Raw genomic sequence first — 71,369 nt, 5'->3', positions numbered from 1 at the left:
AGGAAATAAAGAATGGCATGAGCTGTAATAAAGAACACCCTGGAAGGATTCAACAGTAAACTAGGAGAAGCTGAGGACCAGATCAGCAAATTAGAAAACAAGGTAGAAAAAAGCACCCATTCAGAGCAGCTAATGGGGAAAAAAATTAGAGGACCTGTTTGAAGAAATAATGGCAGATATTTCCATAACTTGGTAAAGGAAAGAGTCACTCAAGTTCATGAAACACAGAGTTCCAATCCAAATGAAGCCCAAAAGGCTCACACCTAGACACATATTAATTAACACTAGGGGCCCAGTGCATGAATTCATGCCCAGGCCTTTTCAAACTTTTATTCAATTTTGGATACACATGTAGCCCTTAGTCAGGCAGGCAATTCCAGTAACAGACAGACTATCTTAAAGGTCAGTAAATATTAGTAAAGATTTACTCTGAGACGATTTGGTCAGGAAATTGCTTGAGCTACCATTGTCTCTACTAAACAATTGGTGCATAGCTCTGTCCCTTGCCAGGGCTCAAGGTTCACCAACATTCCAGGCTCCTTGCTTACACTTCTCTAACAGTGAAGACAATGGGTAGCTTCCAACATTCAAACACATGGAAGCTAAATAACATTCAACCACTAGTAAACAATGAATGGCTTACCAAAGATATCAAAGAAGAAGTAAAAAACATCCTGGAAAAAAATAAAAATGAGCCACAACACCAAATCTCTGGGACACAGCAAAAGCAGTCCTGCAAGGGAAGTTCATAGCAGTACAGGCTTACCTCAAAAACCAAGAAAAACTTTTAATAAGTTATCTAACCCTACAACTTAAAGAATCAGAAAGAGAACAACAAGAAAAGAACAGAGTAAGTAGAAGGAAGTAAATAATAAAGATCAGAGAGGAAATAAATGACCTAGAGACCAAAAATCCCAAAAAGATCAATAAAAGCAAAAGTGGTTCTTTGAAAAGATAAACAAGATTGATGAACCTCTAGTCAGATTTATCAAGAAACAAGGAGAGATGACCCAAATAAAGAAAGTCAGAAATGAAAGAGGTGAAGTAACAATAGACCCCGCGGAAATACAAAGGACAATAAAAAAATACTTTGAATGACTTTATTTCAACAAACTGGACAACCTAGAAGAAATGGACATATTCCTAGAAAAATACAACCTTTCAATACTCAATCAGGAAGAATCAGAAAGCCTGAATAGGCCAGTAACTACTGATGAAATTGAAGTAGTAATAAAAAAATACTTCCGGCAAAAAAAAAAAAAGCCCTGGTTTGGAAAAGTTCACAGGGGAGTTTTACCAAACATTCAAAGAAAAACTATTACCTATACTCCTCAAACTGTTCCAAAAAATTCAAGAGGAAGGAATATTTTCAAGCTCTTTCTATGAGGCCACCATTACCCTAATTCCAAAACCAGATAAAAACACTACAAAGAAAGAGAATTAAAAGTCAAACCCTGATGAACATAGATGCTAAAATCCTCAACAAAATATTAGCAAATTGAATCCAGCAATACATTAAAAAGACCATATACCATGACCAAGTGGGATTTATTTCAGGGATTCAGGGCTGGTACAATGTTTGCAAATCAATAAATGTGACACATCACATAAACAGATTGCAAGACAAAAATCACATGATCATATCAATTGATGAATAAAAAGCATTCAACAAAATCTAACACCTTTTTCTTAAATAAAAACTCTCAGCAAAGTGGGAATAGAGGGAACATATCTCAACAAAATAAAAGTGAAATATGACAAACTTACAGCCAACATCCTACTCAATGAGCAAAAACTAAAACCATTTCCCCTAAGAACAGAAAAACACAGGGATGCCTGCTTTCACCACTCTTTTCAACATAGTATTGAAAATCCCAACCATAGTGATCAGACAAGAAAGAAAAATAAAAGGCATCCGAATTGGGAAGGAGGAAGTAAAACTGTCATTATTCGCAGATGACATGATATTGTACATGGGAAACCCCATAGACTCCATCAAAAACTTCTAGATTTAATAAATGAATTTGGCAACATAGGAGGATACACAATTAGCACCCAGAAATATGTGGCATTTTTATATACCAATGATATACTTTCAGAAGAGAAACTAAAAAAAAAACATATCCCATTTACCATTGCAACAAAAAATTAAGATACTTAGGAATAAACTTGACCAAGAGTAAAAGATCTGTACTCAGAAAACCACAGGACATTGAAAAAAGAGATAGAGGAAGATATAAAGAAGTGTAAGAATATATCACATTCATGGATTGATAGACTTAATATCATTAAAATGTCCATACTACCCAAAGCAATCTATAGATTCAATGAAATCCCTATTAAAATACCAATGGCATATTTCACAGATCTAGAACAAACATTCCAAAAATTTATGTGGAACCAAAAAAGACCCTGAGTAGCCACAGCAATCTTGAGGAAGAAGAACAAAGTTGAAGGAATCACAATACCAGATATCAAGTTATACTACAAAGCCACTGTAATCAAAACAGCCTGGTACTGACACAAGAACAGCCATATAGATCAATGAAAAAGAATGGAGAACCCAGAAATTGACCTAAGCCATTACATTCAATTAATATTTGGCAAAGGAGGCAAGAACATACAATGGAGTCAAGACAGCCTCTTCATTAGTTTTGGGAAAATTGGACAGGTACATGCAAAAAAATGAAACTAGACCACCAACTTACACCATACACAAGGATAAAATAAAAATGGATAAGAGACTTAAATGTAAGTCATGAAACCATGAAAGTCCTAGAAGAAGACATAGGCAACAAAATCTCAGACATCTCTCATAGCAATATGTTTACTGATACCTCTCCTATGACAATGGAAACTAAGGAGAAAATAAACAAGTGGGGACTAGATCAAAATAAAAAGCTTCTGCACAGCAAAAGAAACCATTAACAAGATGAAAAGGGAACTCACCATATGGCAGAGCATATTTGGCAATGATACATCCAATAAAGGGTTAATACCCCAAGTATATAAGGAACTCATACAACTTAACAAAAGGAATACAAACAATCCAATTTAAAAAATGGGCAAAGGACCTAAATAGACACTTCTCCAAAGTGGATATACAGAAGGCCAAGAGACCTATGAAAAATTCTCATTGTTACTAATCATCTGAGAATTGCACATTAAAGCAACAATGAGGTATTGAACTGTGTCCAGCATGGCCAGGGGTGAACCTGAGGTGGGGGCGCAGTGAAGGATTAAAGAAGACAGACAAGAGAATAAAGTTGGGGCTAGGTGGGACGCTGCTCTCTGATGGAGAGACAGCGCCACGGCCTGCAAGCCAAGTGTTTATTTTATAGCTAGATTCCATGAGGCAAAGTAAGGGTGTGGTCAAGATGTTTACAATGTTGTCCCGGGTTTCAAATCTTATTCAATTACATGCACCTGAACTCTATCAAGCCCACATACTCAGCCTCCTGGGACCATAAGGCCAAGCTTACAATTACAGCCTTTGGCTATAATTGTGCTGGGACTTGCACGTGGTTTTGCCATGAGGGGATCGTGCCCTCTCATTAGTCTGAGGCTTGAACCTGTCCAAACGCTGTAGCCTCTCTCCACAAGGTATCACCTCACACTTGTCAGAATGGCTATTATCAATAAATCAACAAATGAGAAGTGCTGGTGAGGATTTGGAGAAAAGGGAACCCTAATACACTGCTGGTGGGAATGCAGACTGGTGCAGCCACTGTGGAAAACAGTACGGAGTTTCCTCAAAAAATTAACAGTGGAACTGCCATTTGACCCAGTGATCCCACTTCTAGGAATATATGCTATGAAGTCACAAACACCAATCAGAAAGAATATATGTACCCCTATGGTCATAGCAGCACAATTTAAAATAGCTAAGATTTGGAAACAGTCCAAATGTCCATCAGCAGGTGAGTGGATAAAAAAAAAGTGTGGTACATTTACACAATGGTATACTATGCAGCTGTAAGAAAGAAAGAAGTCTTACCATTTACAACAGCCTGGATGGACTTGGAGAGTATTATGCCAATAGAAATAAGCCAGTCAGAGAAAGAAAAGTATCACATGACCTCATTCATATGTGTAATTTAATGAACAAAATAATCTGGTGAACAACATAAATCCAGAGACATAGAAGCATGGAACAGACTGTTGAACGAATCTCAGAGGAAAGATGGAGGTGGGTGGGTAGATAGGAAGAGATCAACCAATGAACTGTATGCATATATGCATAACCCATGGACACAGACAATAGGTTGGTGAAGGTCTGGGGCAGGCAAGGGGGAGCTAGAAGAGGTCAATGGGCGAGAAAAGGAGGACATATGTAATACTTTCAACAATAAGGATTTTTAAAATAAATAAAACAAAATAAGTTGTCTCACGTTAGCTTGTATGGCTTTGGGGAAAGGAAAGTTTTAGTTTCAAAAACTCCAAGTCAAACAATGAAACAAAAATTGGAAATGTTAGTTTAGAGAGTTGTGGCCAGATGTTCAAAGAACTAGAAGAATTCAGGATTCGATTCAAAAACAAAACCTTAAAAGTAATAAGCAACACTAGAGTTGAACATCCACAAAGATTTATCACTCTCATCTTACCAAAGATAGCCAAATTAGTCTAATTTCTTTGTAAAATGAGTTTACTTTTAATAAAGGTGGCATGTTGTTTACATAAAAGCAGCTAGTAACTAACTATATAGGCTTCTTTAATCTGCTCTGCTGACATTTTTTATAAGAAATCTTCAGATAGTTTAAAATGTTCTCCCAGGGCCAGAAAAGCCAAAGCAAGGACTTGCCACCAGACTTCACCTGTAATATTTATAGATTTTGGTGAATTCCTCTAATTTCAAAATTCCCAAGTTATTGAGGTTTCTGCACCTGCCAGGAAGTGACTTTCCTTATTCATTTGGTAAGGCTACTGAAAACACTGTAAGCAAGGTATCAGGCCTATATTTCCAAGGGTTTTATTGGTTTTCACAACTCAATCTTAATTCCTTAAAGTTGTCTTGTCATATCTGAGTCTATGCATGTTTCTCTCAAATATGACATTTCAGTCAAAGTCTGTCATAGTTTCCAATTGGTCCTGTTACAAAGAAAACAGGTTTTTATTAATACTATGCAAATAATAATATTGCCATGAAAATAAGAATACTAACTGATAGTTTCCAAATTCCGGAGGAATCAAATAGAGAGAAAAAGACAAATGTCTCAATTCTGCTCATAAAGGTATAATTTACCAAATTACTATAAATCATAGGTAGCTTAAGAGAAATGATATCCTTATATCTTAAAAACAAAAGATTAATGAACCAGGTTATTTATGTTTCAAATAAAGTCATAAAAATTATAATCATCCTCATCAGTTCATTTAGTTCCATGTAATTTGTTCTTGTTGATCTTGACCTTTTGTTAACAATTTTACAAATCCAGTTTTTCCTTAGAGTGCTACCTATTCTTACCCAGTTAAATGATATAATGTGAAAGTTTATCAGAACCCTGTACTTTAGGGTGTTAGTCCTTTCTTCATTAGTCTCATTGAATATGAAACATTTTTGCAAAATGAAACAGAATAAGACAATGACTCTGCAAATGACAAAGGCTTAGAATTACATGGTTAAAGATCTGATTACAATGAAATTGACAAAGAAATGTGCTTTCTCTGCAACATACAATATGTTAAGATAACTAAATTTGCAAATGAAAACATACAGGACATGTGACTTCTAAGAGGTTTTATATACTTTCTAGAACACTTATTTTAATAATAATATTTACATAGAAATACATTATTATTTTTTAATTGACAATGCTTCCCATGTAATTTTAACATATCAAATATGTTTACTTAGCTTAACACCTCCCTTTTACAAAGAGAGAGATTTTCTTTTCTTTTCTTTTTTTTAAATATATTTTATTGATTTTTTACAGAGAGGAAGGGAGAGAGATAGAGAGCCAGAAACATCGATGAGCGAGAAACATCGATCAGCTGCCTCCTGCACATCTCCCACGGGGGATATGCCCGCAACCCAGGCACATGCCCCTGACCGGAATTGAACCTGGGACCTTTCAGTCCGCAGGCCGACGCTCTATCCACTGAGCCAAACCGGTTTCGGCGAGAGAGATTTTCTTTAAAGAGTTCAAAGGACCTTCTGAAAAAAATCACAAAGCCATTTTTAAGTTAAGAAGAAACTATTGAACATTTGAATTTTTAGAAGTTTGTTAAACATGTCAAAAGTTTTAAAACACTTGGTTAATAAAATCATAGTGAAAGGAGTTTAGAGACAGGAAAGGCAGTTTTAGGGAAGGGGTTCCATGGGAGAGGAAGACATACCATAATGGAGCAGAGACAGGAGGGAGAAATGTTACAAGATAATGAGAAGAAGAGGGGGCAGTAGGTGAGCTTTGAAACTTTGAAACTGATACAATGTGGGAAAGAATGGAGGGGTATATAATATAAGGAAGGATCCAATTAGAAACTGGGATGAACAAAGAGACTCAGAGAATTATGTTTTCCCCATTTTAGAGAGAGACAGAACAGGTTTTCCCATTTGGGGACCCTCCCCAGGTGGACTCCCCTTTGGGGACCCCTCCCCAGGGGGGGCATTTGTATATGCTTGCAATAAACTTTCAGACTTTTGGCTAAAATCTTTTAGTCAAAAATTTCATTCTTCAAACTTCGTAGACAAGAACCCACAATGAAGGTCCAAGCTTGCCAATTCCAAGTATCAATAGATCACTGTGAAACAATACGTAGTCATCAATTTAACTTGAGGCCCGGTGCACAAAATTTGTGTGTGGGAGGGGGGGTCCCTCAGCCTAGCCTGCACCCTCTCTAATCTGGGACCCCTTGGGGGATGTCTGACTGCCTCTCACAATCCGGGACTGCTGGCTCCTAACCACTCGCCTACCTGCCTGATCACCCCTAACTACCTCTGCCTGCCTGCCTGATTGCCCCTAACTGCTCCCCTACTGGCCTGATTGCCCCTAACTGCTCCCCAGCTGGCCTGATCACTCCTAATTGCCTCTGCCTCTCCCTGCAACTGGGACCCAGGATTCCTTCCCTCTGGCTGGCCGCAGGCACCCAGGGCCCACGCCAGCTTCGCCCAGGCCAGCCGCAGCTGCAAGGGACCATGGGCAGGCAGCTTCACCCAGCCCGCAGCTGCAGGTGCCCGGGACTGCGGGGTGGGTGGCTTGTCCCTCTCCTGGGCTGCAGCACCTGCTGCTGGTTCCTGAGACCATGGAGCATGAGGCTTGTCCCTCTCCCGGGCTGGGTCGCTGGTGCAGCCGCTGGTACCCAGGATCACAGGGTGAGCAGCTTGTCCCTCTCCCCAGCCACAGGTGCAGCCACTGGCACTTGGGACTGCAGGGCAGGCGGCTTGTCCTTCTCCCAGGCCGCAGCCTGTCAGGTCCCAATTCCTCTCTCCCCAGTGTTGAGTGGCTGAGCTGTTACAGTGTGATGGTGTGATGACCATATGCAAATTAACTCTTTATTATCCTATCTAATAAAAGAGAAACATGGTAATTAGCCGTACGTCCGCTACCCTTCCCATTGGCTAATCAGGGCAATAAGCAAATTAACTGCCAGCCAAGATGGCGGCCGGCAGACAGGCAGCTTGAAGTGAACATGAGGCTTGCTTGCTTCAGTGATGGAGGAAACCAACGTTCCCCGCCTGCCTTGCCGGCCTCTGAGCTTGCAGTTTGAAACATTGTTACAAATATAGAAGCTAAACAAAACCCCAGAAACCTGCTTTCAGTGAGCTGGGATCTCAGAGCTGGAGTTGAAACAGTGTTTCGATTATAGAACCCAAACAAACCAGATACCTGCTTTCAGCAGCAGAGGCCTCAGAGCTGGAGCCATAGCTAAAGCTGGCACAGAATTAAAAAAGAAAAAGAAAAAAAGGAGCAGTTGGGAGCTTCAGTCACCCACCAGCCTGAAAACAACCCTCAGTCCCTCACCCAGACTGTCCAGGCACCCCAGTGGGGACCCCCACCCTGAAGGGTGTGTGACCAGCTGCAGACAGCCATCATCCCCTCACCCAGGCTGGCCAGGCACCCCAGTGGGGACCCCCAAACTGATCCAGGACACCCTTCAGGGCAAACCAGCTGGCCCCAACCTGTGCACCAGGCCTCTATCCTATATAGTAAAAGGGTAATATGCCTCCCAGCACTGGGATCAGCGGAGCCGCAAGGCCTCCCGGCACCGGGGTCGTCGGAGCTGAGAGGCCTACCGGCACTGGGATCAGCATGACAGGGGGCAGCGCCCAAACCCCCTGATCGCCCTGAGGCTCTGTGTGTGACAGGCTGCGGTACCCCAACCCCCTGATTGGCCCTGCTCTGTGTGTGACAGGGTGTGGCACCCCAACCCCCCTCCCCCCATGGGCCCTGCTCTGTGTGGGATGGGGTAGAGTCATAACCTCCCCATCGGCCCTGCCCTGAGTGTGACAGTGGTGGTGCCCCAACCCCCTGATCGGCCCTGCTCTGTGGGTGATAGCGGGTGGCGCCCCAACCCCCTGATCCACCCTGCTCTGTGTGTGACAGGGGGCGGTGCCCCAACTCCCCTATCAGCCCTACTCTGTGAGTGACGGGTGGAGCTCCTCAACCCCCTTATCGGCCCTGCTCTGTGCATGACAGGGGGGAGCTCCCCAACCCCCTGATGGGCCCTGCTCTGTGCATGACAGGGGGGAGCTCCCCAAGCCCCTGATGGGCCCTGCTCTGTGTGTGACAGGGGGCGGTGCCCCAACCCCCCAATCGGCCCTACCCTGAGCGTGACTGAGGGTGACATCTCAACCTCCCTATCTGCCCTGCTCTGTGCATGACAGGGGGTGGCGCCCCAACTCCTCAAACAGCCCTGCTCTGAGCCCGACCAGGGGCTGCACCTAGGGATTAGGCTTGCACTCTGCCACCTGGGAGCAGGCCTAAGCCAGCAGGTTGTTATCTCCCGAGGGGTCCCAGACTGCGAGAGGGCACAGGCCGGGCTGAGGGACACACCCCCCCCCAGGTGCACAAAATTTGTGCACCGGGCCTCTAGTATAGAATAATAGTGACAAAGACTTTGTAGGCAAATACAGAAAGTTCAATGGTTTTAAGCAAAATTTAGCTCTTTTAATGTTAAGAAGACTTGGTTTACCTAAGTACTCAAAGACCTGATGATACAGAGCACAGAAAATAATTTTAATAAAACACAAAATCTTTCATTTGTGCATTCTCTTTATAATCTCTTATTAAGAGCATACAATAGTACAGGACAACTTTGTCTTTTTAACAGAAAAAGAACAAAGCTCTAATTTATATAAGCTTTCTTTTAATATTTAAATTCATTTACTTAATTTGATTTAATTAACTTTATCTTATTTAGCTTGATCATATCATATTTTCTTTTTCAAGATTCCTCTTTTATAAATTTTTCACAACTTTCCTTGACCCTATTTTGTCTCCTCTTACTCATTCAGAAATAACCAACTTATTGTAAGACAAATCACTTTTTATAAATGTCCTCAGAAATGCATTCTCATACTTTATACCTTTTTTTACCATTATTATTCATGTTATTTTATTCTATATAATAAAGAGGTAATATGCAAATTGGCCATCACACCCTCACACAAGTTGGCTGCCCCCATGTGGTCACAAGATGGCCGGCAGGGGAGGGCAGTTGGGGGGTGATCAGGCTGGCAGGGGAGGGCACTTGGGGGTGACCAGACCAGCAGTGGAGGGCAGTTGGGGGGGACCAGGCCTGCAGGGAAGGGCAGTTAGGCACAACCAGGCCAGTTGGGGGGGACCAGGCCTGCAGGGGAGGGCAGTTGGAGGCTATCAAGCTGGCAGGGGAGCAGTTAGGTGTCAATCAGGCCAGCAGGGGAGTGGTTAGGGGGTGATCAGTCTGGCAGGCAAGCAGGCGAGCATTTGGAAACCAGCAGTCCTGGATTGTGAGAGGGATGCCCGACTGCCGGTTTAGGCCTGATCCCATAGCGATCTAAACCAGCAGTCAGACATCCCCCAAGGGGTCCCAGATTGGAGAGGGTGTAAGCTGGGCTGAGGGACACCCACCCCAAGGGCACGAATTTGGTGACCGGGCCTCTAGTTTACATATATTCATGGCAGATCCAAATTTACCTTTTAGCTTATTTGTAATAAGAATTCAAAAGTAGGTAAACCAAGACTTATTTAGCAGTTAATATTTCAATATTTTATCTTATTTGGAAATGATCTGGATATTTAATGACTATTTGTCATTTAATTTAGCTGGCAAAACAGTAAAGTTTCAAGGTACTAAAAGATTTTAGGAAACTATTTTTAAGTACAAATACTATAACATATACAGTTATTACTAAAAAGTTACAACTAAAAACAACATTTTCATCCTACTTACATTTACCTGATTTACTTTATTTTAACAATTATGGATAGGTTAGTTATAAAAATTTTATCATACCAAGTTATTCTTTCTGACAAATTCTGTAATAGAGATAACATGATCTCATTTAACTAATAAACCCAGATAGAATAAAACTATTATACTTAACTAGAGGCCTGGTGCATGAAATTTGTGCACTGGGGGGGGGGGGGTCCCTCAGCCCAGCCTGTACCCTCTCCAATCTGGGACCCTTCAGGAGATGTCTGACTGCCAGTTTAGGCCCGATCCCACTAGCAGTCAGACATCCCTCTCACAATCTGAGACTGCTGGCTCCCAACCACTCACCTGCCTGCCTGCCTGATTTCCCCTAACCACTTCTACCTGCCAGCCTGATCACCCCCTAATCTCTGCCAGCCTGATCGACACCTAACTGCTCCCCTGCTGGCCTGGTGCCCCCAACTGCCCTCACCTGCAGGCCTGGTACCCCCTCCCCCCCAACTGCCTCCCCTGCAGGCCTTGTCCTCCCCAACTGCCCTCCCTCCCTTGCAGGCCCAGTCATCCCCAACTGCCCTCCCCTGCTGGCTTGGTCGCCCCTAACTGCCCTCCACTGCTGGCCTGATTGCCCACAACTGCCATACCCACCAGCCAATCAGAGCGACTATATGCAAATTAACCCAACCAAGATGGTGGCCGGCAGCCATGGAGCTGGAGCAAGCAGGAGGCTTGATTGCCCCAATGGTGGAGGAAGCCAAGCTTCCCAGCTCGGAGCTCTACTCAAAGCAACAAAGTTTCAATTATAGAAGGTAAATAAACCCCAGATACCTGCTTTCAGCCAGCCATGGCCACGGAGCTGGAGTGAGCAGGAGGCCCATTCTGGCCGGCTCTGAGCTCCACTCCAGGCTACAAAGTTTCAATTATAGAAGGTAAATAAATCCCAGAATAATAAAAGAAAAAGAAAAAAAGGAGAGGCTGGGAGCTTCCGTCGCCGGGGAGGCTTGGCCAGCCTGAAAATGGCCCTCAGCAACTCACCCAGACTGGCCAGGCACCCCAGTGGCGGCCCCCCACCCTTAAGGAGGTGTGGCCAGCCTGAAAAAACAGCTATCAGCCCCTCACCCAGGCTGGCTGAACCTCCATGGGGTGAGGGTCCCCACTGGGGGGGGGGGGGGCTTGACCAGCCTGCAAACAGCCATCAGCCCCTCATCCAGGCTGGCCAGGTACCCCAGTGGGGACCCCCACCCTGAAGGGGTGTGACCAGCTGCAAACACCCATTAGCCCCTCACCCAGGCTGGCCAGGCACCCAAGCGGGACCCCCACCCTGATCTGGGACACCCTTCAGGGTAAACCAGCAGGCCCCCACCCATGCACCAGGCCTCTATCCTATATAATAAAAGGGTAATATGCAAATTGACCCTAACAGCAGAATGACTGGGAATGACTGGTCACTATGACACACACTGACCACCAGGGGCCACACGCTCAAGGCAGGAGCTGCCCCCTGGTGGTCGGTGTGCTCCCACAGGGGGAGCTCTGCTCAGCCACAAGCCAGGCTGATGGCTTCCAGTACAGTGGTGGTGGTGGGAGCCTCTCCCGCCTCCTCAGCAGCGCTAAGGATGTCTGACTGCAGCTTAGGCCTGCTACTTGCTGGCAAGTGGACATCCCCTGAGGGCTCCAGGGCTGCCATAGGGATGTCTGACTGCCATCTTAGGCCCAATCCCCTGGGGAGCAGGCCTAAGCAAGCAGGTGGTCATCCCCCGAGGGGTTCCCAGACTGCGAGAGGGCACAGGCCAGGCTGAGGGACCCCCTCCCCGCCGAGTGCCTCTAGTTTTAAAATGTCAGCCATGAGAATGGTACAATAAGGCAAAAAACCCAATCATTTATAGCAGTTGAGGTAAGTTAAGTTGTATTATTTCAGATGGCTAAGGTTTTTTCCTATTAATATTTGTGGAGAAGACAATTAAGATTTATGTTTGCCCTTGGAAAGGAGCCTTGGAGCCATAGCAGCAATTTACACTTTAAGAAAAATTAAAGCACCTGCTCAGATGCCCAGAGTTTCTTTGGGGATCCTTTTGAAGCTTTTTTTAAAAAGTCATTTTGCCTTTTAGAAGCTTCTGCATATCAATCACAGAATGCATTGATATTAAATGGGGTGGGCTCTCCAGGTAGACTTAGAACAAAGGGTTTTTTTAAATGGCCATTAGAGTTTTAAATTACTTTGAGTAAGTTAGTCTATTTTATTTAAACAGCTCAAGTGGAGAAACCAATGTGTTTGTAAATAAAACTAGTAGAGTTCCTGAGGTAGGAATTTTTGGGGAACTTTTAGAGCAGCGGTTCTCAACTTTGGCTGCACATTAGAATCACCTGGGAATCTTTTTAAAATCCTGATTTCTGGGCCTCATCCTCCAGAAATTCTGTTTCTTTGTTATGGGATGGGGCCACAACATTAGTAACAAAGAAACAGAATTTCCGGAGGGTGAGGTCCAGAAATCAGGATTTTAAAAAGATTCATTACTAATGTTGTGGCCCCACCCCATAACAAAGAAACAGAATTTCTGGAGGATGAGGCCCAGAAATCAGGATTTTAAAAAGATTCCCAGGTGATTCTAATGTGCAGCCAAGGTTGATAACCACTGTTTTAGAGGATGAAGATCTCATGTAAAGATAAATTCCCCTGAAAGCTATCATGGCCAGACAAAATGACAAAAGAGATGGTAAGGCTATCTTTGAACTATTTAATTACTTAAAGTCCTTTAAGTACTAATTGAAAATGCTTCTTATTCAGCTTCTTATTTCTAAAAGTTTCTAATTGTATATGTAAATACACTAATTTTGGAATTTCAAAAGATCCCCAAGTGGCCACTGTCACTCCAAATTGTCTTTTGTAACAGAGGTCCATCAAAATAGATAATTAACAGAGGATTGACTATAATGTTTAAACATAAATCCAGCTGGTGTTGCAGATGGGGGTTGTCATTCTGTAGCTGATTTAGACAAAAAACTGGTATCAGAGAACTCATGAATAAAAGCTCTGAGCCTCAGCTTGAGGAGGGAGACTAGAAACAAGAAAAGTCACCACTGGAACCCCAGAGCACAAAAATTGAGCAGCTACCTTGCTCAAATCCAACAGTGCTGAAATTAAAGCAGAGAACTTTTTGGATTCCACAATGCTGACACCACAAATGTCGACTGAGTTCAAAGAGTCAGGAGGCTTTGGCCAGAAATAAATGATAAAATTTTATTCAAAGGTCTTAGAGTTGCAAACTAGAAACAGCTAGGCAAAAGCCTATAAGTGTTCCCAAGAAGAAATAAAAGTTAACAGTTTTATTGTAAAAATTATATCCTTGAGACTATTCAGTCCTGCATTCTTAGCCCTTGGATTGATCTAGGACTATTATTAGTCACATATCAGAAGATCTGGATGATGGCTGCCAGCTGGTCTGAGGATGGGCACCAGGAGGTCTGGTCATGTCCTGAGACCTTAGTTTAGGGCAGTGATGGCGAACCTATGACACGCGTGTCAGAGGTGACACGCGAACTCATTTTTGGTTGATTTTTCTTTGTTAAATGGCATTTAAATATATAAAATAAATATCAAAAATATAAATCTTTGTTTTACTATGGTTGCAAATATCAAAAAATTTCTATATGTGACACGGCACCAGAGTTAAGTTAGGGTTTTTCAAAATGCTGACACGCCAAGCTCAAAAGGTTTGCCATCACTGGTTTAGGGGATAGTCAGAGGGCTATCTGTAGGTTTAATGTATGTCCAGGCTTGACGCACAATGAACTAGTATATATCTAAGTATTGACAGGACTGCAAAGTTCAAAAGTTTAAGTTACCAGGGTAGTTAAGAATCCTTTACTCAAGCTTCAACCTTCATAATGTTAATAATTTAGCAGCTTGGTTAAAATGATAGCATTTTGCTTTTTCTCTAGCTTTCCTCATTCCTTGGGACTTGTGCAGTAGGCATTCCTTCAGCCCCAACCACCAGATAGTCTTCTATGAAGCAGCCTCTCCCACAGGGGCCTCCTCCAGAAGTCTACCCTGGAGTATTACCTGCAAAATGACCACAGTCAATCCCATTTGCTTTATGGGCTCTCGGGTGTCTTACCAGTAGTTACCACAGCTTCACTTACCACTCAGCCCTAGCAAGGCAGTCCAAAACCTGGAGTTCTGTGTTTTGTAAGAATTTTCTTAGTGAATATTTTAGGGCTTAAGAGGAGGGATATGCTTCCCCCCATCCCCTGCCTCCACCTATGACCCACCCTCTCCTGACTGTGCCTAGCTGTAGATCCCTAGCTGCCCTGAACTGCTCTGCACATGCTTGCTGTAGAATGCACCTTTTGCCGTGCTTTGGGCAGCAGCTGTCCTTTAAACCTGTAGAGCTGGGGCCTGGATAGTCCTCAAAGACTATGCGGACCACCTCTAGAAATCACCCTGAAGTGGTAGCTACAGATTAGAGACAGTCAGCCCTATGTGGACTCTCAGCATGAGAGTCCTGGGCTCTTCCATCAATCAAGGTCTCAGGTGTCTCTTTTGAGATGATTCCCTGTCAGCCAGGCCGGCTGGCCCTGCCCTGACAAACAAGCTAGTACCCTCCAGCTCTGCCTTCAGGGAGAATGTGCTCACCCTCTGGCCACAGCAGTAAATTGTCTAATTTGAGGCTTAGAAGTAGGCAGCTGTCTTGTATTAGAGGGATTCTGCTCCTGTGACCAGTCCTCTCCCAAACTATTCCTTAGCTTAGGTCCCTGGCATCCCTACGGCCAGATCCACGCATGCACAGTTTGCATTCCTTCCGCGGGCTGTGGGCAGCAGGGCCCTTCAGACCTGAGGAGCTGGGGCGCAGCCTCACCCACCTGTATACTCTCAAGTGTGGAGAGAGACCACCCTCTCAAAACAACCCTGGGGCAGCAGCTGCATATTGGAGACAGTCATTCTCATTTGGACTCGCTGCCTCCTGGGTGGAGAGCTTCTCTAGCTCCCAGGTGAATGTTATAGAGCACACCCCAACTCATCCTCCCAGCCCCACCCTAGCAAGGCAATGGAGTAACCCAGCACTCTGCACTCAGTCTGAATATTACTCATTGGGTATTATAGGGATTTCAAGGTGACATCACCTTGTTCTTCAAGAACTCATCTTGAGACCCAAGCCCTCCCAACCCTTGTCAGTTCCAGATCCTTGGCTATTCTGATCTGCTTCACACATTGGTTGGGCAGTAGGCATCCCTTCAGCCAACCTGGGGCAGCTGGGGCCCAACCTAACCACCTGGAATCTTTAGTAAGGAGATGGCCTAACTTCTAAAAATAACCTTAAGGTGGCAGCTAAAATTGGCCACAGTCAGTCTCTATGGAAACCTGACTCTTGAGGGTCCTGGTGGGCTTCTCCAGCAACCGGTGGTCCCAGCTGCTTTTATTAAGTGACTAGAGGCCCAGTGCATGAAATTCGTGCACTTGGGGGAGGGGGTTCCTCAGCCCAGCCTGCGCCCTCTTGCAGTCCAGGAGTCCTGCGATCGATTGCCCCACAGAAGGAGGCCCCGCCCACCCACTTCAGCCCTCAGGTTGGTTGCCTGGGCCTCCCTCTTTGGGGTGATCATGGGGTGATGGCAGGGCCCCTCTGACCAATCACCTCACACACGCCTTGGCTGGCCTGGCACCAGTGCATGTCATAGCATGGTTGTCCGGACAGTTGTTCTGCTGGTCTGCCGTTCGGTCAATTTGCATATTACACTTTTATTATTACAGGCAGTCCTCAGGTTACATTGGAGATCTGTTCCTATGGCATGATGTAACTCGATTTTCACCATAAATCGGAACCCACCTATATAAGCACCTATGTCACTCACATGGAGCACATACACAGCAATAATGAAGTAAAACAGTAAAAAAAATTAAAGGAAAGATAACTCCTGACCTTTACTTGTGGTAAATAAATAATAAAAAACATAAAGCACATATGTACATACATTGAAATGATGGAACTTTTTCTTTTTTATAAATACTGTAAATGGGAGATGGCGACGTAACCACGAAACGATGTAAGTTGAGTCCGATGTAACCCGAGGACTGCCTGTATAGAAGATTGCTCGGTCAGTTGGCCTGGCCCCACCCTTGCAAGGCAGACCTATGTCCTCCAGCTCTCCTTTCCAGGGGAAATATCTGAATTTGTGTAGTGCAGTGACTGGATTTGCACAAATGCTTGTGTCCACAAGATCCTATTCCTGTGACCCAGCCTCTCCCAACCCATGGGCTCTTCCAGGTCCCTGGCCACCCTGGGTTGGGCTGCTCATGAGTGCACAGTGGGCTTTGGCAGCTGGCCCTCCTGGCCTGTCCAGCTGGTGCCTGTTTTCAACCACCTGCATGGTTTCCCATTTGGAGAGGGCCACCCAATGGCAAGCTCCCTCTAGCTGCAGCAGCAAATCAGCCACAGTTAGTCCCACTGTACTTAGTGCCTCAAGAGGTCCCAGACTTCTGAAATCCTGCATTCAGTTTAAATATTGCTCATTGGATAGCTTAAAGCTTGCAACATGGCATAAACCTTGTCCCCCAAGGACCCATCCTGTGACTCGACCTCTCCTGGCTCTTCCATTTTCAGAACCCTGGCTACTCTTACCAGCTCCATACATGCATGGGCATAGGCACCTCGTGACCAACCTCTGGCAGCCTGTGCGTTCAAGACAGGGGATCCGGGAGCTGTCCCTAACCACCTGCTAGCCTCCAGGTGTTGAGGAATCCCACCCCATCCTGGCAATACTGTGTCCACACTTGGGCCTTCTGCCCAGTGGTATCCTGGGCTTCTCCACTGTCAACATATCCAGGTGTCTTATTCCAGGGAACCATGTCTGGCCAGCCCAATGGGCTCCACCCTGGCAAGGTAGGGCAGTTTAGCTTTTTCCAGCAGAGCCTTTGGAGGAAATACATGAATTAAGTAAGTTAGGGCTTTTATCTGCCTTGTGCTCCATGAGCGAGCGCCTAAGACCCCTGGACTCTCCAGACACCTGTCTCTTGTTACTGGGTCCACTTGGCATGTGAAAGGCACATGAACAGCAAGCACCCCGTCAGCTGACCACTGGCAGATGTTGCCCTCATGGCCAGGATATCTCAAGGTGGTCCCAACGACCTGAACAGCCTTCAGAGGTGGAGGAGCCCCCCTCGCTGGTGACAGTCAGTCCCCATCTACATGTGCTGCCCACTGGCACCCCAGGCTTCTCCAGCCATCAAGAAAGTGTTTCTTATCAGGAGAAATGGAGCCGACAAGCCGACTGGCCCCACTCTGGCATTGCAAAAATGTCTGGCTTTTTCCAGTCCAGCCTTTAGAAAAATATGTGTATTTGAATAAGTTAGTGTTTTTTAAAAATATATATTTTATTGATTTTTTACAGAGAGGAAGGGAGAGGGATAGAGAGTTGGAAACATCAATGAGAGAGAAACATCGATCAGCTGCCTCCTGCACACTCCCTACTGGGGATGTGCCCACAACCAAGGTACATGCCCTTGGCCGGAATCAAACCTGGGACCCTTGCGTCTGTAGGCTGACTGGTTAGGGCAATAAGTTGGTGTTTTTAATTAGGCATCCGCCTTGTAATGGAAGAGCCAGCACCTGGGACCTTCAGCCTCTTCCACACCTGCTTCTTGTTCCTGGTGCAGGTTAGACTGGCCTGCAGGAGCACAGGCATGTGCAGTATGCATTCTGTCAGCCTGCTTCTAGTGGCCTGTTCCCGCCAGGCAGAAAAGCTAGGGGTGTTCCCCAACCACCCACACAGCCCCAAGGGGTGAAGGGCGCCCCCGCCCCCTGCAACCTGAAGCTAGTTCCTCCTTATAGGGAAGTACTATCCTGTAGTGCCCCATCCTTCTCCAGCTGTCAAAAGGACCAGGTGTCTCAATGAGGGAACATCTGCTCTTGAACTGGAAAATGGGAGGATGGTGGGTGGAAATGTAGAGGCAGTAGGGAGAGTGGTAGGTAGGAGATGAGGTTTATGGGAAGGTGACACGGTGGGAAGTGGACCAAGGAGATATATTTTTGGGGTACAATTCATGGCTTGCTGATTAACTGAATATGAGAGATAAGGAAAAGGGAACAATAAAAAATGCCAACTTGGAAGTGTGAGCAATGAGCTGATAGAGGTGCTGTTTACTGAGTCAGGGGAGAGTGGGAGAGCATGAGGAGCCAGAGGGCATGTTGCATGGAAAATGAAATGGGCACTTCTTGCCATACTCTGTTTTTTTAATGATTGTCTCTCCCCAACCCACTTTTTTTTTCTTCTCTTAGCCATTAGAATATTATTTTGCTCCTAGCAAGGGGGCCCAGGGGAAGCAAGGCATGAACAGGAGCCAGACTAGTTCAGCTTCTCAAGGTCCCAGCCCCTTTTTGTTTTTGTTTCTCCAGCCTCAGTCTGGGGCTTTCCTTGTGGTGTGAGATGACTGCTGAACCCTCGGTGTTGGAAGAAAATTCTCCAAGAATAGTTCATTTTTGCATGGTCCAGTCTTTCTGAGCAAAGGCACATTTCAATAGCAAATCTTTGGAAACTGAGAGAGTGTCTCCCTAAAGGTAGAGAACCTCCAGGGGGATTTGGAGAGTTAAAACGCTCTCCTTCTCCATCCTAGCGACATTCCTACTCTCCAAGTTTATAACCTAGTGATGCCTTCCCTCTCTTTCCTAAAGGAAATTTGAGTAATGAGTAATCTCAAGAGGCAAATGTACCAATAGTTTATGAGCCTCCTAATTTTGGGATTCCTTTACTGTGATGCAAACACAATGGGCAGGTAGATTCTGGTTCTCACTGTGTCCTCCCCCTGGGATTGAGGAACCTGCTCTGGCTGCTTTTGCCATGAGTAATCACCTGTTTCTCTGACTCAGAGCGCCTCCTGCCGCCTGACAGTATTTATACGGTCTATAAACTATGGTAGGCTAACTCGTTAACTTGCAAGTAAGGCAATGTCTCAGCCCTTCTGTTTCTGACAACAAATCGAAGTCTCAGGTGCACAGGCTGAGGCTGTTCTTGTAAAAGCAGTCTTAGAACCTTTAGCTTATACAATTGGCCAGAACTTGGCAACTTAGCACTCCGCAAGGCAAAGAAGTTTGAGGGTACATGTGAGATTTCTAGCTGCATGCCTTGCCACCCCAGACTACCTTAGAGTCTGATACCAAGGAATAAGGTGGGAGTGGGTGTCAGTGACACAGCTAACAGCGCCTGTCCCAGGGTGTTTGTAACCCTGCCGTTCCACAGCTATCTTTCCCAGCTTCTCACAATTTCCTATCAATGGAAATATTTTTCAAGTTTCAAACAACCTACAGTTGTTGGGTAGGGCATTGGTAGGCGTGGTCTGAATCCTAGTGTGCTGTTTAGTAATGGTGTGCCCTTAGGAAGGTCATGATCTTGCTTAGTCTCAGCTCCTGAAAATTGAAAATGATGATTTAAAAAATTCCCGACATGGTGACTAGGAGGGAAAAATGTGTCAATACATGTGAAGATTTGTAGTAAATATGAATCCCAGCTGAGAGGGTGGAAAGTGAAGGGCAAGTCCAGCACTTGTTGGCAGCATGGAGCCAAGTCACCTTTCAGAACAAAGCAAGAGTCTGCTTCAGTGACGTTCCACATCCAAGTTAACACAAGGTCAGCACAAGACCGTATGTCCTGACAGCCAACGACACCCAGGACTCCTGAACCGCACAAGCAACGGGCAGTTATTACCACTCCACTCCGGGGAAATATGCAGAGGGTCAGTCTGGACCATGGCCTCAAGATAGTGGAACATGAGTCTGGGCTTTCACTTACTGCAGCTTTAGTGGAAATAATTGGGTTGCATGTTTTCCTATTTGCATAAATAAAAGTACTTTCAACTTGGCACAGAAGCTTCCATGCATACAGAGCAATGCTCAGCATGGACCAGGAGAAGGAAAACACGACTGAGGAATCAGCATCCAGTCTTTACCACAAGCCTCTCCCATAAACCCATGCTCTGCTCGGATGGGACTGAAGTCCCAATATCTACAGAACCATTTGTACCCTTCTCAAATGTATTCTGCAGCTTTCTCGAAACTTATTGAGCAAACCAGAGATCAGAATGTTAAAAGGCATCATTGATTTATATTAATTATGTACCATTCACAGCTATTCCAAATAAAGAGTGCATAATTAATACATATAAAGAAGCTTACAGCAATGGAAGATGCTTGGTTGTTCTTTTCTGAAATTTTATACATTATTTCTAAAGTTATTTACTGATGAATTAGATTGTGTCTGAATCAAAACCATTGTCTGATTGTTTTGTGCCTCCAGTGGTAGCACCTGCTTCTTCCCAGGACTCAGTCTGCCCTTCAGGCCTTCAAAGCTTTCCTCTCTGGGAAGCTGATTGCATAATGTGACCTGGCTCCTGGCCAATCATTTGTTCTATTTTTTTTTGTTTGCAATTTTTTATTACAACTTAACTCAATGAACATAAAAATCACCTTTAAAGTGTACAATTCAGTATTTTTAGTATATTACAAATCTGTGCAACCACCAGCACCAATCCCAGAATATTTTAATTATCCACAAAAGAAACCACATCCTCCTTAGCAGTCTCTCCTCATTTCCCTCTCACCTGGCTCCTTGCAAACACTAATCTACTTTCCGTCTCTACAGATTTGCCTATTCTGTATATTTCATATAAGTAGAATAAAATGATATGTGGGCTTTTGTGTTTGTCTTCTTTCACTCAGCATAATGTTTTCAAAGTTCATCCATGTCATAGTATGTTTATCCATGTCATAGTGTGTTCACCTATTCTCCAGTGTTCCTTTTATGGCTGAATGATATTCCATTGTATGAATCTACTGGATTTTGTGTATCCATTCATTAGTTGATGGACATTTGGGTTGTTTCCACTTTTTTGCTATTATGAATATGCTGCTATGAACATTTGTGTACAGGTTTTATATGAAGATATATTTTCAGTTCTTTTGGGTACGGACCTAGGAACAGAATTGCTGTGTTATCAGTAAAACTGTTTAACATCTGAGGAACTGGTAAAGTGTCTTCCAAAGTGGCTGACTAGTTTATATTCCCAACCTCAGTGAGTCCCAGTCTATATGTGAGAGTTTCATTACTGCACATCCTCACCAACACTTGTATGTGTCTTTTTTATTCTAGCCATCTTAGTGGGTGTGAAGAGGTATCTTACAGTTTCAGTTTGCATTTCCCTAATGACTAATGATGTTGAGCCTTTTTTTAAGTGCTTATTGGCCACTTGCATATCTTGTTTGGAGATGTCTGTTTAATCCTTTGTCCATTTTTAAATAAGGTTGTCACCCTGGCCTGTGTTCCCAGTGGTTAGATCATTGGCCCTCTTACCAAAAGGTCGTGGGTTCAATTCCAGTCAAAGGCATGTACCTGGGTTGCAGGTTCAACCCCTGATCCCTGTAGGGACACATAGGAGAGGCAACCAATCAATGTATCTCTCTCATATTGATCTTTCTCTCTCTCTTTTCTCTTTCATCCTCCCTCCCTTCCACTTTCTTTTTAAAAAAACAAACAAACAACAACAACAAAAACACAGAAGAAATACCCTTGGGTAAGGATTAACAAAAAAATTAAATTAGGTTGTCTTTTTATTATTGAGTTGTAAGAGTTTTTTATATATTCTGGATACTATACTCTTATCAGATATATAATTTGCAAATATTTTCTCCAATTTTTTAATTTATTTTTTTTCTTTCTTAATAGTGTACTTTGGTGCACAAAAGTTGTTAATATTTTAACTTTATTTATTGTTGGCTATTATAGATGCCCCGTCCCCTCACCCCCACCCCCACGTCCCTCTGGCCATCACCACATTGTCGTCTGTGTCCATGGTTATGCACATATGTTCTTTGGTTAATCCCTTCACCTTCTTTCATCCAGTCAAAAGTTTTTAATTTTTATGAAATACAAATAATCTATTTTTTTTCTTTTGTTGCATGTGATATGATACCAAGGTCATGAAGATTTATACCTATATTTTCTTCAAGTGTTTTATTTATTATTATTATTTTTTAAAAATATATATGTTCCATTGATTTTTTACAGAGATAAAGGGAGAGGGATAGAAAGCCAGAAACATCAATGAGAGAGAAACTTTGACAAGCTGCCTCCTGTACACCCTCCACTGGGGACGTGCCTGCAACCAAGGTACATGCCCTTGACTGGAATCGAACCTGGGACCCTTCAGTCCACAGGCCGACACTCTATCCCAGGGGTGGGCAAACTTTTTGACTCGAGGGCCATAATGGGTTCTTAAACTGGACTGGAAGGCCGGAACAAAAGCATGGATGGAGTGTTTGTGTGAACTAATATAAATTCAAAGTAAACATCATTACATAAAAGGGTACGGTCTTTTTTTTTTTTTAGTTTTATTCATTTCAAACGGGCCAGATCCGGCCCGCGGGCCGTAGTTTGCCCACGGCTGCTCTATCCACTGAGCCAAGCTGGTTAGGGCTTCTTCAAGTGTTTTAGTTCTTACATTTAGGTCTTTGGTCCATCTTGAGCTAACTTTTGCCTATGGTGTGGGGTAAGGATCCAAATTCAGTCATGCATGTGTATGTCCAGTTGTCCCACCATCATTTATTAAAAGCCTATTCTTTTCCCAGGGAATGGTCTGGGCACACTTGTTAAAAATCAGTTGACCATATGTTTATTTCTGAATTCTCCATTCTACTCCATTAGTCTGTATGTCTGTTCTTACACAAGCACCACACTGTCTTGATTACAGTAGCTTTGTACTAGGTCTTAAACCCAGGAGTGTAAGTCTTCCAACTTTATTCTTCTTTTTCAAGATTGCTTTGGCTATTCTGGATCCTTTGCATTTCTATATAAACTTTAGGATCAACTTGGCTGTTTCTGTAAAAAAAGAAGAAGAAAACCTAAAAAAAAAAAAAAGCAGGGACATATGTCAGTCAGTTTTTGCTCAATAATTGGAGACTATTTATTAGGAGTCCTTAGTTACAGAGTTAGGAACTCAGTGATCTGAGGGTAATTCAGCGTACTTGAGCTTAAATATTACCCCATCTCTTCAAACAATCACCAGGCACACTAAGGGAAATGATGGATAATCAATTTAGGAGGTCAAATTGCTCAGAGAGACCAGGAATGTCCTGACTCGACTGTCATCTTCTGTTCCTTCTGCCTTGCTGTCCTTGCCAGCTTGGACTCTAGCAGAAGCCTGAGTCCTGGCCTGAGGCCTGTGCAAATGGCTGGGAGACTCCGGCAGGTCACTTTCTTCTCCAGCAGTCCAGGCCCTGTGTGCTCTCAAATCTTGAGAGGGCTCTGGTCCCTAAGTCCTACATCCCAGTGCTCAGAGACCCTATAAATCTTCTATGCACACACTCTAGCAGAAGCCTCCCCTCCCATCAGAGAGCTTTGCAGGGACACTTGGAAGAAACAGCATTGCAAGGACCCTGGGCTCTGATTCAAAAATTGCTGGCTTCTAAGTCACAGACAGTTAAGCACGCTAATCCATAAGGGCAAAAGGCAAAATAAATAGATAACAGCAGTTTTTAATCATATAAAAACTAAATGTTGATCCATGTAGGAATGTCAGGGAACTTCACATTCCCACTGCTGCTTGGGACTCATGGGCCATGCAGTTTTTATTTTCTCTAGCTGCAGTGTTCCAAGTCTCCTAGGCAAGGATTCCTAGCGAATTAAACCTCTGTACACTGAGCCTTTTGCTACTGTCCTTTCTCAGGGAGTCAGAGTACAATTTGCAGATGAGCTTCCTGCTCTGGGAATCATGAAGAAGTTCTGCAGGTCTCTGGGACTGTCAGGGGCTGGTGGGAGAGCTCTGTTGAAGGCACTGGTTTCACAACCATCCTGGTTGGTTATGAGCACTGTAAAAACACTGCTGCCCCATGTGGCTACTTTTTTTTTTTGGTCAAGGGGCCTCAGTTTCCCTGGCCTTTGAGTGATTAAGTACACCTGATGCAGGGATGAAAACCATTTGGGAGTCCCTGGCTGGCCTATAACCCTCTCGGGGAATGAACCACCTGCCTGGCTTCTGTGTGTCTTCCATGCCCACAATCCATTAGCTGAGCAGTGACCAATCAGACTCTCTCTTTCTGGAATTGGGAGATCTACCCAAACTGCTGTCACTCAATGCCTTGTACATGGACTTGTATGGATATGTCAAATGGCCACCATGTGTGGGCCAAGGTTTGGAGAGCAGGTAACCTGAGTGAGCAGAAACGCTGGGTTCAGGAGAAAGTCAGAAGTAGAAAGAAAGGAAAATAAGCAAAGGGCAACGCCCATGCCTACCTTCCCCATAATGCTAGCTGGGCCTGCTGCAGTGGCCAGGCCCAGCCCAGATGCGGGACGAACCATGAAGGACATCTGTCCTATCCAGCTCCTCCGACTTTGCTACCTAAGTGGGGGAACCCAGGAGTACCCCAGGATCCAGGGGCACTTGGGCATGTCTGAGGAATATTTTTTAGGCGTTTTGCCTTTTTAAAAAAATTAATTGCGGAAGCATTTTACCTTAGTATAGGTCAATGCTTAATAAAAAGTGTTTTCCTACAAAATTTTCGAGCTAAAACCGTGTCCCCTTGGATTCTGGATTCCTGATTTACTAGCCCCACTTTGAGAAACAAGGAATTTGTCAGGCGTCTGATTTCACAGGTGAGAGGATGAAGCCAAAGACAGGGCCTTTCTCCTTTCCACCTTGCCCTCCGTTTTCTAATCTGAAAAATGAGGTTATGTGGTATTTCTGAGGCTGCGATGTAGATTAAGAAACTGAACAAAGCACTTCGCAAAGTGCCTTATAGACTTGCCTTGTGAGGAATGGTTGTACGCATTACCTTTCCCTTCCGGTCCCTCCCTCCTCCCTCCTCCCTCCCCCCCTCTCCCCTTTCCTCCCCTCCGCCTCCGCCCTCCGCCCGCGCCCTCCGCCCGCCCCCTCCGCCCCACCTCCGCTCTCTGCCCCGCCTCCCTCCTCCGCCCCTTCTCGTCCTTCACCGGAAGCCGAGGCCGCAGCCGGGCAGTGTCCGTCAGAGCCGGAGCCCGGACCCCGCAGCCTCCAGCGCCTGGACGGGTAACCGCTCGCGACCGCCGGGCAGCCCGCCGCCCGCGGGCCCAAGCCACCCATCCGATCCGGGCGCTGGGGTTCCCGATCGCTCCTGGCGGTGCCCGCACACCCCGCCAGGAGCCGGCACCCCGCGGCCTCGTTCCCCTCCGCCCGTCCCCTCCTCGCGTCCCCTCCCTGCGAGGGAGGGAGCACCTTCCCCCGAATGTGGGTTTGTAGGCATTTCTGGGCTCTTGAATGAACTTCTTGAAGTTTCTTTCAACCCCAGCTTAAGTGGGACGGCGTCGCGCCCGCCTCTTTCTGTAACTAACCTCTGGTTCTTGCGCTGCAACTTGTTGGAAGCCCGGAGGTTGCGCGTTTCCCACGCTGCGCTCCCTCTGCAGGGTTTCCGCGGTGGCTCCGAGCTGGCAGTGGAGCCCTGTCTGCAGACCTTTCAGAGCCTTCTTGGCCCAGGGCCTGGCTAGCTGGAGGCCAGTGACCTGCAGGGACCTCCACCCCAGGGACACAGCCTGCGATCTGCCCACAGTGGCCAGGGGTTCTGCTGCTGGGGTCCATGTCTCTGCTCTGCCCCACCCCTTCTCTGAAAAACCTCTCCACCTCTCAGAGGAGCTTTTCCCCAAATGGTCCCCAGCCAGGGCAGCCTGTTTCCCTTGTATTCATCTGGCCCATCTCCACTCTGGAATAAGATCAGAGTCACAAGGATCTATCTATATGAAAGCCTAAGCAACCATGCAACCGAATGGACCACCAAACAGGCTCCGTGGGTTGGGGGGGGGGGGTAGGAGGGGGGGTGGGGGTGGAGGGGGCTGTTGGGGGCAATCAGGCTGGCAGGGGGGCAGTTAGGGGTGATCAGGCAGGCAGGCAGGTGAGTGGTTAGGAGCCAGCGGTCCAGGATTGTGAGAGGGATGTCCGACTGCCGGTTTAGGTCCGATCCTGAGGATCGGACATCCCCCGAGGGGTCCTGGATTGGAGAGGGTGCAGGCTGGGCTGAGGGGACCCTCCCCTCCCCCGCCCCCGTGCACTAATTTTGTGCATCGGGCCTCTAGTCAATTATAAAATCTTGTGTTTCAGAGGCCCCTTAGTCTAGTCCCCACCTCTGTGCTTGGAGCGCCCACACACCGGTGGGACAGAATTGTTTGATTTTCTTCTACAACTTCATCACTCCCTGTGGCAGCTCCTTGGACTTCTGGGCTTCTCTGTTTGGTTTATCTGACGTTGAACCTAATGATGTATTTTCTCTGTGTGGTCTGAGAGTGCTGCCCTTGGGGGTCATAGGACAGAATAGTCTGCCCCAGGCTAATCAGGCCAGCTCCCAACCCTGACATGTGCTGAGCCTGCTGTCAGGCCCTCTCCTTTGTTCCTGGGCATTTGTCCACATCCTTCAGAAAATGCAGCCCAGCCTGTGTGGCTCAGTGGTTGAGTTTCGACCTATGAACCAGGAAGTCACAGTTCAATTCCTGGTCTGGGAACAGTTACTGCATGTACCTGTTTGCAGGGTTGATCCCCGGAGTGGGGCATGCAAGGGGCAGCTGATCAGTGATTCTCATCATTGATGTTTCTATCTCTCTCTCCATCTCCCTTCCTCTCTGAAATCAATAAAAATATATTTTTAAAAAAGAAAAGGAAATGCAGAGCCCAGTGGCCAGGCATGATGTAGCCTGTCCTTATAGCTCTGCTTGTCCCCCCCACCCCCCCCGGCAGACCTCTGCCTGTGGCAGCTTCTTTGGCAGTGCCCTTCAGACTGGTCCTGTGAAGTGGCCAGGCAGGATCTCCCTCGTCACCCCAGGGTCTTGGGCAGTTTGCAGTAACTCTAACCATTGCCACTGTTACAGAAACCCCTCCCCCTATTGAAGGCACTGCTAGTCCCAGGTCCCTTCCCTGGTTCTGTTTGTAAAACATGGGGCCTCCTTTGCTTCCCTGCTGCAGTTGCCTTTTGGAGTTACCCCAATTTCATATCCTTGACATGCCTCCCTGTACCATATGCTCCAGTTTGCCTGAGACAGTTGTGCTTATACCCATTGCCCTGGCATAACTATTAGTAGTATCCACTTTCACTTTCAAAAGATTCATGATTTGGATGATTGAACTTGTCTCTGTCTGTAAGTTGGATGCATCTGTCTTTGAAACCAGTGCCCCACCTCTCAGCCTAATCCGAGAAGAGTAGTTGGAAGTACTGATGGGCTGCCCTTAATACTTTGGCCTGGCTAGCTGGCCCTGTGTGGACTAGAGGTCTCTGACTGGGGTGTGTGGGAAGGTGTCTAAGGGTACCTCCAGCCTCACTTTGGTCATACTGCCACATCAGTTGGATTCCCTGGAGTTGGGTGCCATGTCAAGGGGGTGGCACACAGCAGCCCTTATAGGATGCACCCAGAGCTCAGAGGTATTGTATCCACAATCTAGAAAACCAGAGTTCCTCCCGGCCAATGCTAGCTAGTACCCTTTCTTCTAGATGGGAAGCTTTAGGTGGCTTTGCCCCTGAGGGCAGGGGTTCCCCTCTGGCCCTGGCACCTGGGAATCAAATTGATGTGGGAGTATGACCAAAATGAGGCCTGAGGTGCTTTTGGACACCCACCCACCCGTCCAAGACCTCTGAGTTCACCCCGGAGTGGTTGGCCGTGGCCGGAGTATTAAGGGCAGCCTGACAGCACTTCCAACTGCTCTTCTCGGATTAGGCTGAGAGGTGGGGCACTGGTTTCAACGAGGGCGACCAGCTGTCCTCGTTTGCCTGGTACTGAGGGGTTACCTGGGATGTAGGACTTTCAGTTTTAAAATCAGGAAAGTCCCAGGAAGACTGAGGTGAGTTAGTCACCCTACTCTTAACTCTGGCTGCATTCGAGCCTCACACAAGGAGCCTCTCATTTGAAGATTCTAGTTGAATTAATCCAGGTAGGGCCTCACGTAGACGTATATTTTTTGACTCCCAAGTTGATTCTAACAAACTACCAGAGTTGAGAACCACTAGGTTATAGGCAACATGACTAAATGACCATTGAATGTGGTTATTTTTGAGCAGAAGTGGGCACAAACATCTCTCGAAAGGGTGGTGACCAAGTGTGGCGGTCCTCTCCTATCAAAAGGGATGTCAAATGGCAGTCACTCTTAATGCTATTATCTTTCCCCACCCATGGCCTTCTTCCTCACCAGTGAGGACCACACTGTCTTTCCCATTATGCTCTGGTACCCCCTTAGTAAGTCATGGAATTGCCTCATTTTGATGGGAGGGTTCATGATTTGCTTAGTCTCAGATGAAGCTGGCATGAGCCGTGGGCCAGGGCTCCAGTATTCTGGCCTGGAACACTTACCCCTATGAGTAGTGATCCGGGAGCTAGCTGAAGGGACAGTGTCCACTTTAGCTTTGCCCATCCTTCTTCCTCCCTCCCTTCCTTGATCAGTCATCTTTTGAGGTTGGTAATATGATTTGGCTTAGCTCTGGGCAGGTTCTTGGCTACAGTCTCATAAACTGTTGGAGGTGACAGATGCATAAGGCAACATTCACAGTCAGGCTAGGAAGTGCAGGTTTGAAATCATACCCCCAAGAGCACCGCCTCCATGCAGTTCAGCCTGCCAGTGCCATGCGGCCATGTGTATGTGCATCACAGCTCAGGCATGCTGGGAACGAGACCGGTGCTTCTGGACTATCCCCTCTGCAGGCCTCCAGGGTCATGTGGTACGTCAGCACCAGGGGGATGGCCCCCCGCGTCGACTTTGAGGGTGCCCTCTTCTCTGGCTATGCGCCCGATGGGGGCCTCTTCATGCCTGAGAAGCTCCCACAGCTGAACAGGGAGACCCTACGTCAGTGGAGTGCGCTCTCCTACCCAAGCCTGGTCGTGGAGCTGTGTGCCCTTTTCATTGGCCCAGAGCTCATCCCAAGAGATGACTTAAATGGTGAGCACCCTCATCCCACTTCTACTCTCCTACCTCTGCCAGCCCAGCCCCCCACCGAGTTGAAAATCTATCACTTCATCCCTAGATCTTTAGTCACATTTCCCAAATTGTCGTGTTTCTTTCAGACTTTGGAATTCCAGAATTGGAAATATCCAGCTCCTCCCACCCTCCAAAATGATCTGCAGAGAAATTTTTTTCTTTAGTTTATTTTTAAAACACTTTTTTAAGACTCGCAGTTTGAATGTTGAGATTTTCCTTCCTGCACATAAGGCACACAGCTTGCGGTTTTATTTCCAGAAGGGACTCAGTGTGTCTTGGACCAGCTGGTCTCAAACTGTAAAGTGCTGTGGATTCCCCTCAGGGGCTCATTGAAATGCACACTCTGGTTCAGGAGGTCTGGGTGAGCCTTCCTATCCAGTGTCCAGATAATGCCAGTGCTGCTGTTCCGTGGACCAGGTATACGATATCCATACTTCATGTCGAGAGTTTAGGAGAAGAGGGCCGCTCAGAAGGTGGTTCGACAACCAGCGCCGATAACATTGCCTGGGCGCTTATTAGAATTCTCAGATTCCCTCAGACCTGCCGAACCAGAGTCTGTATTTTAAGATCCCAGGTGATCGGTTTGCCAATGAAACTCAGACGTGTTCAGATGGCCTTGCCTCACGTAGGCTTGTATGAACAGCCTCCCAAGGTTCTGGCTTCCCAGTGTGATTTAATAATGCAGCAAACAGTGTGCTGTCTTTAGGAAGAAAAATGGGAAGAGACGAGACATTGATTTGTTTGTCACATAACTTTAATTGAATGTTCTATTGGAATACATTCACAAGAAATCCAAATGATGAAGATGTTTATAAAATAGAAAATGAAAGTCTTGCACTACCATCTCTGCTCTCTGGGGGGATCCTATGGGGGCTCGTCAGCAGTGTGGTGCCTGTCTTTCCAGACTTTCTCTAGAATTACACAATTATATTCATGGGTGGTATCATTTAGGATAAAAATTTCTGCTCTTTTTATCCTTTAGCAGAGATAAAAACTTCAAATTCAAAAGTGTAAAGAGACTGAGAGAGAACTGGAGGGAAAACATAACAATGCCCTCTGCCTGCTGTACCTGCAGATCTGATCCACCGGGCCTTCCGCAGGTTCCGCCACAGAGAAGTGGTCCGTCTTTCCAGGCTGCGGGACGGGCTGAATGTGCTGGAGCTGTGGCACGGAGCCACATATGCGTTTAAGGACCTGTCCCTGAGCTGCACGGCCCAGTTCCTGCAGTACTTCCTGCAGAAGAGGGGGAAGCACGTCACTGTGGTTGTAGGTGCGCGTCCGCGTGAGCCCTGCAGCCCGAGTGCCCCAGCTTGCCGGTGTCCACCCACCGTGTGTCCTCCTCAGATGCCTCTCAGGGCGTGTGTCGTGGGTCTTCTAGAGCAGGGTTCTCAACCTTCCCTCATGCCACAGTTCCCTTTCACGGTCTGGTGGAGGCTATGGAACCTTCTCAGAAGGGTATTTTTAAAGATACAGACTGCATAAGATTATGTGGTTTAAGTGCACAGAGGCCTTGAATTCTCTCCGTGGGTCTCTTGGTGGTTCATGGTTTGCTACCCTTCGAGTATTGATGGTAGATATTGCCTCATTTGGCAACAGTGCTTTAGGGGCATTTCCCTCTCTTTTGTCTCCCTTGTTCTAAAGGGGATATTCTTTCCCTTCCCATCCAGGAACCTCTGGAGACACAGGGAGTGCTGCCATTGAGAGTGTTCGAGGGGCAAAGAACGTGAGCATTATTGTTCTCCTGCCCCAGGGTCACTGCACGAAGATCCAGGAGTTGCAGATGACCACGGTGCTGGCAGAGAACGTCCGTGTGTTTGGAGGGGAGTGCTGGGACGGGCTCCAGGGCAGTGGCCTGTTTGGGGAGATGGGCTGGAACAAAGCTGGTTGTTGACTAGCTGACCATCCTTCCTCTTCCTCCCTCCCTCCCTTTCTTGATCAGTCATCTTTTGAGGTTGGTAATATGACTTGGCTTAGCTCTGGGCAGGTTCTTGGCTGCAGCCTCATAAACTGTTGGAGGTGACAGATGCATAAGGCAGCATTCACAGTCAGGCTAGGAAGTGCAGGTTTGAAATCATACCCCCAAGAGCACCGCCTCCATGCAGTTCAGCCTGCCAGTGCCAAGTGGCCATGTGTATGTGCAGCAACCAGAGCCGTACCCTTAAGCAGGTGGCCGAGGGTTTTCTTTTCCCCAGGACACTGAAGTTTAGAGGACAAAAATGTGTTAAATAATTATTTTAAAAGTGTCATTACTAGTTGATGGCTTATGCCCTCCTTATAGTGTGGAAATAACTAAGCTATGCACTTGGTTATCGGGTCTGAGGATTTAAAGTAGGCAGCCACTCAGCTGCACGCATCACTGGTGATGTCCTGAAGCCGCATCACAAACTGTAGCATTTTGAAAAAGACACAAATCTAATATCAGGCCTCTACTATCAGGCGTTCTAGTTTCAATAGGATTCATCTTTGTGGAGTAAGAGGGGGTGAGCTTTTATTTTCATCTCTCATACCCCACAAGATTCCAGGTACCTATGGTGGGGGTCTTGGGGAGGTTTTGTGTGTTGCGGCCTTGGGCCAGCTGTCTAGGCATCCTGGCTTGGTTTGGTCACTTACCTGGCAGAGCAGCAAATGTGACATTCCTTCTCCAGCTGGCCTGGCCTCCTGGCGTAATCCCACAAAGGATGTTTTTATATAACACCGAGTTTGTAAAAAGCAAAAGCACAGTGAAAACAAACCTTACCCATAGGAGTAGCGTGACTATCCTCTGTCTGTTCAAGAGCAAGGAAAAATCCCCTGTGCGCTCTCTTTAACAAGTGCATCCATAGTCAAGCGAGAAATTCATGGTTCCGCCAGTGCAGATACTGGCAAAATCTTACACATTAGTCTTGGTGATTGCCCATATTTAGCTGCATTTTCCTGCAGTCATTGCAAGATTTTAGTGCACAAGATTCTGGTTCTCGAGGGTCCCTGTTGTACCCCAAGTACCAAAATTGCTAGTTGTAGAACTAGGACCATCTTTTCCTAGAATCAAAGCAAAGAGGAGAAGAGCTTTTAGTAACTCTGTCCTGCCACCTGCTCCCCCTCACTTTGTACAGATGCTGGAAGGCTTTGCCCTGAGGATGTGCATGGAAGCTTCATTCCTGGTGTGAGTTAGAGAAGGTGCTCATTGCAGAAGAGAGGCAGAAAGTGTTACTGCTGGAGCCAAAGGGGCTTTCTGTTATATACATGTTCTGAGCTTTCATAATATAAAGCATCAGACTTTAAATTAGTTTTCATTTCTAGACACCACTGTTCAAGTTCTTCCTTGCCTTTCTAGAATCTGCTGATTTGGTTTTCAGGAAAATGTGTGTAGTTCGGGAGCAGTAAATACTCATTTTCTCATAATAGGGGTGGGTCACCTGGATTGTTATGTGTTGGACACTTTTGTAAGTCATTAGTTTCCAAATACATTATGTATGTGGTCCTTCTTAAGCACAGAGTAATCAGCCTGAGCTAGTTATATATTATTTGGGATGGTTTTGCCTGGAAGAAACAGGGAATCTAATTCAGACCAGCTTGAGCAAGGTTTCCCAGCTGACGTAACTGGAAGTCCAGAGTGGGGCTGGTTTCCTGATTGGTTGATTCATTGACTCAGCAGTACCCTCAGGGACCCAGGTTCTTTGCATTCTCTGTTCTGCTTTCCCCAATCTTAAGGCCCATTCTTTTATTTATTTATTTTTTAAAAAATATATATTTTATAAAATATATATTTTATTGATTTTTTTTACAGAGAGGAAGGGAGAGAGATAGTTAGAAACATCGATGAGAGAGAAACATCGATCAGCTGCCTCCTGCACACCCCCTACTGGGGATGTGCCTGCAACCTTTCAGTCCGCAGGCCGACGCTCTATCCACTGAGCCAAACCGGTTTCGGCAAGGCCCATTCTTGTGGCCTTTGATGACTACTTGAGGTAAGCAAGTCTCTCTCTTCCGGTGACTTGCTCTTAAAAGCAGTGGATCTTTTCCTGAAATCTTGCACCTGGTTAAGTCTTGCACCTGGTTAAATCTTGCACCTGCTGTGGCGCAATGATGAAGGGAGGATGGATAATAACCTCAGTGCGAGCCATGGCACTTCTCCCAATGTCCTTCAAGTTAGGATCCAATGGAGAAATAGACCCAGGTTTCAGATACGAGATCAATATTGGCCTGACTGGGTTGGAGAAAGCAACTTGGACTAGTAGCCAATTCATTCATAAATTCACCCAATAATTCATCCATAAATTAACCTCTGTACATACCCATCGCAGGGAGGAGTCCTGCCCATGCCGGCTTACCTACGAAGTAGGAGCAGAGAGGAGAACACCCACCTGTGATTAGATGAGGGAGGAAGGGCAGGCACATGGGCCAGTGACTCTTGTCCTTTGAACTCCTGATAGAGGATCAGCCTGTCACTATCTCACTACTTGATAAGCCATTCCTTCTTCCCCTAGGGGAGGTGGGCACAGAATACCAATGGGAATTCTTTTTCCAATATCCCTGAGGTTGGTATTTTATATCTCAGTTTATATAATGGTAGGAACATCAGGAATATGACCACAAGAACACGAGACATGGTTTCTAGACTTGAGGAGCTTAATTTTGAGTGTAGAAAGCCAGACCAAAGCACATTAGAGTAGATAAACGAAGGCCGAGCCAAAGTCCCAGCTGGCAGGCTCAGCCTGGGAGGGCCTGTGGCAGTGCTGACTGCCTGGGGTGCTCTGTGCCTTTGACAGCTACTCTCTCCTCTCCCAACAGTGGAGGGAAACAGCGATGAGCTTGATGAACCCATCAAGGCCGTGTTTGCTGATGTGGCTTTTGTCAAGAAGCACAATCTGATGAGTCTGAATTCAATCAACTGGTCCCGGGTCCTCGTGCAAATGGCTCACCACTTCTTTGCCTACTTCCAGTGTATGCCATCCTTAGATTTGCACCCGCTCCCTGCTGTGGAAGTGGTTGTGCCAACAGGGGCTGCTGGTAACCTTGCAGGTAAGGAGACCCTGGGCGAAAATGGGCTTTGCAGAAATCATCTGTGGCCCCACCCCTTTCAAATGCCCTTTGCCTGCAGCCCTGAGAAAGATTGAGTCCTGGCTCTGAAGGGGATGGGAAACTGCAGAAGGAGCTTCCAAAACACTTCCCCCAACACCCTGGGGGACATCAGCACTTATTGCAGAGGAAGAGTGATAGGTTGATCCTGACATCCTCTGGCCACCTGACCTGATGCCCAAACTTGGCAGAGTGTGGGCAGATGAGGTCAAGGTTCAGCCACCATATTGGCTCGTGGTGCCCTCTTCCAGAAATGCGGGCTTTCCTCCTGGCCTTGGTGTTGCCTGCTGTAGGGCAAGCAGCTCCACTGGCACTGGGCTGCCCCTGTGGAATTGCTGCTGGGGGCAAGGGGGAGTTCTAGACTTGGGTTCTGGCTGATCAGTCCTTTGCTAGTTGAACAGCCATGGGTGGCCCTTCAGACCTGGCTTCTCAGGTGTGAAAGGGACAACGGGTCACTCATGTCTCAGGACGGCTGTGAGGATGGTGAGATTGGTTTGTGTGCACATGACCTTTGTACAGCTGCATGATATTAAAATCATTTTCAATAATAATTAACATTAAGCACTGGCTGTAGCAGGCATTGCTATAAGTGCCTTTTGCTTATTAACTCATTTGATATTCATGTGTGCCCATGAGAAGGTTGATACTGTTACTTCCGTTTTGGGTTGTCACCAGGCACAGAGAAGTTAGTTGGCTTGCCCCTGCTTCTACATGGGTCCATGGCAGAGCCAGTGGGCCTCTGGGCCACCCAGTGGCGCCACATAGAAGCCATGCAGGCAGTGTGCTTTCTCCCAGCTGGCCTCAAAGACCAGCTCCTGTGCAAACCCACAGGGGGCCTAACCAGCCCCTGCGGTCCCTGTGACTGCGGCCTGGCTTACCCAGAAGAGGCTGCCCAGGTGCAGGGTGGGCTCCTCGCAGGCGCCTGGAACCTGAGTGTGGGGGCTTCCCCAGTGCACAAGCCCTAGCATCCTGGGAGAGGGTAGCAGGCAGAGTGAGAGCAAGCTTGGCGGACACCCCACATTCTCACTGCACCTCCATCCCCATCACCCCCGCCCCCAGGTAGCTGGCGAGAGGTCACAGCCCCTCGCCCAGGTGTCGCAGGAGGTTGGTCGCCGCCACCCACTCCCAGCCCAGAGACCACACACCCCCCACATCAGGCCATCAGGGCCTGCTGCCCACTGGTCACCATCTGTGGAGCCATCGGTGGGGCGATTGGCTCTCACTCGCATCCGCCTTGGCCTAGTGCTGCCCACTCAACTGCTCCACCATCCTGCTGCGGTCCTGCTCTTCTCAGGGCCCATCAGGGCCAGCAGCACCTCCACTGCCACCCACTGCCAATGCCGCATAACCAACGCCCACCATGTTCTGCGCCACCCCCTGGTGGTCAGCGCATGTCATAGCGAGCAGTGGAATTCGCAGTCAAACACCCAATCGGGGCAATTTGCATATTAGGCTTTTATTATATAGGACTAGAGGCCGGGTGCACAAAAATTTGTACACTCGGGGGAAGGGGGGGTCCCTCAGACCGGCCTGTGCCCTCTCGCAGTCTGGGACCCCTCAGGAGATAACGACCTGCTGGCTTAGGCCTGCTCCCGGGTGGCAGAGGGCAGGCCCAATCCCTAGGTGCAGCCCCTGGTCGGGCTCAGAGCAGGGCTGATTGGGGAGTTGGGGCGCCTTCCCCTGTCATGCACAGAGCAGGGCAGATTGGGAGGTTGCGATGCCACCCTCAGTCATGCTCAGGATAGGGCCAATTGGGGGGTTGGGGCACCGCCCCGTCACACTCAAGGCAGGGTCGATGGGGAGGTTGTGGCGCCACCCCGTCACGCACAGAGCAGGGCCCATCAGGGGGTTTGGGGCTCCATACCCTGTCATGCACAGAGCAGGGCCGATCAGGGGGTTGGGGAGCTCCCCCCTTTCACTCACAGAGTATGGCCAATAGGGGAGTTGGGGCACCGCCCCCGTCACACTCAGGGCAGGGCGGATCAGGGGGTTGGGGCGCCGCCCTCTGTCACCCACAGAGCAGGGCCGATCAGGGGGTTGGGGCGCCGCCACTGTCACACTCAGGACAGGGCAGATGGGGAGGTTATGACTCTACCCCATCACACACAGAGCAGGGCCCATGGGGGGGGGGGGGTTGGGGCGCCGCCCTCTATCACCCACAGAACAGGGCCGATCAGGGGGTTGGGGGGCCGATCAGGGGGTTGGGGCGCCGCCACTGTCACACTCAGGGCAGGGCCAATGGGGAGGTTATGGCTCTACCCCATCACACACAGAGCAGGGCCCGTGGGGGGGGGGGGCGTTGGGGCGCCACCCTCTATCACCCACAGAGCAGGGCCCACTCTCATACTCAGGGCAGGGCCAATGGGGAGGTTATGGCTCTACCCTGTCACACACAGAGCAGGGCCCGTGGGAGGCGAGGGGGTTTGGGCGCTGCCCCCTGTCACACTGATCCTGGTGCCGGGAGGCCTCTCGGCTCCGCTGATCCCAGTGCTGGGAGGCATATTACCCTTTTACTATATAGAATAGAGGCCTGGTGCATGGGTGGGGTTGGCTGGTTTGCCCTGAAGGGTGTCCTGGATCAGCGTGGGGGTCCTCACTGGGGTGCCTGGCCAGCCTGGGTGAGGGGATGATGGCTGTTTGCAGCTGGTCACACACCCTTCAGGGTGGGGGTCCCCACTGGGGTGCCTGGCCAGCCTGGGTGAGGGGATGATGGCTGTTTGCAGCTGGTCACACACCCTTCAGGGTGGGGGTCCCCACTGGGGTGCCTGGCCAGTCTGGCTGAGGGGCTGAGGGCTGTTTTCAGGCTGGGACTGAAGCTCCCAACCGCTCCTTTTTTTCTTTTTTTCTTTTTTTATTCTGGGCCAGCTTTAGCTCTGAGGCCTCGGCTGCTGAAAACAAGTTTCTGGCCTTTGTTTACCGTCTGTATTTGATACAATGTTGTGGTCCGGCTGGCTGAAGCTCCGCTGAGTAAAGCAGGTTTCTGGGTTTTTTTTAGCTTCTTTATTCGCAACATAGTTGCTGAGAGTTGCAGCTGAGAGGCCGGCAAGTCAGGCGGGGAACATGGGAGTTCTCCATCACTGAAGCAAGCAAGCCTCCCTGTTCGCATCAGCTGCCTGGCTGCCGGCCGCCATCTTGGCTGCCAGTTAATTTGCATATCTTGGCCCTACTCTGTGAGTGACAGGGGGATTAGCCAATGGGAAGGGTAGCGGAGTGACACTAATTACCATGTTTCTCTTTTATTAGTGTAGGTAATACCACGTTGTATGGATAGACCACAATTTATTTATCCATTTATCAATTAATAGACATTTGGATTGTTTCATTTTTTTTAGCTATTATGAATAATGCTGCTATGAACATTTGTGTAAAAGTTTTTGTATAAACTTGTTTTTATTTTTGAGTGTATATATGTAGGAGTGAATTTCTGGGTCATATGGTAACTCTATGCTTAATTTTTTGAGGAACTGCCAGACTGTTTTCCAAAGTGGCTGCACCATTTTACATTCTCACTAGCAGTATATGAGGGTTGCAGTTAATTCACATACTGAGTAAGACTTGGAATTATCTGTTTTGTTCTATTCTAGCCATCCTAGTGGGTATGAAGTGGTATGTCATTGTAGTGTTGTTTTGCACTTTCCTGGTGACCAATGATATTGAGTGACTTTACATGTGTTCATTTGCCATTTGTATATCTTTGGAGAAATGTCTATTCAAGTCCTTTGCCCATTTTTAAATTGGGTTATTTGTGTTTTTATTATTGGGTTTTTTATATATTCTAGACATAAATCTCTTATTAGCGGTATGATTTGCAAATAGTTTTCCCATTCAGGGTTGCCTTTTCATTTTCTTAATAGTGTCCTCTGAAGCATTAAAGCTCCAAAAAACACCAGAAGTTTCATAATTTTGATAAAGCACAATTTATCATTTTTTTGTGTGTGTGAATGTGCTCCTAAAATCATGCCTAAGAAGCCATTGTTGTTCTCCTCTCTTGTCTTAAGCTGGGTGCATTGCTCAGAAGATGGGCCTGCCCATCCACCTGGTCGCAGCGGTGAACTGCAATGATATCATCCATAGGACTGTCCAGCGAGGAGACTTCTCTCTGTCTGAGACTGTCAAGCCAACCTTAGCATCAGCTATGGACATCCAGGTGGGACCTGTAGGGAGGCATGCAGTCAGGTGTTGGGTGGGTGGGATGGACAGGGCTGAGATCAGAGTAACCCCTGCCCCCGGTTCGTCCTTTCTGTGCAGGTGCCCTACAACATGGAGAGGATTTTCTGGCTGCTATCTGGCTCTGACAGCCAGATGACAAGAGGCCTCATGGAGCAGTTTGAAAGGACCCAAAGTGTGAGTCTGCCTGAGGAACTGCAAAGCAAGGTCAGTCACCACCCACACACCACCGAGAAAGGAAAGAGTGCAGCCCCAAAACACCACTAAAACTTGGGGTTTGAAAATCTGTTTAAGGGATGGAGACATCTGTTTCTTGAGCATCTGCTCTGAGCCTGGCACTTTTCAGTCACTTTATATGGATGTGTTTATTGAATGTGGAGAGGCAGTAGAGAGTGCTGGCTTGGAGTCAGATAGGGCCCAGTTATTCAAACTCAGTGCTTTGATTTTCTTATCTGTACATTGGGGATAATAAGAATGCCTATGCTATAGCCTTGAAAATTTAAGACAAATAATACTTATGAAGTATTTTTAATACTTCCAGGCAATATAGGGCTTGATATATTAACTGTTATTATTTTAATTTTTATCATTGTTGATTTCCAGTAGTCACAACTGGAAGTCACTTTGTCCATCCAGTATGAGCAGAGACCACTGTCCTGTTAGCTTTATTTTAAAAGGAGGTGCAATTTTATCTCCTCAGAGTGATAGGAATCTAGTTGGGAGTGATTGCTTTCATTTTAATGCCACCTTGGTGATGGTCACTTATCTGTATTAATAATAGCCAAGGGCCATCACGACCTAAATGACCAGATGGACGACCAGTCACCAGGAAGTGCATGAAGCACCTCTCGGTCCCTCCCCCATGGCCCCCAGGCTCCTATCACAGCAAGGATGGCGGCAGGCCAGTGGGCAGGGTGGTGGTGGGGGGGGGACTGAAGGGGGCGGGACAAGGCAGGCACTGCAACTGCAGATCAGGCCCAGAGAGAGGCCCAGAGAGAGGGGTGGGGCCTGCTCTGCAGCCATCGGGGCTGCTGGTGAGTCCCAGAGAGAGAGAGAGAGAGGCAGGGCCTGATCAGCAGCTGCTGCAGCTGCTGGTGAGTCCCAGAGAGAGAGAGAGGCAGGGCCTTATCCGCAGCTGCTGCAGAGGCTGCGGATCAGGCCCAGAGATAGGCCTGGAGAGAAAGGCAGGGCCTGATCAGCAGCCACTGAGGAGGCTGCAGATCAGGCCTGGGGATAGGCCCCGAGAGAGACAGAGCTGTCAGTGGGGCCATTCTGGATTTCCAAGAAGAGCCAATTGCTGCCTAGGAGGCAGAACTTTTGACACTGACTGGCATAGAAACTGACTGATCAGAACCATATCTGGGTGAACTGCAAGGAGTCAATGGGTGCCTAGGAGGCGGAGCTTTTGATGCTGACTGGCATAGAAACCGACTAATCAGAACCTAATCTGAGTGAACTGAGAAGGCAGAACCTAAAGTGGGGGCTGAGGAGGGCTTTTAAGGACAACAGCTGTTTGGTGTAAGGTGTAAGAAAGCAGTTCAATTTTTTAATAACCAGTTCGGCAGTATAGTGCATATGGCTGACTATCAGTCCAAATATAGGGATTATGTATTTTTGTCTGCCAAGAGTATCTCCTACTGCTGAAAAAGTCCCCCCCCCACCCCCCCACCCCCCGCCACATTTAAGTAATCCTATCCTATATAATCTATCTATACTACTAAAAGGGTAATATGCTAATTATACCGGGTTGACCAGCCATCTTCCAGACGTCCAACTTCCTTCCAGATAAAGCCATGGTGGTGGGGGCCAAGGCAGAGGCAGTTAGGGCCGATCAGGCCAGCAGTTGGGGGTGAGATCAGGCTTGCAGGGGAGGGTTGTTGGGGGCGACCAGGCCGGCAGGGGAGGGCAGTTGGGGGTGATCAGGCAGGCAGGCAGAGGAAGTTAGAGGCAATCAGGCAGGCAGGCAGAGTGATTAGGGGCTATCAGGCAGGCAGGCTGGTGAGCAGTTAGGAGCTAGCGGTCCCAGATTACAAAAGGGATGTCCGACTGCTGGTTTAGGCCTAATCCCTGTGGCAGTCGGACATCCCCAAGGGGTTCCTGATTGGAGAGGGTGCAGGCTGGGCTGAGGGAACCCCCCGTGTATGAATTTCGTGCACTGGGCCTCTAGTTTAATATAAAAAAATAGGATATTATATGTTGAAGCTGCATTTAGTTTTCTCTACCACATTCCCACCAAGTGGTCATCTGGACTCTGTCCCCAGGGATCAGGGCCTCACCACCTCCCACCATTTCAAGCATTGCACAGTTCTTCATGTTGAGTGGAAGCTGCTCCTAGCTTGCACACCAGCAGCAGTCCGATTCCCATATTTGAGAAAGATCTTTATTCACCCACTAAGCCTTCCTGGTTCCTTTCACTGTGTCTTATGTGACATAGTTTTGAGTGGTCACTGTCCATCTTAAAGGATTGGTCCCAGAACTAGACACAGCTCTCTGGGCTTAGCCACCCATGCAGAGCAGAGTGGAATTTCTGTCTTCAGAATCTATGCTGCTTTTGATGTAACCTGTCTTAACCTGGGCTGCTATATAGAAGTGCCATGGACTGTGTGGCTTATAAACAAAGCCAATTCATTTCTGACAGTTATGGGGAGAGGCTGAAAGTCTGGGTCAGCGTAGATGGGTTCTGATGAGCCTTCTGCCAGGTTGCACGTGGTGCCTTGTACTCTCACACAGGAGAAAAGAGGCTTAGCCAGATCTCTGCCCTCTTTTTATCAAGTCACTAATCCCATTCATGGGGACTCTACCCTTGTGACCTAAATACCTCCCAAAAGCCCACCCCCTAATGCCATCACATTTTTAGCATATGAAATTGGGGTGACACACATTCAGACCGTAACACAAGCACAGATCAGCTTGTTAGGTTAATGGTTTGTTTTGACCTCCACTTTCCTTCTCCTTGTGTGAATGAGGTGCTGCAGGAGCACAGACACAGTATCCACCTGTTCTTTGTTCTCTCCCTGTCTATGCATTAGAAGACACTTCATCGCTAGAATAGCATTCATTAATTCATTCCATATATATTTTGAGCCAGAGACTGTGCGTGGTGCTAGAGATAACAATACAAATAGAATGCACTCATTGTCTTCCATGAGCCATAATGGAAGAGGCTTATAACACCCTCTGACTTCTGTTGCCATCGAGTGTATGCAGGGTGTTTGGCACATGGTAGGCATGCAATAGCTTTTCAGAGTATGATCAAATAAGCCATCTGCACCAGGGCACACCGAGAAGGGAGGTGTTCTCTGCCTGGGGTAGCGGGGAGGTTTCCCAGAGGAGCTGCTGCTGAGCCAGGTGGAAACAGACATGAAGGGGTCTCATGCCCACAGGACCAGGGTGCACCAACCACACAACACTGGGAGTGTTTGAATGCCCTTAACCTTCTGTATTCTTGAGGTTGTTGAACCAGACGCTATATTTGCCAATTCATGAGCTAAATCCTAAGTTTATTGACCTGGAAGTCAAATGCATCCTTTCCTTAAGTTGAGTGAGTCAGCTTACAACTGGGAAATGTGGGAAAACAGATTTTCCTCTGAGCTAAATCTAAGCCGTTCCATCTGAACTGAGTCCCTTGTTATTTACTGTGTTTTTTGTCACCTTTCTCCCTGCTTCCCCCAACCATGATTACCACCACCCTGGCCCTGGGACCATCAGCTTTCAGCGGCAGTGACATCTGAGTCAGTGTCAGATGAGGCCATCATGCAGACCATGGCCCGCTGCTGGCAAGAGAACCAGTCCTTGCTGTGCCCTCACACGGCTGTGGCCGTGAGCTACCATTACCAGCAGATGCTCAGGCAGACCCCCAGGTATGGCCGTGGGCACCTGGGTCACTGGGCAGGGGTGGGGGGCGACTTTGGCTTTCAGGGACCCTCTTCTTCCCCAAGCAGGGAACACAGGATGTGAACAAATGGCTTGAATGAGCATAATGGGTGCTCTGTGGAACTGTACCTCAAGAACCGTGGTCTCAGAAGAGGGTACATGATAGGTGTCCCAGACAGCCCACATGGGAGGTGGGAGGTGAGCTGGGCCTTCCACAGGAAGAAGCAATTTGCTCAGCAGTCATTGTAGAGACAAGTTTAAGGTCTGCCTCTCTCTTTTTCCTCCATGCCCCACACTACCCCTAACCATCCCTGTTCCTTCTCCTCCCCCTCCCCTTTCTGTACCTGTCCCTCCATCTGTTGTCTCCCACATACTTGTTTCCACCTGCCCCACCCCCACAGCCCTCCCCGGTGTTGTCTGGCCCCTGCCTCTGCAGCCAAGTTTCCAGAAGCTGTCGTGGCTGCTGGATTGAGTCCAGAAACTCCCATGGAGATCCTAGCCCTGGAGGGAAAGGAGACGCGTTGCACCCCAATGCGGAAGAGTGACGACTGGACAGTGATGCTCCGGGACACAATTGAGAACATGGGCCGGCAGTGGAGGGCCACGTCCTGAGTGCTCCCAAATATCCCAGCTGCAGCTGGCTTCCTTTAAGCTTCAGACCCCAGGGTGGGGGGCGGGGTGCCCTCGGAGCTACCTTGAGCACCTTCTCTCTGTTAAGAGTTGTTGTGGGAGGTTCTCAGGAGGCTGCTCAGTGGGGTCTGGAGCCAGCTGGCTTTGCTCATTCCCACAGCTGCTCTGTGCTCTCGCCATGGTGGTGTGGTCTCATGCCCACAGGACCAGGGTGCACCAACCACACAACACTGGGAGTGTTGGCCACCAACCACACCACATTATAGGGAGCTGGCCACCTTCTGCTGCGGTCTGCACTCGGCATCCTTCCCCAGGCCATGGCCCTTTCTGTGGGTGGACCTGGGAGCCTGGCAGTGCTTCTCCGGGAGCCCCACCCGGAGGCTGCTGCAGCTCTGCCTTCCTGGGCTCCTGGAGGTGCACCCCCACCGCTGGACAGTGCAGGGCCTGCAAATGAAGATCCTGGGCACAGAGCTGACCTTGGCCCCAGGGTCTGGGACCTTAGACCCTAAGTCTGTGCAGGCAGGGCTGCACACTCCAGAAGCACAGGCCTGGGGCTCCGCTGTCTGCACCTGTTTATCCAGAGGCATCGGCTGGCCTTCCCACCCTGCTGAAGTGTCAGAATCCTGAGAATACAAGCGCATGCCCAGTGTGATGGTCACTGTGCTGGCCTGCGGCCGAGGACAGTGGCTGCCAGGGGTGGTAGTGATGCGTGGTATGTGCTACATCCTTCAGCTGCTTTCCATTGGCCAGCATGAAGGGGCAGCAGAGCAGTTAGTGGGCAGGTGGCACAGGCGGGGAGCAAGGTTGAGATGTGGGATCACCAGGTGGAAGCCGTGTGGGAAATGCTCCTCACGGTGCAGACTGGGAACCGGTACAAGTACTGGTTCACCTGCTTTATTAACCCAGGGCAGGTGTCAGAGCAGCAAGAAGCAGGGATCCCTCACTGAGCACTAAGTGGAGTCCAGACGCCTGCATTTCCATGGTGCCATGGGCACAGCGCCAGAGAAGTCAGATCCTCCTCTAAGCACATGACTGCTCTCCCCTCTGCATGCCTCTGACGCTGCACTGGCCTCCGGCAGCCCATCCTTGGATGAGGCCACAGACCCTCCTCAGGCTGCTGGAGGCTGCGTCCTGTGTCCTGTCCATCTGTCAGCCCAGCTGGAAATGACTCCTGTACCTGAAAGTGAGGACTTTGCTGACAAATAGTGTTCTTCCACGTGCAGAGTGCTCCCTCTCACAAAGGCGTGCTTGATTCCTCTGCTGTTTTACAATCTAGCCTGCGTTGTCCAGTTCAGTAACCACTAGCCACATGTGGCTGTTGAGTACTTGAAATGGGAATAAGTATAACTAAGGAATTGAATTTTAAATTTTATTTAATGTTTGATTAATTTACATTTAAATTTCAAAACTATTACTTGAATTGGTTATTGGAAAACTTTGCAGTGTGGTTGGGAAATGCTGGTATGTGAATCTGCTTTTCAGCTGTAAATTTTATGAAGTACAAAAAGTACAGATGATATTTCCAATGAAATTAGTTGGAACACTACATTAGAACTGAGATATGCCACATTATCAAATACATATGGAACTTCAAAGACTTTGAATGAAAACTATTGAAAATTTTTCATTAATAATTTTATATTGATCACATGTAGAGGATAATATTTTGATGTTTTGGATTAAATAAAACATTAAGTCAATTTCATCGGGTTTCACTTACAAGGTCATTTGAAGTTATACATGTGGCTCATCTTGTGGCTCACCCTGTATTTATGGCCAGCAGTGATCTGGAGCTTAGCCTTGGCTTTGTGCACACATGAACACATCGCACATAGTTGTGGGTTTAGTTCTGTTACTGGATTCGAATCCTGTGTTGATTGAGTGGGGTTTATGCAAACACAAATACGTGAATGTCAGCACAAGCCTCAGTCATGCCCTGGACTCTGGGGGCCCCCTGGGAGGCAGGTGAGGCAGGCACCGCGTGGAGGGAGATTTGGGGCCATTAGAAGCCACTGTTGCTACCACTCTGAGGGTCGCTGTGAAAGGACCCAGTGGGTATCTGGCCTCCAGAGGCCCTTTCCCCTGCCCTGAGATCTAAATGAGTCGGTCACCCAGGCTAATCTCTGCATGCCATCCCCACATTGAACATGCCACCCTGCATCCCTGTGTGCCCAGGGCTGGAAGGGAGAGGCCAGAGACTACTCTTGTGCTGGGAAATTTGGCGTCGCAGCATGGCATTCAATACAATGATGCTGGATACACATCAGCATGTGTATGGGAGGATGGGGAGCATCCCTGGAGGAATGACTGTGACCCTACAGCACAGCACTTGTTGGTCCCCAAGATACTTGAACATCCACAAGAGCATGCATGATAAACCCATCAGCGCAAGAGGCCTGGAGCTTTGTGTCATGATGCAGTTAGAGGGCATAAAAGTGTCGTTTCTCTCAAAGGAAAAGCAGAGTGCCTGGGGCCCACAGATGTAATGATGTGGCACTGAGAGCACCTACTATATGCCAAGCAATACTTGACAAAATTTACTTTAATCCTGACAGCAACCTGTGGAGTAGGCGTTACTATTGTCTGCATTTTAGAAAGGGGAGACTGAGGAGCTGAGGTAAGGGGACTGGCCAGGGTGGTACCACCAGGGAGCAGAGACTGGACTTGAGCCAGGCATGTGACTTCAAACCCAAAGTGTAGTTTTCATCACACCATGTCATAGGGAGCTGGCCACCTTCTGCTGCGGTCTGCACTCGGCATCCTTCCCCAGGCCACGGCCCTTTCTGTGGGTGGACCTGGGAGCCTGGCAGTGCTTCTCCGGGAGCCCCACCGGGAGGCTGCTGCAGCCCTGCCTTCCGGGTCTCTGTGACCTGCACCCAAGCCACCTGCTCCTTTGCTCCATTTTCTGAGGGCCTCAGGTCAGTGTGAGGGCCACAGGGTTACCAAATGCCCTGTCCTCTTTGTAGTTCAGAAACCTAGTAGCTCTAAGAGGCCACCCCCGACACCTGTGAAAGGGGCCCAAAACAGAGCCATTGGACACAGCACAAATAGAGATGAAACGTGAACTATAGGATATTCTGGCCACAGCGGTCTTGGGGCCAAGTGTGGAAGAAGGACAGGAGATGAAGCCTGAAGAAGTACCCGTCTGTGTAAACATACACCCAGGCGCGCACACATGTCCCACTCAGTAGAAGAAGGAAGAAGCCTCATACAACTGAAGTCAGAACCAGGTTGAAGTTGTCCTCTCATTCACTCACTGCTGGTGCTATTACAGACCAGCATTTCACCTCCATGAGCCTGTTTTCCCGCCTACTAATTACAGTACAATACTTAACCCTGCTGGTTTGTTCTGAGAATTACATAAGGTAATGCATTTCCAAGTGCTGGGTAAATGCTAAAATGCCATACAAATGTTCTGATTATTAGCACAATTATAGTCTGCACCAATCAGTTTAGTACTTTTAAGCCATCTTGTATATTTTACTAATTGCTTCAAGAATTAGTCTTATCTTGCCAGTGAGATTGCCACTTCCCAGAAGACAGTTGTGTGTGGCCTCAGAGTGCCAGCACAGCCTGGCGCAGGGCTGGAGGGGCCATCACGGAGCCCTCGAACCCGGCAGCAGGCTCTGCAAGGGCTGCTGGGGGTGGGGGTCATGGGTTAGTCAGTGGTGGCTCTGCCAGAGGTAACAGGCCTTGTTCATTGCAAGGAAGATGGCGGAACGGTTCCCTTTCTTGAGCACTAATGTGCTGAGCCCTTTAAAGCACTCTCCAGGCATAGATGCCTTCAATCCCCATGAGGACTGTATGAAAAATATGACTAGATCCCCATTTTAGAGATGAGGAAAGGAACTTGGAGACGTTAAGTAACGTGCCCAAGGCCACCCAGGCAGTGGTGATAGAGGAGATATACGAGGCTGGGTGTAGGGTCTCTGAGCTTAATCACGACTAGACTAGGATAGGCGCTTTGGTTCAGATGGCCTCCAAGTCTTCCAATCAGAGTCTGCAGGTGAGGCAGGGAGCTGGCCATGTCTGAGGTAGATGGGGGAGAAGAGGGCCCAACATCAGGAGGTGGACCAGTTGCTCTGTAGGGGCACAGAGCTGGTACCTTTGCGGGGAGTTTTTCTCTGGCTCGGGCTCTCCCTTGGAGCTGGGTTCCTCACTGGGGCTGGCTGGGCACAGGTGTCTGCTGCGCGGAGTGGGTGTTAGAGTATGGAGTGGAGTTAGAGCTGTTCTGTGGCATTCCAGCTGCTGACAAGGAGGCTGAGCCCGGTCGACCCCACTGGGAAGACTCAGATTGCAGCTGGATGAACCAGGAAGATTTGACTGCATCTTCTGTGTCCCTGAATAAACAAAGGGAGAGCAACACAGACAGGGCTGGGCCATTAGCCTCCTGGAAAGAGAAGAGGACCTTTTGCTGTCCTTCCTGCTGCCTTTGCCCAAAAAAGCATCTTCCAAGATCTCAGGCGATCAATTCCACAACCTGGGTGCCTCCTGGGTGCCAGGGCCTGGGCAAATGCTGAGGAGCAGTGTGGTGACTTCCTGCCAAGTGCTGGGCACTACATTGTATACTAAGGAATAGATAAAAAAGTAGGGGAAGATGTGGCTGTAGTTGATGAGAAGGGTAAATGTCTGGGCAACACCCTGGCACTGCTCTAGGACTCTAAGCAACTGGTTCTTGAATGCAAGAGCCCAGTAAGCCCTCCTTTGGCCCCTCGTCCCCGCCCCACTTCAGCACTGACCCACAGAGTCCTTGTGTTCAGTTTAGGGGTCTGCTTTCCCATTCCTTACACATTCCTTAAAGTCTGCTGTCGAATGCCCCCCATCCCAGCATCTAGCCAGGAAACGCAGCCTTCAGTGAGTGTGGCCCCTGAGAATGGTTGACTGGGACGGAGCTGGCAGAGGAGCTGCCGGGAGGAAAGCTAACTGGGCGAGGGGGAAGTGGTCGGGGAAGAAGGCCAGACTGGGTCTCCAAGGGTCCGCTGGGTGCCTGGGTCCCAGGTTCAGCACTGTTTCCCGATGGTCTGGTCATCACAGAGGCCTCTCATAAACCAGTGCCCTGGAGGAGGTGGGACCTCCTGGAACAGAACAGCGTGTGCGTAGGGCCAGGCTCCTCAGCTCTGAGCAGAAGCTCAGGTCAAGGCCCTGTAACAGGTACAGAACCGAGGCCTGAGGCAGTTCCCTGAGTCTCAAACCCACCTCCCCATGATTGGCCGCTACGGGGACACAGGCGTGTCACCTCTGGGGTCTCCCTTTCATCACTTGCTTCTTTCCACCATGCCTTACCCAGGCCTCAGCCACACACAGGAAAAATCCTTGCTTGTGAAATTTATTCAATGTAGATCTTAAGGGTTGAGAAGAGTAGGGGCCCAGCTAAATAAAGGTTATTTGGAGCTGTAATAACCCCACCTTCCTTCTGTCCCCACCTCCTGTGGGCAAATACTAGTAAATGCATCCTTCCAAACTCTTGGAGCCCAGATGAGCCCAGCCAATGATCCTTATGGCCAGCAGAGAGCAGCAGAGCACACCCAAAGGTCTCCCCCTCCCATACTTTGAAAGCACTCTGGGCTGACTTTGTTCTCTGGGAATTTGAGTCCCTGAAGGTCGGAGGCAGAGACAAGCTCCAAATATTTTTATTAGTTCATTGCTTCTCGAATGTAACATTGGGAACTCTCTTTAGAGAGTTTGAAAAGCTCTCTGCCAGATTGTCTACTATCAACAAATAAGTGCTGGCAAGAATGTGGAGAAAAGGGAGCCCTCGTGCACTGCTGATGGGAATGCAGACTGGTGCAGCCACTGTGGAAAGCAGTATGGAGTTGTCTCAAAAAATTAAAAGTCGAACTGCCATTTGACCCAGTGATCCCACTTCTAGGAATATACCCAATGTTGTTTTAAATAGCTTTTCTGTTTTCTGGTAATGCTACTTAAACATGCAAACATAAAACTACCTATAAGCTCCTTATACTGATAACTGCCATACAAGGATAAACAGAAATAAAAATTCAAATTAAATGAGAACGAGTCAACAAACAAAATCAATACAATTCAAAGTCATCCCGTTAATATATGTGATACATCGTGTGCCCATGCAAATCTCCAGCACATAGAACTGTGGCACTTCATTCCAAGGCACATGGTTTTTGTTGTCATTGCTCGTTGAATATATTTATTTTCCATGTGTGGAATGACTGCTCTCCCATCACTTTTTATATTCTAACCACAGGGAAACATCCCAAGCATAGCACACTGTGATGTCATGTGGCCTTTATTTGGTACCAGCTCATCCTATGTGTTCCATACCTGCCTGCTGCCTCTCCTTACTGGCTTGTGACAATTGAGATAGTATTGTTGCCTACAATTGTAAATACCAATGAAAATTCAGATGCTGAGATATATAAGACTTAGTTGGAAGGTGTACCGAAAATGTCTTTTAAAAATTATCCAGATGAAATCACACACAGAAAGAGAAGCACACCATTTGTCGAAAATTCTTAAACTCCAAGAATGCATGTCTGGAGTCCAATCTGACAAATATCTCCCCCAACCTTTGCTTTTTATAGATGTGCAAACAAGCTCAGAGAGAAGGTTCGCCTAGCTAAGGTCACACAGCTTATCTGGTGGTGCAGTTTGAGAACTCTGGACTCCCACTTCGCTAGGCACTGCCTCCCGTCAACACCCCCAGGCAGCCCTTAGGCCTGGCCCAAGGAAAGGAGTCCGGATTCTTTTAGGGATCAGCCACTGCCATCTGAGTAGAGCTTCCTGAAGATTCCAAGTATTTCAGCTTGGAATAGAAGAGAGACTGGATATACACAGCCACTGCCACTGACAGGAAGAGCTTGTCTAAAGCCCTGCCGGACTCTGTGGTCTGAAAAGAATGCCCAGCCTGCACCTCCCTGTGTGCGTACATGGTTTCCAATATGTATCCGGAAATGAGAACACACACTCACTCCGTAGGTCTTTCGGGTATGGAGATCTTATTGGATGCTCTTTTTAGGGCCTGAGGAAAATAGGCCATCTCTGCCCCAACTCCAGGGAAGGTTTTTAATTTGAGGTCCCTTAGCTCCCAAAGGGTCCATGGAAAGAATTGGAGTAGGGGTGGGGCTGAGAACTGACTAAGAAATACTGCATCTTTACTTTTCCTAGCCTAGCACTTGCTTAAAATATGAATGTTGGAGACAAACAACTTGCTCCCAGCAGCCCAGGACGTGGTCAGCAGTGTGGAGGCAGGCACTTGCCCTGGGGCTGTAGCAGCTGCAGGTCTCCACCATCACACCTTTGAAATAATATTAGATCTGATGCTATGTTGTCATTTATCAATAAGGAACATACTTCTATATCAGTGATGGCGAACCTATGACACGTGTGTCAGAGGTGACACGCGAACTCATTTTTTTGGTTGATTTTCTTTGTTAAATGGCATTTAAATATATAAAATAAATATCAAAATATAAATCTTTGTTTTACTATGGTTGCAAATATCAAAAAACTTCTATATGTGACACGGCACCAGAGTTAAGTTAGGTTTTTTCAAAATGCTGACACACCAAGCTCAAAAGGTTCACCATCACTGTTCTATATTATAAATATTTTTAAATATTTTGATAATAGTCTTTTGATATAATTGGTTGCCTTTCTTATCCCATGTATTTTAGTTAATGTACTTGAAAATACTCCAGACTATTAAAGTAGTTCACAGCACAAGAAAATCATCCCTCAAATGGGGAAAACAAATATTTCAAGAGCTACCATTTCTTGGGCATCAACTGGGCACATCCTGGGTGCTGTATGCTCACTATCTTTAAATCTTGCAACAGCAAAGTGGACATTATTACCCCCTTTTATACATGAAGAAACTGAGGCTCAGAGAGGTACCTAGTATCATATACTCCACAAAATATACTAAGTAAGTATGTGCAGTACTATCATAGAAACGGAACAGAATGAAGGCAGCACAGTGCCTGTTTGTTTACTGCGTGTCTCCTGTGCCCAGCACCTCAGATGCTCAGTGAATGACTAGATGAGAAGCAAGCATGAAGCCCTGTTAGGGGTGGGGATGTTTCCAAGGAAATGTGAGGGTTGGGATGAGCCCTGGGCTGCGGGTAAATGCAGGCTGGTATAGGCCAATCATGGTTCTCCATTCCTCATGCCAGTCTCCGGAAGGGCCTGTCACCTGCTCCTGGCCCATGAAGCACACGGGAAAGCTCATCAGGACTGGCTTTGCCTCTTGACATTGGCATGGGAAGCAGAGCCACCTGGAGCCACTGCAGCCATCTTGTTCCCAGGAGGATGGCAGAGTAGAGTATGAGCAAGGCCCTGGGACTCAGCGATGCTATGACCCTCTGACCTGAGCAGCGCTGAGCTCCCTCCAGGACAATGGGAGAGTTTTATCTAAATATCTGTTAGTTGAGTTTTCTGTACCTGCAGGTAGAGGTGTCCTCATGAGAGAGTGTGTGTGAGGAGGAAGGCAGGCCATGTCAGGAAGTACTTTCTCACTGTTCTTCTAGGGAGTCTGTGGTTTATCCCTAGAGGTGGTGGCGTGGTTGGCGGGGCGGGAGGTTAAATGATGGGGAAAGGGGCTGAAGTGATGGATTGATGCTCTAGAATACTTTGGTGACAATGTGGAGGATGGGACAGTGCAAGTGGTTAATAAATAAAATGGTAAGGCAATGCAAATATTGTAAATAAGCAAATTGGATGGAGCTTGAATCTAGTCTCAGCCTGATGAAAAGAGAAATGGAACATGTAAGCATATTGAAGTTCAACGTTCCACTTTCAGGGAAAACCTCTAAGTATATCCAGCCTCCTGGGCCTCCCCGAGGACAGGCTGTGGGGACGATGCTCACCATGGCGGTGACGAGGCCCTGCCAGAACCAGCCACCTGGCAGCTCCACCCAGGAAAGGACTGGCCTGGCTCTGGCCAGCTAGGACCAGGAATCCTCCCTTACACTGCAAATTCTTTGAGAATTGATCACCTTCCTATGACGTGGAGGATTCTCTCAGCGAGCCAGCATGCCCCTAAGCAAGCTGGCATGTGGGTCTGGGCCACAGTCAGCCCCAGGGGTGGAGCAGATGGCTCTGGGCCTTGAGACCAGTGCTTGGGGCAGAGGCGTGGCCTGTGTGTCAGGAGGCCCCATTTCTGTTCCTGCTGCTCTTTCACTGGTGCCCTCAGACATCCATCTCCCCCTCCCTGCAGGGCCTTGATCTGTGCTAGTGGGGTTGGCCCATGTTCTCTGTGTTCGTCCTGGTCCTCACACCCAGAGCTCTGACAGCTCTGTCAGGGGAGGGCATGTTGGGCTGCATCCTGCACAGACACTGGTCCTTCAGGGGCAGGAGTGGCTTCCTCAGAGAAAAGCATTTTGTTCTCAGTTTCAGGTTCAGTGTCAGTGGCCAGCTGAACATTTAGTATTTATAAAGCCCCTACCATGTACTAGTTACTACCCAGGCATGAGGAGGTGTCCTGCTGAAGAAGGTAGCCCTGCGCCCCAGTAGTTGCCAGAAGACCTGTGTACACACACGTGCGCACATGTACACATGCACACATCCACACACACACACACACACACATGAATTGGTGGGAGCACTAGGTAATTTTCTTGGTGTTTGGGAAGGGGAGTCACTGGTGCAGTATGGGGCAGTTAACGAAGGCTACCTAGAGGCAGTGACCCAAGTACATTACCAAAGGGTGGTTGGCTAAGAGAATACTTCTCAACTGTTATGGACCAAATAGGGTGCTCTCCCCCAACTATACCTATGTTAAAGTTCAAAACCCCAATACCTGAGAATGTAACTGTATTTGGAGATAAGGTCTTTTAAAAGGTAATTAAAATAAAAAGGGATAATTAGGGTTGACCCTAATCCAATATGACGGGTGTGGTTATGAGAAGAGATTAGGACACAGCCAACGTATAGTGGAAAGCCATGTGAGGACACAGGGAAGTCAAGGAGAGCGGCCTCAGAGGAAACCAGCCCCGCCCACCATGATCTCAGACTTCCAGCCTCCAGAACTGGGAGACAATAAATTTCTATTGTTTGAGCCACAGTTAGTGATAGTTATGGCAGCCCCAGAAAATTAATATATTCCTTAAAGTACTTTTTTTGTCTTAGTAAATATAAATATAACATTTTCCCCTCAAGTCTTCAAATAATGTTATGTTCCTGGAAGATAGCCATGCTTAGTCTAAGGCCCAAAGTCCATGTGCAGCCCACTCTACAGACATGGAAAGGCATGGACTTAGTTCTACTCATTTAACACTCTTTTAAGGATCACAGGCTATAAGTCAGGTTTGGTTTTAGGGTCAGAGAGATAACAGATAAAGTACCTTTGGAGCTTTCATTTTGGGGAAGGCAGGGACAGGTAATAAATAAGCAAGGTAATTCCAGACTGTGATAGGCTGTGGAAGAAAACAAGCAAAGGGTGAAGATGTGGTGGAGATGGGAGGGGCAGGACCAGACACAGGTGGGGTGGTCAGGGAAGGCTCTCTGAGGAGCTGCCACCCCAAGAATAGCCAAGCTCAAGAGCATTCCAAGGGGGAAGGCACAAGCCAGAGCAGAAGCTAGGGGGTGCGATGTGCTTGGATGTTTGAGAACCCCGAGGAGGTAAATGTGGTTGTGGTGGGATGTGCAAGGGGACAGTGTGATGAGATGAACAACCTGAGTGTGGCAGGGACCCCATCATGTAGACCCTTGAGGGCCCCAATAGAAGCTTTGGACAAAATGGTAGTTTGCATGTTTAAAAGAGTAGTCTGTACTATACGATCCAGCAATTTCACTTCTAAGTACATACCCCAAACAATTAAAAGCAGAAACTTGAACAGCTATTTGCACACCCATGTTCATAGTAGCCAAACAGAGGAAGTTACCCAAGTGTCTGTGGACAGATGAATAGATAAACAAGATATGGTATATCCATACAATGGAATATTAACCAGCCTAAAAAGGAAGGAAATCTTGATAGACATCAGAACATTAGACAAGCCTTGAAGACATTATGCTCAGTGACAGAGGCAGACACCAAAGGACAAATGTCATATGATTCTACTTTCATGCGGTACATATCATAGATCACAGAGACAAAAAGGCAGTAGTGGTTGCCTGGGGGAGAGTGGGGCGGGGGGGGGGGGTCAAGGGAGGAGAGAATGGGGAGTTAATGTTTAATGGGTCCAGGATTTTAGTTTGAGATTATGGAAAATTCTGAAAATGCATAATGGTGAAGTCGCATAACATGGTGAATGTACTTAAGGCCACTGAATTATGGCCTTAAAGATGTTTAAAATGGTAAATTTCAAAAAAAGGTCAGTCTCATTGTAGCTCAGGAGGGAAGGCCAGAGCAGGCTAGAAGACAGTGGGCAGCCGGGCAGGGTCCCTGCGCCCTTTCAGGAGGTTAGGGACCTTCCACCCAAAGAACTTTCTGAGCCCCAGTGCCATGGGCATCCAGCGCCCAGAGGCCATGACTTGGGGAATCACACTGTGGCCTGGCATTTGGTTGTCATTTTGTTGCTGAGGTGGGGAGGCTGCAGGTGGAGGCCCAGGACGAGCTGCTGCCCAGACCCCATCAGGGGTGGGCAAAAATGGCAGCTGCTCTGGGCCACAATGGTTTCTTAAACTGGACCAGAGGGCCAGAACAAAAGCATGGATGGAGTGTTTGTGTGAACTAATACAAATTCAAAGTAAACATCATTACATAAAAGGGTACGGTCTTTTTTTTTTAGTTTTATTCATTTCAAACGGCCGGATCTGGCCTGCGGGCTGTAGTTTGCCCACAGCTGCCCTAGACGCTTCCCCCCAGCATCCAGATTTGCAGACAGCTCTTGCTGGGTCCTCTCTGTGCCCCGCCCGCCAGGCCGCCCTGGCACTGCCTGGGCAGGCCCACATGGGGGAATCACCCTGCCCTGGGGGGGAGGGGATGGGGAACAACAGAAAAACAACGGTGAGAGGGAGAAAGGCAGCACAATTAAAATCTTAGTGTATGAATAATTACATTTTAAAAATCCCCACATTTTTTTACATCAAAAGGAAATCTGTAATCAGAGGTTTAATTTGCAGGTTTAGTGGCATTTGGCAGGTTAAAAGTAGGTGCTGTGAAGTGAGTAAGCGTGGGATTTGGGGCTGGAAGCAAAGAATAGGGGAATCTGCTCTGCCAGAAATCCTGGCTTTGAGCTCCTCTGCGAGGTTCAGTCTCACTTCCTCTGCCCACAGCCACCCTCGGACTGTGCCGCACTTGGGAAGGGAGGAGGGAGAGGAGATCAGCCTGCCAGCCCTGGGTCTTCCTCCTCTGCTTCATTAGTTTTGTTGCAGAAAAAAACATGCTAAAAATATAGGAAAGCAAACAAGCAGACAAAGCTGACCTGGATCCCCTGCCTGAAGGTGGGAGTGCATTCCCTCTCTGAGACAAGGGATGGGCTTTGCAAGCCACAGGTTGATTCTTCTCCTGCTCCCTACCCTTCCCTTTCCCTCTTCTCTTTGGGAGTTTCTTGCTCTCGCTCTTTCCTTCCCCATAGAAAACGAAACAGACAAGACGGAGCTTTGACATATGAAGATCAGGAACAGAGATTTTGGCCCAAGAACCTTTCCAAAAATGATGCTGGCAGGGCAGCTTCATAAAAGGGGTTCAGAGTAGGGAAATCCTGGTTGGGGAGGGAGTGGGGCGAGAAGGGTAATAGAGAAGAGTAATTCTAGCATGGCCTTCCCCCGCACACCAACCAGTCACTGAATGCGGTCTAGCCCAGGATCACTGGGCCTTGTGTGACTCCTCAGCTGAGAAAATGTCCACATAGGGCTAGGGCTCAGGCTACCTGCAGCAGTGTGTGTGTGTGAGGGGGAGGGACAAAGGGGGGATGGCCTTCAGTCCTGGGGAGGGTGCGGGGGGGGGGGGGGGAGGAGAGAGAGAGAGAGAGAGAGAGAGAGAGAGGTTTGCTGGCAATCACTGAGTCAAAAATCTAAAACCAGTAAAGGCAGCTGCTCTGGAGACACTTGAGCGCTTGCCAGGCAGTTGGAAGGTGCAGCTGTGAAGACAAATGCAGGGAAGAGACAAGAGCTGGCTGTCCTGCCGCTCATGGAGACAGCACCACAGCCATGGCACAATGGAGCAGCGTGGGGACAGGGGAACGAAGCACCATCAGGCAGAGTGAGGATGGAGTCGGGAGCAAGATGTTCCGGGGGAGCAGAGGCCAGGGCTCCACACCCCGCCACTCCACTCCTGGACGGGGTCTTTCCTCTCACAGGCTTGGCAGATACCTGGCAAACATGAATGGCTCCCATTAATTTAGCATGGCCGCCTTATCCCCCAAGAAACTGGGGCTCTGCCCCTGTACTAAACCTAGAAAGTGGACACTAAGGGAGGTTGAGGAACTTGCCCAGACTCACTGGGAGAAAATGGTAAAAAGGAGGTTCCAACCCAGGTGTCCTCCACACACCCACCAGCTCCTGAGACCCTGCTTCTCCACTCCCGTCATCACGAAAGGCTTTTTGAAGAATAATGATCGAGTGGACACCAGGATAATGAAAAGGCATTAGGTGCTTGGATCACAACAGACAGCAGAACATATTAACTAACTGTATCAAGAAAGTACCAAAAGGAGATTTATATTTTTAATTTCAAATAGAAATGGCAAATTCTAGAACTTAAGTCATCTTTATTTTGTTAATAATTAAATAGATCAAGATTTTAAATATCTATTATATATATATATATATATATATATATATATATATATTAAGTATATTTTTATTGATTTTACTGAGAAGAAGGGACAGGGATAGAGAGTTAGAAACATTCAATGAGAAACATTGATCAGCTGCCTCCTGCATGCCCCCTACTGGGGAATCAAGCCTGCAACAAAGGTATATGCCCTTGACCAGAGTCAACCTGGGACCCTTTAGTCCGAGGGGCAGATGCTCTATCCACTGAGCCAAACCGGTTAGGGCTATTTTATATTTTTATTATAAAACTAGAGGCCCAGTGCACAAAAATTTGTGCACTGGCGGGGGGGGGGGGGCGCATCCCTCAGCCCCACTTGTGCCCTCTCACAGTCTGGGACCCCCCGGGAGATAACGACCTGCTGGCTTAGGCCCGCTCCCGGGTGGCAGAGGGCAGGCCCAATCCCTAGGTGCCTGCCCTGCAGCCCCTGGTCGGGCTCAGAGCAGGGCCGATTGGGGAGTTGGGGCACCATGCACAGAGCAGGGTGGATCAGGAGGTTGCAATGCCACCCCCAGTCATGCTCAGGGTAGGGCCGATTGAGGGGTTAGGGTGCCGCCCCCTGTCACACTCAAGGCAGGGCCAATGGGGAGGTTGCGCTTCACCCTGTCACACACAGAGCCGCAGGGTGATCAGGGGGTTTGGGCGCTGCCCCCTGTCACGCTGCTCCAGGGGCCAGGAGGCCTCGCGGCTCCGCTGATCCCAGTGCTAGGAGGCCTCGCTGCTCCCCTTATCCCGGTGCTGGGAGGCCTTGCGGCTCCACTGATTCCGGTGCCAGGAGGCCTTGCAGCTCGCTGATCCCGGGTTCGGGAGGGCTCGTGGCTCCGCTTATCCCAGGCTGGGAGGTCTCGCAGCTCCACTGATCCCGGTGCCGGGAGGCCTCCACTTGACACCGGGGCAGTGAGGCCTCGCTGCTCAGCTGATTCCAGTGCCAGGAGGCCTCGCAGCTCCACTGATCCTGGTGCTGGGAGGCCTTGTGGCTTCGCTGATCCTTGTGCTGGGAGGCATATTACCATTTTACTATATAGGATAGAGGCCTGGTGCACAGGTGGGGGCCGGCTGGTTTGCCCTGAGGGGTGTCCTGGATCAGGGTGGGGGTCCCGCTTGGGTGCCTGGCCAGCCTGGATGAGGGGCTGAGGGCCGTTTTCAGGCTGGCGGGTGACTGAAGCTCCCAACCTCTCTTATTTCTTTTTTCTTTTTTATTCTGGGATTTTATTTACCTTCTATGGCTGTCACTGGAGCTGAGAGCCGTCTTTAGCTCTGAGGCTCAGCTCAGCTGCTGAAAGCAGGTTTCTGGGGTTTTGTTTAGCTTCTATATTTGTAACAATGTTTCTTAGAGAGCAGCTCAGAGCCCAGCAGGCAGGCGGGGAACCTGGCTTCCTCCGTCACTGGAGCAAGCAAGTCTCCATGTTCGCGTCAGCTGCCTGGCTGCCGGCCGCCATCTTGGTTGGCAGTTAATTTGCATATCTCGCTGATTAGCCAATGGGATGGGTAGCAAAGTTATGGCTAATTACCATGTTTCTCTTTTATTAGATAGGATGTGACTAAAATTTTTTCAATTGAAGCAATTATCTTTACATTACTTAAAAATGGCTGCTTTGCATACTATTGGGAGCAGGTGCTTGGCTGGCTCTTTGTTATCAAGGTTCAACATCAAGTCTATTCCATATCCTATTTCTGTCACCAGTCCAATGTCACAAAGAAGAGATGATCCATTTTTTGTAGTATTTGTGGAGTGTTTTATTGGAGCTATTAGTACTGGCAATAATTATTATTAATTATTTCATTTGAACAACTCTTCCCCCAACTTTTTAGAAGCAAAAGGGCTTCTCTCTGTTTGGGAGCTGCCTGATTTGTGGCTGTATGATTCAAACCTGCTGGAAGCACAGGATTCTGCTTTTAACTGGAAACTTCTTTCTTCTGAATTCACTTAGATGACTAGGGGTAGTAGGTATGTTTAGGGTACAAAAATATTGAATCACATCACGAATATATTTGGACCTTATAACTTTGAACATATAACATAGGCTGATAGTGGTCATTGAATGAATCACACAGCACAAAGGCCAGTTGTTAAACACATTGAAGGAGGCTATTTTAGCTGTCAGGTGTGTGTGATCAGGGAACTCCCTGTGTTCTTCAATAAGGCACATCATTTTTTAAAAGGCAAATTATCACATACTAGTGGCCAAGTGCTTGAGGGGAGGGGTCCCTCAGCCCAGCCTGCACCCTCTCTAATCGGGGACCCTTTGGGGGATCAGGCCTAAACTGGCAGTCGGACATCCCTCTCACAATCTGGGACGCTGGCTCCTAAGCACTCACCTGCCTGCCTGACTGGTCACTTCTAACTGCCTCTGCATGCCTGCCTGATTTCCCCTAACTGCCCTCCCCTGCTGACCTGATCTCACCTCCAACTGCCCTCCCATGCAGGCCTGATCTCACCCCTAGCGGCCTTCTCTGATGGCCTGAGTGCCCCTAACTGCCTCTGCCTCAGCCCCCACCACCATGGCTTTGTTCAGAAGGAAGTCAGACATCCGGAAGATGGCCGGTCGAACTGGTCTAATTAGCATATTACCCTTTTAGTAGTATAGATAGATTATATAGGATAGGATTACTTAAATCATGGTTGGGGGGGAGGGGGGGCCTTTTTCAGCAGGAGGAGATGCTCTTTGCAGACAAAAATACATAATCCCTATATCTGGACTGATAGCCAGCCATATGCACTATACTGCCAAACCAGTCATTAAAAAATTGAACCTCTTTCTACACCTTACACCAAAGAGCTGTTGCCTTTAAAACCCCTTCTCAGCCCCCATCTTAGGTTCTGCTTTCATAGTTCACCCAGATTAGGTTCTGATTGGTCAGTTTCTATGCCAGTCAGCATCTTTGGGTCTATCTTCAGGCCTGATCAGAGAGGTAGGGCTGATCAGCAGCTGCCCCAGGCTGCTGGCAAGCAGGCTTACTTCCTGACCTCTCGGAGAGGGAGAGAGGCGCGGTTGCTGGCAAGACCCAGAGTGAGAGAGAGAGAGGCAAGGGCTGATCAGCAGCTGCCACAGAGGCTGCATATCAGACCCTGCTTCTCTCTCTGGGCCTCGCCAGCAGCCACGGCAGCTGCTGATCATCCCCGCCTCTCTCTCTCTCTCTCTCTCTCTCTCTCTCTCTCTCTCTCTGAGAAGTCAGCAGTTCAGCCCGCTCACCAGTCCCCACCCCCCACCCCCACCCCCCCAAGCCTGCTGTGCATGCAGCCTGGCGTTCAGTCATCCCTTCGGTCATTTTGGACGTTACAGACTCTGGCTCTTTATATATGAACTAGAGGCCCGGTGCACAAAAATTTGTGCACTAGGGGGGAAGGCGGGGGGGCCCTCAGCCTGGCCTGTGCCCTCTAGCAGTCTGGGACCCCTCGGGAGATAATGCCCTGCTGGCTTAGGCCTGCTCCTGGGTGGCAGAGGGCAGGCCCAATCCCTAGGTGCAGCCCCTGGTCGGGCTCAGAGCAGGGCCGATTGGGGAGTTGGGGTGCCGCCCCCTGTCATGCACAGAGCAGGGCCCATCAGGGGGTTGAGGAGCTCCCCCCTGTCACTCAGAGAGTAGGGCCGATAGGGGAGTTGGGGCACCGCCCCCTATCACCCACAGAGCAGGGCCGATCAGGGGGTTGGGATGCCACCACTGTCACACTCAGGGCAGGGCCGATGGGGAGGTTATGGCTCTACCCCGTCACACACAGAGCAGGGCCCGTGGGGGGCTGAGGGTTGGGGTGCCGCACCCTGTCACACACAGAGCAGGGCCGATCAGGGGGTTGGGGCGCCGCACCCTGTCACACACAGAGCCGCAGGGCGATCAGAGGTTGGGGAGCTCCCCCATATCAGGCACAGAGCAGGGCTGATCAGGAGGTTGGGGCGCCTTCCCCTGTCACGAACAGAGCAGGGCGGATAGGGAGGTTGTGGCCCCACCCCCTGTCACACACAGAGCCACAGGGCGATCAGGGGGTTTGGGCGCTGCCCCCTGTCACGCTGATCCCGGTGCCGGGAGGCATATTACCCTTTTATTATATAGGATAGAGGCCTGGTGCATGGGTGGGGCTGGCTGGTTTGCCCTGAAGGGTGTTCTGGATTAGGGTGGGGGTCCCCACTGGGGTGCCTGGCCAGCCTGGGTGAGGGGATGATGGCTGTTTGCAGCTGGTCACACACCATTCAGGGTGGGGGTCCCCACTGGGGTGCCTGGCCAGCCTGGGTGAGGGGATGATGGCTGTTTTCAGGCTGGCAGGTGACAGAAGCTCCCAACCACTCCTTTTTTTCTTTTTTTTAAAATTCTGGGCCAGCTTTAGCTCTGAGGCTCCAGCTCTTAGTCCTCTGCTGCTGAAAGTAGGTAATCGAAACAATGTATAACTCCAGCTCTGAGATCCCAGCTCACTGAAAGCTGGTTTCTGGTTTTTTTTTTAGCTTCTATATTTGTTAAAATGTTTCAAACTGCAGGCTCAGAGGCCGCAAGGCAGGCGGGGAATGTTGGAATCCTCCGTTACTGAAGCAAGCAAGCCTCATGTTAGTTTCAAGCTGCCTAGCTGCCGGCCGCCATCTTGGCTGACAGTTAATTTGCATATCTCCCTGATTAGCCAATGGGAAGGGTAGCAGTTGTACGCCAATTACCATGTTTCTCTTTTATTAGATTAGATGGCAACTTGAGTTCATACTTTAAATATTTTAGAGCAAAAATATAGCACTGTGAGCTTTTTTTGTGAAACATCTCTTACATCTCACAGTTCATAGGCTGCACCTTTCTTCATGATAAGTTGGTGAAATCATGCTAATTTGACCCAATGCTCAACAAAGTAGCAAATATTTTGGATGCCTTGATGAAAGACATGTTCTGGACGTGCACTCTAGAGAATCATCATATTCAGAGATTTGTAATCTTGATAAAGTTTTGAGGGGTCCAGATCCCTCCTCCAATGTAAAAGAGTTTATTGCTCCTTAAAATGCCTACTACTGAGAAAGAAATAGCACTTGGCTTTGTTGAGTTTTGGAGGCTACGTATCCTATACTTAGCAATCCCACTGTGATCCATTCATTGGTGATGCAGAAAGTTGCTAGCTTTGAGTGGGGCCCAGAGCAAAAGAAGGTACTGAAGCAGGCCTACACTATAATACAAGCAGCCCTGCCTCTTGGCTCATACAACCTGGGAACTCACATGGCATTGGACCTGTCTGTGGTAGAGAAAGAAGCCAGGTAAATCTCCTACACATCCCAATGATGAAGGAAGAAGGCAACCCTTAGTGTTCTAGAACAAGATAAAGGCATCAGCAGCAGAGAACTCTGTACTGTTATTGCAAAAACAACTCCTGATATGTTACTGTGTCCTTACAGAAACTTATCCTCTGACTGTGAAAAGTCAGGTGGCCATAAGGCCATGAGAAGGATACTGTTAGAGTCACCAGTCATAGGCTGGGGAGGGAGCCACAGAATCTATAATAATAAAAGCTTAATATGCTAATTAGGCCGGACAGCCAAATGACCTTCCAGACATCATTCCAGACATCCTTCTGGACTACCTTCCAGACAAAGCTGCAGCAGCGGGGGACAGTCAGAGGCAGTTAGGGATGATCAGGCAGGCAGGCAAGTGGTTAGGGGCGATCAAGCAGGCAGGCAGGTGAGCGGTTAGGAGCCAGCGGTCCTGGATTGTGAGAGGGATATCTAACTGCCAGTTTAGGCCCATAACCTTGAGAAATCAGGCCTAAAACCAGCTGTTGGACATCCCCCGAGGGGTCCCAGATTGTGAGAGGGTGCAGACCAGGCTAAAAGACACCTCCACCCCCATGCATGAATTTTATGCACCGGGGCCCTAGTCTGTAATGGAAGTGATGCATTGGGAACTTGGCTTAGGCAAGTCCAGGGGAACAAATGAGCTGCACAGATGGGTGATCCAGACACTGGTAGCACTTACCATTATTGCTCTAACACAGCTCCCTCAGCTCCTGCTTATGCAGGGGAGGGGTGCTCCCTATGACCCACTAGCATAGCAAGAAAAGAGTATGGTTCATAGATGGGCCAGTTAAGTGGCAAGTGCAGCTCTAAGTGGACTGCTGCCATGGCACAGCCTCGCCCAGCGGTGGCTCTAAAAGGCAGCAGGAAGGAGGCATCCTCTTTGTGTAGACAGAGTTGTGTGAGGAAAGAGACAACATAGAATGGTGGGCTGTGGCTAATGGCTTAGCTGATTTGTCAGGGGCCTGAAAGGAGCAAAATTAAAAGACCAAAGACAAAGAAGTTGGAAAAGAGGCCTGCGGCTAGACCTCTGGGAATGAGCGCCAAGTGTGAGAATCTTCTATTGACCTATTAATGCCATCAGAGAACATCTACTGTAGAAGAGGGAACAAGCACCTGAGGGCTTAGGATGACTCTGCCAATCGGCTCAGCCCACCTCTGTACTCAGCACCCCAGTGTTTGCTGATGGCTCCTGAACAGAGTAACCCTGGGTGGTGGAGCTTAAGGTCAGGCATGGGGCCCACGGATTCATGGACTCAATCACACCAGGGCTATTTCCCTCTTTCCATAAATAGCTGCATGATCTAAATCTGATCAAGCCTTTAGATCCAAATACTAATTTACACGACACACAGAAGCGATAGGAGAGAAGAAAATGTCGTCACCCCAGAGCGGTGCAATCAGCAAAACCCCAACAGTGAGGGACTCTACTACATGCCTGAATGTCCTCAATAAGTAAAGCTGCAAGATGAGAGTATAGACTGAAAGAGTATTCTAAAATTTAACAAATTGCAAACTATGGTCTTTACTTGGATTGTAATATTTTTAATGGGGGGAAAAAACACCCTGACATTCATCAAACAATTGGAAATGTAAATGACAAACAGATACGCCATGATATTAAATATATTTATTTTTTTTGGATATGATGATGGTATTGTGGTTATGTTTTTAAAAGGGAGAAAAAAAAAAGAATCCTAACCTTTAAAATACATATATACCTAAATATTTATGGATGAAATGATATGATGGTTGGTATTTGTTTCAAATAAAACCAGAGGAGGCCTGAATGAGGTTTAGATAAGGTTGACTGGCTGTAGGCTGATGGTTATTGGGGTTGGATAATGGATACTTGCGGGTTTATTGTCTCCTGTCTACTTTTATATACTAGAAATTCTCCACTTTAAAAATAAAGTTGTCTGATCTAGACCTGTTTCCTTACTTATAAAATAGGATAAAAGAGACATCCTGCAACTTACCTCAGGGAATGCTGAGAGAGTAAACTAAAATAATCGGTATGGAAAAAGCATTGAAAAGTTAAAATTACTAAGAATTTAAAATTAAATAATATCATAGATAAAACTCTGAAGAGGGCTTGACTTGAGCCAGTGGTAAAGACAGGAAGAATTTTCCCTAATTCCAAGAAGGACTCTGGGTTTCCAAGCTGGCTCCTGCACTCTCCAGGGTTCTCAGTCCTGCAGAAGCCTGGGGGGTGGCGCGGGAAGGGGGGGAGCGGGGGAGGGGAGGGGTACTGTGGGAGGAGGCTCCCAGCTCTTGCTCCTGCTGCCTCTAAAGCAACTCTGCTTTGATCTCTGTTATAATGTGCTCAGGACCAGATGAAGGCTTTAAAGGCCTGAATATTGAAGAGATCATAATGCCTCCATCCTTACATATGCCTTGTTTGTAATTACTGACATTTAAGTAGCTCATTTTTAGCATTGCTAATAGAAAAATAGTAGCTGTGTTCATTTAAGTGGAACTCTTCTCTCTCCCTTTTCATACTTTACTGGTGTTCAGAGGGTGTGTTTATATGCCTTTTGGGTAATCACAGCATTGACTGGGGTTCACAGAACATTTCATTTGAAAAGGAAGTTTCATTGTTTAAACTTTTGATCAAATCTAATGTCTCTTAAATCCCCTCTCCATTAGCTCACCAAGCATTTCTCCAATTTTTGGCTTAAACACCTTCCATTCCAGAGATTCACCACCTGCTGAGTGGCCCTGGCACACCTTCAGATTAGTATTAGAAAATCTTACATGGAGGCCATCCATGTCATCTTCTAACCTCCACCTGGTTCTTTCACTGTCTTCAGTGCTACACTGAACGCGTTTAAGCCCCTCCCACTGTCTGCCTGGGCTCAGGGCCTTGGGTGGAATTCACAGGGTCAGCCAGTCCCCTCCTTCTCTCTAATCCTGACTCCTCAAATAGTCTCCCCAATAGTAACAATAATAACTGCCACAAGTCAAGGAGCTCACCACATGCCAGATGCCACAGTCACACAGCTGGAGAATTTTACAGCCAAATGCTGGTTTGTCTGATTCTGGGGTCTAGGTATTTAGCTTCTACTTTATGATTTTACCCTCCCACCAAGTATGAAACAAACCTCAAAGTGTTGTTTCTTTAGATCATTCAGAAACAACTAGGATGGGGAAAAAATTTAAGTACCCCTCATACTTTGACAATGAAGTATCATCTGGAATCTGAAGTATTCAGTCGACGAGTCTTCACTTGCCAATCAAAGGCCCTGCCCCTGAGTTGGATAGATTCTCCTTTAAAGAGGCATCTCTGAGGCCCAGGGGCAGGGCATCAGAGCAGCTTGCTATGGCCTTGGGTGGCAGGGCAGAGTTCTTGGGTCTGCTGAATGCCTAGGGTCATCACTGGTATCTGCTCCTATCTCCCATCCACCTGGGTGAGATTTGCCTGACAGGAAGTTCATGACTGAGGTATGGGATAGGGTCATTGGCACCGCATTAAAGCCAAAGGAGGTAGGGGCTTCTGGCAAGCTAGCTTTGGTGCCACATCAGTGTTCTGACTGTAAGGAAGGTGGGTGTGGGGGAGAGGGGAGCAATTCATGAGTTGCTGCTTTCTTACGGTGGTATGGACTTTTCTTCTCACCAAGAGGTGGGGAGTTCATCCAACTAGAAAGAGAGATTAAGTGCAATGCATTGAAAAGTGTCCATGCCTCCATAGTTATGAAATTCCCCAGGTCTTTTCATTTATTGAATCAACACACATTTATCAAGTGTAAGGTCACTGTAAGGCATAGTCAATGGAAAATGATGTCACATTTAGTTAAAACTAAGATCTCCAGCCCTGGCCCGGTAGTCCAGTTGGTTAGAGCACTGTCCCAATAAGCCAACGTTGTGCGTTTGATTTCCAGTCAGGGCACACACAAGAGACAGGCAATGAATGCATAGATAAGTAGAACAAATTTATATTTCTCTCTCTCTCTCTCTCTCTCTCTCTCTCTCTCTCTCTCTCTCTCTCTCTCCCCACTCTCTCTCTCTCATCAATTAAAGAAAAAGAAAACACTCAGATCTCTAAAGAGATCAAGGTCTTTTGGTTCCTGCATACACCAAGCCATAACTGTGCTCTTTATTTACAAGACTAGAGGTCAAACTGGGGAGTAAGGAAGGATTAAAGTGACTTACCTTAGCCTTTCAGATTCAGAATGCTCAGCCTAAATTCCCAAACTGCCATGCTACTGTTAGGGCTTACCCAGGACTGTCAAGGTGATATTCCTAAAACAAATGCAAAATTGTCACCTCCACAGCTCAGAAATCATTAATTAATCTTTATTACTCAGAGACTAACCCATTCATTCATTCATTCACTCACTCACTCAAGTGTATTAGTGCCTATTATGTGGTAGGTACAGTGCTAGGCATTTGAGCTATAACGATAAAAGCCATGGGCCCAGCCCCCAGGAACTCAGGTTGTAGCCAAGGAAAAGGCATGAGCATGCTCACATCTGGAAGGTGGGAGTGCATGTGGCTCTGTCTCCATGGGGTCTTTTGCTAAAATGTCCTCCCCAGCACAGCAGCCCCACTCCACCCGCCTCCCATTCCTGTACCCTGTAACTCCTTTGCCTCCTTCAAATCTAATCTAGACTCCTCCCTGGGAGACCTTAGGTGCTTCTCTGTGTGTTCTGAATGCTGGAATCTCCTGGAGAACTGTAAAAGGAGAAGGTGGGAGCCACAGCATTTTTACTGTGTGTCCTGTAATGCCCAGAACACATTCTTAGTGTCTAACAGGATGACTCCTCTGACTTGTCTTCCAAAAAAGTCAACATACATTTGGTGATGCCTTTCAGGAAGATGAAGCACGTTTTCATTCTTCAGTACCTGAAGTGATGAGATGGCTCTCCAGAGTCACACTCACCATGGGCCCTGCTCCTGGCGAGCACTCTGTAGGCGCTGTGAGGACCATCTGTGGGGTTTGTGCAGAGGCTCAGCTCCATCCCACTTAGGCCTGTGCAGGGTGGGGCTCCTCATGTGGGGGATCCTGAGCCAGCTGGGGCTCAGGGAGAGCTTTGCTGCTTGGGGGGCACTCTACCGCCATCAGTTCTAAGTGAGGAATCTGGGCCCAGATGATAAAATGTTTCCTGCCTGATGGAACTTGCCGCTTCTCAGATTGGCCAGTGAGCTTTGGTTTCTGGCCAAGTCCATGGTGGGCTTCCTTGCTTTGATGTGGTTTTGCAAGAAAAACATCTGCAAATGAGCAACAACCAACAGTCTTTTTTCTCTCTTAGTCCACCTGAGTTTATTAAAAGCTGTGTTAATTAGCCTTTGGGAGTTGGTTGGGGCTGGGAGGCCATCACCCCTCCAGAGGAGAGAATGGGCACAGGCTTCAGAGTCTAAATATCAGCATAGATTTAGATTAAGTTAGGATTTCCAGTCGCTCAAACGAATGTCGGAGGAAAAGGGGGAGAGGGGAAAAGTAGAGTTAGAGACTCCGGTCTTAAATCACTCATATTCTATCTCTTAGTTAAGATTGTGTAATTTTTATACCTGAGCCTTGGCTTCCTCACTGATAAAATGGAGATACCAATCTGGCCTCAGTGCCAGAATCTTCAATGACCGACGCCTGTGAAAGGCCCATGCAGTCTGTGAAGCAGTCTCCATGCTCAGGGTTAATCAGGAAGAAACACCAATCCTAAAATAAGGCAAAAGAATCCTTTATTGATGTGAGAAGCAAACATGTTGCACAATTATTTTTGAAAAGGGCTATTAGTTGAACTCAATTTGCTTTCTATCACATGGCAATAACAATAGAAATAGATTTAATATTACAATCTTTTGACTTGTTTTTTTCTAATGGTGCAGAGTGGTTTCTTGACTTTTTATTTTGAAACAGCCATGGATTCAGAGGAAGATGCAGAAATGAAATGTGCAGGAAGGTCTGTGCACCTTCCCACAGCCTCCCTCCCATGATGGCAGCACACCGGCCAACCAGGAACCTGTTCACACGTAACCAGCCTCCCATATACTCGTTTGTGTATGTGTGTACAGTCCTGCGATATTCTATCACACACGCAGTTTTGTGTAACCATGTCCACTATCAAAACCCGGAATGCCCCGTCACCACAGGGCTCCCTCCTGCTGCCCTCCACTCAACCCAACCCCTGGCAACCACTACTCTGCTCCCTATCACTACAGTTTTGATATTTCATGAATGTTACATAAATGGAATCAAAGAGTATGTGGCCTTTTGAAAGTGGCTTTTTCCACTCACTTACTTGCCCTGAAGTCCACGCAGGTTGCTGCACTGTCATATAGTTCATAGCTTTTGTTTTCTGAGGGGTATTGACAGTGTGGCTGTACCATGGTTTGTTTCACCACTCACCCACTGGACATTTGGGTTGCAATTTTCTTTATTTTTTTTTTTTTTAAAAAGAAGCATTTATTGGTCCATTCAATAAATATTTACGGAGTTGCCCCATTCATCTGGTTCTACAGTAAGTACTGGTGACATAGCAATAAAGAAGAGAAAGACAACCCTGTAAACAAAGGGTGATTGCAGGAGTGATAGGGATCTGAAGAAAATAAATGGACTGGCACAGTGCACTGCATGGGGCTTCTCCAGACTAGCTTGGTGGGGACCCCTGGAGGAGGCAACATTTAATGAGGACCTGAATGAGGAGGACTCGACTCTTTCAAGGGCTCCGGAGAAGAACCTACCAGGCAGAAGGAACAGCAAATGCAGATACCCTGAGATGGGCATGTGCCTTGTTGTTGGGGGAACAAAGGGGCCTCCAGCAAAAGGAGGCAGGGGGAGGAGTGGTGGAAGAAGCAGCAGGACCAGATCAAGCAGGGCCTGGGAGATGCAAGGAGGAGTTGAACTTTATTCTAAAGATACTAAGCAAGATACTAAGCGTGATGCCATTAACACTTTCGAAGATCACTCCAGAGTCTAGAGCCAAACTCTATTTTAAACCCCTGGGTATAATTTCACTCTTTATTCACAAGCCCTTGAATGAGAATTAAATGTTAACCGCCTTTGTTGCCTCCTGCAGTCAAATGGGCATCCCTGGAAAATAGATGAGTCAAACATTTTTTGCAGCTTCAAAGCCAGTGGCTCAGCAAGTATTTCAGCAAGTCCGAAACACTTTCTTTAAAGGTACCTCATTGGCCTTCACGTGGACTCCATGAGGACTTGCTGCCCTCCTCCCCAGCTCACTGTGCATCCTCCCTATCAGTGGCAGGGGTGAGAGGAGGAGGGGGGCTGGACAGATGGAAGAGAGGGGTACTCTACCAGACTTCAGGAAGCTCCAGTCTGCTGGAGGGACTGGGGCCGGTTAGGCAGGGAGGGAAAGAGACCGCTGTGAACTGATGTGGGAGACAGGAAGGTAATGAACTGGAAGGCAAGAAATGGGGTTCAATCGCAGCTGTGGAAGGAGAGTAGCAACTCTGTCCCCCTGGACTTGGATGTCCTTGTCTATGGCCCAGTGTTCTGGTCAGAGGGTGCTTTCTAGTCTCAGAACAATCAGTTCAGGACAAATGTGCATTCCTCCTGCCCGACCCACCAAAATGGAAGTGAGAAGGGAACTGAGCTTCACTGGTTTGGGACAGAGTGTCTAACTGAACAGTCTCTAAAATGCTACAGCCAAAATTTACTCCACTCACAAAGGCTGCCCTGAGACCTCCAACTTGGGAATTACTCACACTAAGAAAACTGGATATGGAAAAATTTAATTTAAATTAGAGCAGGGGTTGGCAAACTATGGCCCGCAGGCCAAATCTGGTGTACAGCCTGATTTGCATGGCCTGCAAGTTAAAAATGGTTTTTTACATTTTAAATAGTTGGAAAATCAAAAGATAAACAGTACATGGAAAACTTATATGAACTCAGATTTTAGTGTCCATCAATGAAGCTCTACTGGAACATGCTCCTTTGTCTGTGCACTGTCTGAGGCTGGCTCTACACTCCAGTGTCACAGATGAGTAGTTGTGACAAAAGCCAGCACTATTGCAGGCCTAAAATGTACACTCGTGAGCCTTTCACAGAAATTTGCTGACCCCTGTGGTCGACAGACTAAATGGCCCCATGAGTCATGCTGGTTTTAATGCCTTTATGGAATCCCTCCCTTGAGTGAGTGACTTACTTTTCTTTGTGCTAGTGTTATATAACATGTAGCTGTTAATAAAACTTTGACCCAAGTGCCAGCAACTTCAGAAAAGAATTTGGATAGGGGAAAGAAGAAAGTTATTTCATTTAGGAAAAACAATCATTCCCTTTTCCCTAATTTTCAACACACAAAATTTCTTTATTTATTTTCTCTCTCTTTTTAAAAATCTTTATTATTGAGATTATTACAGTTGCCCCACTCCCCCCCCCCAACCCTATTGCCTACCTCCACCCAGATCCTGCCCCACCCCAGGTCTTCACCACCCTATTGTCTGCCCATGGGTAATGAATATATGCATATAAGTTCTTTCTTTGGTTGATCTCTTCCTGCACCCCTCTCTTCCCTAGCTCTGATATTTGTCAGTCTGTTCCATATTACCATGCCTCTGGTTCTATTTTATTTATCAGTTTATTTTGTTCATTAGAGTCCTTGTTCGTTTATTTTTATTTTAGACTCAATTGTTGATAGATATGTATTTATTGCCATTTATTGTTCATATTTGTTATTTTTTTTTCTTCATAAAGAAGACCCTTCAACATTTCATGTAATACTGGTTTGGTGGTGATGTACTCCTTTAGCTTTTTCTTGTCTGTGAAGCTCTTTATCTGTCCTTCAATTCTAAATGATAGCTTTGCTGGGTAGAGTAATCTTGATTGTAGATCCTTGCTATTCATCACCAAAAATGATGGTTCACTTGAAAATAGATGAGAGAACCTGGCTTAATGAGTCTGGTAGGAAGAAAGCAGTGTGGCATCAGCTTGCTCCATGCAGGCAGGCATGGGAAGGATCCATGGATTATTCATCTATACAGTCCAGGTGATCCATGTGCATGCAGGGATCGAACGGGGTCCCCATAAAAAAAGTCCATCATGCAAATCACACACACCGGATCCTTTTCTCTGACCCATCTTTTCCAGGGTCATAAACTCCTTTGGGCTTATGCTGTATAAGCCCATCCTGTGAACTGTTCTAATTTGCCTCTCTTCAGTCAGCTGAGTCGAGTGAGTCTGGCTAGGTGTTAGATGATAGCTGGGGACTGGAACTTGCTCCTGATATGACAGCAGCAGTTCCTGATTCAGCTCTATCCCCTCGCCAAAACCAGCCCCATGGGTGGAACTGAGGCTCCTGAAGCAGGGAAATATCCCAAATGTGGGGCGGGGGTTGAGACAGTTCCCCATCTTCCCAGGCTGCTCTCACTTATTGCCCAGTGGACATCCCCTAAGCTCAAAGAAACCCCTCCCCACCCTTCCCTGGATCAGACA

At 47.7% G+C, this 71,369-nt stretch overlaps 1 protein-coding gene across 5 annotated transcripts; it reads left to right on the top strand.

Annotated features, from left to right (window-relative positions):
• The first annotated feature begins 25,295 nt into the window (after positions 1–25,295).
• Positions 25,296–44,736, top strand: THNSL2 (threonine synthase like 2). Of its 5 annotated transcripts, none has more exons than XM_036350558.1 (9): positions 25,296–25,393; positions 29,035–29,269; positions 30,384–30,578; positions 30,976–31,128; positions 34,079–34,309; positions 38,365–38,513; positions 38,615–38,740; positions 42,242–42,393; positions 42,808–44,736. In XM_036350558.1, the coding sequence occupies exons 2-9, from the start codon at positions 29,047–29,049 to the stop codon at positions 43,016–43,018; spliced, it is 1,440 nt and encodes a 479-aa protein (XP_036206451.1). In that variant the 5' UTR covers positions 25,296–25,393; positions 29,035–29,046; the 3' UTR covers positions 43,019–44,736. The 5 variants fall into 5 exon arrangements, with proteins under 5 accessions (XP_036206451.1, XP_036206452.1, XP_036206450.1 ...); XM_036350559.1 differs by having other exon boundaries at positions 25,315–25,393; positions 28,984–29,269; XM_036350557.1 differs by lacking the exon at positions 25,296–25,393 and having other exon boundaries at positions 26,348–29,269; positions 42,843–44,736.
• The last annotated feature ends 26,633 nt before the right edge of the window (positions 44,737–71,369 follow it).

The sequence above is a fragment of the Myotis myotis genome, unplaced genomic scaffold, assembly GCF_014108235.1.
Source record: "Myotis myotis isolate mMyoMyo1 unplaced genomic scaffold, mMyoMyo1.p scaffold_m19_p_2, whole genome shotgun sequence".
In the NCBI taxonomy this organism is placed as follows: domain Eukaryota; kingdom Metazoa; phylum Chordata; class Mammalia; order Chiroptera; family Vespertilionidae; genus Myotis; species Myotis myotis.
The sequence above is the reverse complement of the archived record's forward strand: the minus strand, read 5'-3'. Positions and strand labels throughout refer to the sequence as shown.

Bases quoted from the DNA above. Each gene is read 5' to 3' on its own strand.
- THNSL2 (XM_036350556.1), top strand. From the start codon at position 28,861: ATGCATAAGGCAACATTCACAGTCAGGCTAGGAAGTGCAGGTTTGAAA. The intron at 31,129-34,078 runs GGGAGTGCTGGG...CTCTCCCAACAG, and splicing joins GAACGTCCGTGTGTTTGGAG to TGGAGGGAAACAGCGATGAG. The intron at 34,310-38,364 runs GTAAGGAGACCC...TCTTGTCTTAAG, and splicing joins GGCTGCTGGTAACCTTGCAG to CTGGGTGCATTGCTCAGAAG.